Source organism: Scomber japonicus, chromosome 15, assembly GCF_027409825.1.
Source record: "Scomber japonicus isolate fScoJap1 chromosome 15, fScoJap1.pri, whole genome shotgun sequence".
Lineage (NCBI taxonomy): Eukaryota > Metazoa > Chordata > Actinopteri > Scombriformes > Scombridae > Scomber > Scomber japonicus.
In genome coordinates this window covers 160,001-217,500 of record NC_070592.1, presented here as the reverse complement: position 1 = coordinate 217,500, position 57,500 = coordinate 160,001, and the positions used below count along the sequence as shown (strand labels likewise).

Genomic DNA, 57,500 nt, shown 5'->3' with positions numbered 1-57,500 from the left:
TATTCATGGACATGTTATTCATGGTCATGTTATTCATGGTCATGTTATTCATGGTCATGGTCATGTTATTCATGGTCATGGTCATGTTATTCATGGTCATGTTATTCATGGACATGTTATTCATGGTCATGTTATTCATGGTCATGTTATTCATGGTCATGGTCATGTTATTCATGGTCATGGTCATGTTATTCATGGTCATGTTATTCATGGTCATGTTATTCATGGTCATGTTATTCATGGTCATGTTATTCATGGTCATGGTCATGTTATTCATGGTCATGGACATGTTATTCATGGACATGTTATTCATGGTCATGTTATTCATGGTCATGTTATTCATGGTCATGGTCATGTTATTCATGGTCATGTTATTCATGGTCATGTTATTCATGGACATGTTATTCATGGACATGTTATTCATGGTCATGTTATTCATGGTCATGTTATTCATGGACATGTTATTCATGGTCATGGACATGTTATTCATGGTCATGTTATTCATGGACATGTTATTCATGGTCATGTTATTCATGGTCATGTTATTCATGGACATGTTATTCATGGACATGTTATTCATGGTCATGTTATTCATGGTCATGGTCATGGTCATGTTATTCATGGTCATGTTATTCATGGTCATGTTATTCATGGTCATGGTCATGTTATTCATGGACATGTTATTCATGGTCATGTTATTCATGGTCATGTTATTCATGGTCATGTTATTCATGGACATGTTATTCATGGTCATGGTCATGTTATTCATGGTCATGGTCATGTTATTCATGGTCATGTTATTCATGGTCATGTTATTCATGGACATGTTATTCATGGTCATGTTATTCATGGTCATGGTCATGTTATTCATGGTCATGTTATTCATGGTCATGTTATTCATGGTCATGGTCATGGTCATGTTATTCATGGACATGTTATTCATGGTCATGTTATTCATGGTCATGGTCATGTTATTCATGGTCATGTTATTCATGGACATGTTATTCATGGTCATGGTCATGGTCATGTTATTCATGGACATGTTATTCATGGTCATGTTCATGGACATGTTATTCATGGTCATGTTATTCATGGTCATGGTCATGGTCATGTTATTCATGGTCATGTTATTCATGGTCATGGTCATGGACATGTTATTCATGGACATGTTATTCATGGTCATGGTCATGGACATGTTATTCATGGACATGTTATTCATGGTCATGTTATTCATGGTCATGGTCATGTTATTCATGGTCATGTTATTCATGGTCATGGTCATGTTATTCATGGACATGTTATTCATGGACATGTTATTCATGGTCATGGTCATGGACATGTTATTCATGGACATGTTATTCATGGTCATGTTATTCATGGTCATGGTCATGTTATTCATGGTCATGTTATTCATGGTCATGGTCATGGTCATGTTATTCATGGACATGTTATTCATGGCCATGTTATTCATGGACATGTTATTCATGGTCATGGTCATGGTCATGTTATTCATGGTCATGTTATTCATGGACATGTTATTCATGGTCATGGACATGTTATTCATGGTCATGGTCATGGACATGTTATTCATGGTCATGTTATTCATGGTCATGTTATTCATGGTCATGGTCATGGACATGTTATTCATGGTCATGGTCATGGTCATGTTATTCATGGTCATGGTCATGTTATTCATGGACATGTTATTCATGGTCATGGACATGTTATTCATGGTCATGTTATTCATGGTCATGTTATTCATGGTCATGGTCATGTTATTCATGGACATGTTATTCATGGTCATGTTATTCATGGTCATGTTATTCATGGACATGTTATTCATGGTCATGGTCATGTTATTCATGGTCATGGTCATGGTCATGTTATTCATGGACATGTTATTCATGGTCATGTTATTCATGGTCATGTTATTCATGGTCATGTTATTCATGGACATGTTATTCATGGTCATGGTCATGGTCATGTTATTCATGGACATGTTATTCATGGTCATGTTATTCATGGTCATGTTATTCATGGTCATGGTCATGTTATTCATGGACATGTTATTCATGGTCATGTTATTCATGGTCATGGTCATGTTATTCATGGTCATGGTCATGTTATTCATGGTCATGTTATTCATGGTCATGTTATTCATGGTCATGGTCATGTTATTCATGGACATGTTATTCATGGTCATGTTATTCATGGTCATGTTATTCATGGACATGTTATTCATGGTCATGGTCATGGTCATGTTATTCATGGTCATGTTATTCATGGTCATGTTATTCATGGACATGTTATTCATGGTCATGGTCATGGTCATGTTATTCATGGTCATGTTATTCATGGTCATGTTATTCATGGTCATGGTCATGTTATTCATGGTCATGGTCATGTTATTCATGGTCATGTTATTCATGGTCATGGTCATGTTATTCATGGTCATGTTATTCATGGTCATGTTATTCATGGACATGTTATTCATGGACATGTTATTCATGGACATGTTATTCATGGTCATGGTCATGTTATTCATGGACATGTTATTCATGGTCATGTTATTCACGGACATGTTATTCATGGTCATGGTCATGTTATTCATGGTCATGTTATTCATGGTCATGTTATTCATGGTCATGGTCATGTTATTCATGGTCATGTTATTCATGGACATGTTATTCATGGTCATGTTATTCATGGTCATGGTCATGTTATTCATGGTCATGTTATTCATGGTCATGGTCATGTTATTCATGGTCATGGTCATGTTATTCATGGTCATGTTATTCATGGACATGTTATTCATGGTCATGTTATTCATGGTCATGTTATTCATGGTCATGGTCATGTTATTCATGGTCATGGTCATGTTATTCATGGTCATGGTCATGTTATTCATGGTCATGTTATTCATGGTCATGGTCATGTTATTCATGGACATGTTATTCATGGACATGTTATTCATGGTCATGTTATTCATGGTCATGTTATTCATGGTCATGTTATTCATGGTCATGGTCATGTTATTCATGGTCATGTTATTCATGGACATGTTATTCATGGACATGTTATTCATGGTCATGGTCATGTTATTCATGGTCATGTTATTCATGGTCATGGTCATGTTATTCATGGTCATGTTATTCATGGTCATGTTATTCATGGACATGTTATTCATGGTCATGGTCATGGTCATGTTATTCATGGTCATGTTATTCATGGTCATGTTATTCATGGACATGTTATTCATGGACATGTTATTCATGGTCATGGTCATGTTATTCATGGACATGTTATTCATGGTCATGTTATTCATGGACATGTTATTCATGGACATGTTATTCATGGTCATGTTATTCATGGTCATGGTCATGTTATTCATGGTCATGTTATTCATGGACATGTTATTCATGGTCATGTTATTCATGGTCATGGTCATGTTATTCATGGTCATGTTATTCATGGTCATGTTATTCATGGACATGTTATTCATGGTCATGGTCATGGTCATGTTATTCATGGTCATGTTATTCATGGTCATGTTATTCATGGTCATGGTCATGTTATTCATGGTCATGTTATTCATGGTCATGTTATTCATGGTCATGGTCATGTTATTCATGGACATGTTATTCATGGACATGTTATTCATGGTCATGTTATTCATGGTCATGTTATTCATGGACATGGTCATGTTATTCATGGTCATGTTATTCATGGTCATGTTATTCATGGTCATGTTATTCATGGACATGTTATTCCTTCCTTCCTTCCTTCCTTCCTTCCTCTGTCCTTCCTTCATGGACATGTTATTCATGGACATGTTATTCATGGTCATGTTATTCATGGTCATGTTATTCATGGTCATGGACATGTTATTCATGGACATGTTATTCATGGTCATGTTATTCATGGTCATGGACATGTTATTCATGGTCATGTTATTCATGGTCATGTTATTCATGGACATGTTATTCATGGTCATGTTATTCATGGTCATGTTATTCATGGTCATGGTCATGTTATTCATGGTCATGTTATTCATGGACATGTTATTCATGGTCATGGACATGTTATTCATGGTCATGTTATTCATGGTCATGTTATTCATGGTCATGTTATTCATGGACATGTTATTCATGGTCATGGACATGTTATTCATGGTCATGTTATTCATGGACATGTTATTCATGGTCATGGACATGTTATTCATGGTCATGTTATTCATGGTCATGGTCATGTTATTCATGGACATGTTATTCATGGTCATGTTATTCATGGACATGTTATTCATGGTCATGTTATTCATGGTCATGGTCATGTTATTCATGGTCATGTTATTCATGGACATGTTATTCATGGTCATGTTATTCATGGTCATGGACATGTTATTCATGGACATGTTATTCATGGTCATGTTATTCATGGTCATGTTATTCATGGACATGTTATTCCTTCCTTCCTTCCTTCCTCTGTCCTTCCTTCATGGTCATGTTATTCCTTCCTTCCTTCCTTCCTTCCTTCCTCTGTCCTTCCTTCATGGTCATGTTATATGTTATTCTCAGAGAAGCATCAAACCTCCAGGAACTCAAGTGGGAGCAGAACATCACTCATCCGTCAGAAGGAAGGTAAGTGTTTGTGTGCTTCCTTCCATCTTTCCTTCATCTTCCCTTCCTGGGACCATCAGGATGCATGTTATTGGATCCCCCTCCCACAATAACCCTCCTATCCCCCTCCCACAAAAACGCTCCCGTCCCCCTCCCACAAAAACACTCCTGTCCCCCTACCACAAAATCGTTCCTGTCCCCCTCCCACAAAAACACTCCCGTCCCCCTCCCACAAAAACACTCCCGTCCCCCTCCCACAATAACACTCCCGTCCCCCTCCCACAAAAACACTCCCGTCCCCCTCCCACAAAAACACTCCTGTCCCCCTCCCACAAAAACACTCCTGTCCCCCTCCCACAAAAACGCTCCCGTCCCCCTCCCACAAAACCGCTCCCGTCCCCCTCCCACAAAAACACTCCCGTCCCCCTCCCACAAAAACACTCCCGTCCCCCTCCCGCAGAAACGCTCCCGTCCCCCTCCCGCAAAAACCCTCCCGTCCCCCTCCCACCAAAACGCTCCTGTCCCCCTCCCACAAAGACGCTCCCGTCCCCCTCCCACAAAACTGCTCCTGTCCCCCTCCCACAAAAACGCTCCTGTCCCCCTCCCACAAAAACACTCCCGTCCCCCTCCCACAAAGACGCTCCTGTCCCCCTCCCACAAAAACGCTCCCGTCCCCCTCCCACAAAACCGCTCCTATCCCCCTCCCACAAAACACTCCTGTCCACCTTCCACAAAAACGGTCCCGTCCCCCTCCCACAAAAACCCTCCTGTCCCCCTCCCACTAAAACGCTCCTGTCCCATCCCCCTCCCATAAAAATGCTCCTGTCCCCCTCCCACAAAAACGCTCCTGTCCCCCTCCCACTAAAACGCTCCTGTCCCATCCCCCTCCCATAAAAATGCTCCTGTCCCCCTCCCACAAAAACGCTCCCGTCCCCCTCCCACAAAGACGCTACCGTCCCCCTCCCACAAAAACGCCCCCCCCCCCCCCCACAAAAACGCTCCCGTCCCACTCCCACAAAAACGCTCCTGTCCCGTCCCCCTCCCACAAAAACGCTCCTGTCCCGTCCCCCTCCCACAAAAACGCTCCCCCCCCCCCCCCACAAAAACGCTCCCGTCCCACTCCCACAAAAACGCTCCCGTCCCACTCCCACAAAAACGCTCCTGTCCCCCTCCCACAAAAACGCTCCTGTCCCGTCCCCCTCCCACAAAACCGCTCCCGTCCCCCTCCCACAAAAACGCTCCCGTCCCCCTCCCACAAAAACGCTCCTGTCCCCCTCCCACAAAACCGCTCCCGTCCCCCTCCCACAAAAACACTCCTATCCCCCTCCCACAAAAACACTCCCGTCCCCCTCCCACAAAATCGTTCCTGTCCCCCTCCCACAAAAACGCTCCTGTCCCCCTCCTACAAAAACGCTCCCGTCCCCCTCCCACAAAAACGCTCCCGTCCCCCTCCCACAAAAACGCTCCCGTCCCCCTCCCACAAAAACACTCCTGTCCCCTTCCCACAAAAACGCTCCTGTCCCCCTCCCACAAAAACGCTCCTGTCCCCCTCCCACAAAAACACTCCTGTCCCCCTCCCACAAAAACACTCCTGTCCCCCTCCCACAAAAACGCTCCTGTCCCCCTCCCACAAAAACGCTCCTGTCCCCCTCCCACAAAAACGCTCCCGTCCCCCTCCCACTAAAATGGGCACAAAAACGCTCCTGTCCCGTCCCCCTCCCACAAAAACGCTCCCGTCCCCCTCCCACTAAAATGGGCACAAAAACGCTCCTGTCCCGTCCCCCTCCCACAAAAACGCTCCCGTCCCCCTCCCACTAAAATGGGCACAAAAACGCTCCTGTCCCGTCCCCCTCCCACAAAACCGCTCCCGTCCCCCTCCCACAAAAACGCTCCCGTCCCCCTCCCACTAAAATGGGCACAAAAACGCTCCTGTCCCGTCCCCCTCCCACAAAAACGCTCCTGTCCCCCTCCTACAAAAACGCTCCCGTCCCCCTCCCACAAAAACGCTCCCGTCCCCCTCCCACAAAAACGCTCCTGTCCCCCTCCCACAAAAACGCTCCTGTCCCCTTCCCACAAAAACGCTCCTGTCCCCCTCCCACAAAAACGCTCCTGTCCCGTCCCTCTCCCACAAAAACGCTCCTGTCCCCCTCCCACAAAAATGCTCCCGTCCCCCTCCCACAAAAACGCTCCCGTTGCCCTCTCACAAAAACGCTCCTGTCCCCCTCCCACAAAAACGCTCCTGTCCCCCTCCCACAAAAACGCTCCCGTCCCCCTCCCACAAAAACACTCCAGTCCCGTCCCCCTCCCACAAAAACACTCCTGTCCCGTCCCCCTCCACAAAAACGCTCCCGTCCCCCTCCCACAAAAACGCTCCTGTCCCCCTCCCACAAAAACGCTCCTGTCCCCCTCCCACAAAAACACTCCTGTCCCGTCCCCCTCCACAAAAACGCTCCCGTCCCCCTCCCACAAAAACGCTCCTGTCCCCCTCCCACAAAAACACTCCAGTCCCGTCCCCCTCCCACAAAAACGCTCCTATCCCCCTCCCACAAAAACGCTCCCGTCCCCCTCCCACAAAAACGCTCCTGTCCCCCTCCCACAAAAACACTCCCGTCCCCCTCCCACAAAAACGCTCTCGTCCCCCTCCCACAAAAACGCTCCCGTCCCCCTCCCACAAAAAACGCTCCTGTCCCTTCCCCCTCCCACAAAAACGCTCCTGTCCCGTCCCCCTCCCACAAAAACGCTCCTGTCCCGTCCCCCTCCCACAAAAACGCTCCCGTCCCCCTCCCACAAAAACACTCCCGTCCCCCTCCCACAAAAAACGCTCCTGTCCCATCCCCCTCCCACAAAAACGCTCCTGTCCCGTCCCCCTCCCACAAAAACGCTCCTGTCCCGCCCCCCTCCCACAAAGACGCTCCTGTCCCTCTCCCACTAAAACGCTCCTGTCCCATCCCCCTCCCACAAAAATGCTCCTGTCCCGTCCCCCTCCCACAAAAACGCTCCTGTCCCCCTCCCACAAAGAACGCTCCTGTCCCATCCCCCTCCCACAAAAATGCTCCTGTCCCGTCCCCCTCCCACAAAAATGCTCCTGTCCCGTCCCCCTCCCACAAAAACGCTCCCGTCCCCTCCCACAAAAACACTCCCGTCCCCCTCCCACAAAAAACGCTCCTGTCCCATCCCCCTCCCACAAAAACGCTCCTGTCCCGTCCCCCTCCCACAAAAACGCTCCTGTCCCGCCCCCCTCCCACAAAGACGCTCCTGTCCCTCTCCCACTAAAATGCTCCTGTCCCGTCCCCCTCCCACAAAAATGCTCCTGTCCCGTCCCCCTCCCACAAAAACACTCCCGTCCCCCTCCCACAAAAAACGCTCCTGTCCCATCCCCCTCCCACAAAAACGCTCCTGTCCCGTCCCCCTCCCACAAAAACGCTCCTGTCCCGCCCCCCTCCCACAAAAAACGCTCCTGTCCCATCCCCCTCCCACAAAAACGCTCCTGTCCCGTCCCCCTCCCACAAAAACGCTCCTGTCCCGCCCCCCTCCCACAAAGACGCTCCTGTCCCTCTCCCACTAAAACGCTCCTGTCCCATCCCCCTCCCACAAAAATGCTCCTGTCCCGTCCCCCTCCCACAAAAACGCTCCTGTCCCCCTCCCACAAAGAACGCTCCTGTCCCATCCCCCTCCCACAAAAATGCTCCTGTCCCGTCCCCCTCCCACAAAAATGCTCCTGTCCCGTCCCCCTCCCACAAAAACGCTCCCGTCCCCTCCCACAAAAAACGCTCCCGTCCCCCTCCCACAAAAAACGCTCCCGTCCCCCTCCCACAAAAACGCTCCTGTCCCCCTCCCACAAAAACGCTCCCGTCCCCTCCCACAAAAACGCTCCTGTCCCCCTCCCACAAAAACACTCCTGTCCCCCTCCCACAAAAACGCTCCTGTCTCCCTCCCACAAAAACACTCCTGTCCCGTCCCCCTCCCACAAAAACGCTCCTGTCCCGTCCCCCTCCCACAAAAACGCTCCCGTTCTCCTCCCACAAAAACGCTCCTGTCCCATCCCCCTCCCACAAAAACACTCCTGTCCCGTCCCCCTCCACAAAAACGCTCCCGTCCCCCTCCCACAAAAACGCTCCTGTCCCATCCCCCTCCCACAAAAACACTCCTGTCCCATCCCCCTCCCACAAAAACACTCCTGTCCCATCCCCCTCCCACAAAAACGCTCCTGTCCCGCCCCCCTCCCACAAAAACGCTCCAGTCCCGTCCCCTCCCACAAAAACGCTCCTGTCCCCCTCCCACAAAAACGCTCCTATCCCCCTCCCACAAAAACGCTCCTGTCCCCCTCCCACAAAAACGCTCCCGTTCCCCTCCCACAAAAAACGCTCCTGTCCCGTCCCCCTCCCACAAAAACGCTCCCGTCCCCCTCCCACAAAAACGCTCCCGTCCCCCCCCCACAAAAACGCTCCTGTCCCCCTCCCACAAAAACACTCCCGTCCCTCTCCCACTAAAACGCTCCAGTCCCATCCCCCTCCCACAAAAACGCTCCCGTCCCCCTCCCACAAAAACGCTCCCGTCCCCCTCCCACAAAAAACGCTCCTGTCCCCCTCCCACAAAAACACTCCCGTCCCTCTCCCACTAAAACGCTCCTGTCCCATCCCCCTCCCACAAAAATGCTCCTGTCCCGTCCCCCTCCCACAAAAACGCTCCTGTCCCGTCCCCCTCCCACAAAGACGCTCCTGTCCCTCTCCCACTAAAACGCTCCTGTCCCCCTCCCACAAAAATGCTCCTGTCCCGTCCCCCTCCCACAAAAATGCTCCCGTCCCCCTCCCACAAAAACGCTCCTGTCCCCCTCCCACAAAAACACTCCTGTCCCCCTCCCACAAAAACGCTCCCGTTCCCCTCCCACAAAAACGCTCCCGTCCCCCTCCCACAAAAACGCTCCCGTCCCCCTCCCACAAAAACACTCCTGTCCCCCTCCCACAAAAACACTCCTGTCCCCCTCCCACAAAAACGCTCCTGTCCCCCTCCCACAAAAACGCTCCTGTCCCGCCACCCTCCCATAAAAACGCTCCTGTCCCCCTCCCACAAAACACTCCTGTCCTGTCCCCCTCCCACAAAAACATTCCCGTCCCGTCCCCCTCCCACAAAAACGCTCCTGTCCCGCCACCCTCCCATAAAAACGCTCCTGTCCCCCTCCCACAAAAACACTCCTGTCCTGTCCCCCTCCCACAAAAACATTCCCGTCCCGTCCCCCTCCACAAAAACGCTCCTGTCCCCCTCCCACAAAAACATTCCCGCCCCGTCCCCCTCCACAAAAACGCTCCCGTCCCCCTCCCACAAAAACGCTCCTGTCCCCCTCCACAAAAACGCTCCCGTCCCCCTCCCACTAAAACGCTCCTGTCCCCCTCCCACAAAAACACTCCCGTCTCCCTCCCATAAAAACACTCCCGCCCCCCTCCCACTAAAACGCTCCTGTCCCCCTCCCACAAAAACGCTCCTTTCCCCCTCCCACAAAAACACTCCCGTCCCCCTCCCACAAAAACGCTCCCGTCCCCCTCCCACTAAAACGCTCCTGTCCCCCTCCCACAAAAACGCTCCTTTCCCCCTCCCACAAAAACACTCCCGTCCCCCTCCCACTAAAACGCTCCTGTCCCCCTCCCACAAAAACGCTCCTGTCCCCCTCCCACTAAAATGGGCACAAAAACGCTCCTGTCCCCCTCCCACAAAAACACTCCCGTCCCCCTCCCACAAAAACGCTCCTGTCCCCCTCCCACTGAAACGCTCCCGTCCCCCTCCCACTAAAACGCTCCCGTCCCCCTCCCACTAAAACGCTCCTGTCCCCCTCCCACAAAAACACCCCCGTCCCCCTCCCACAAAAACACCCCCGTCACTCTGCATCTTTTTACCAGCCCTTTTTTTACGTTTACCAGTTTTTACTGTGAGACTTGAGTCATCACAGATGTCCTCCATCAACACTTCATTTAAAACACTGTCACCATCACTGCACACCTTCTTCCCCTTCTTTTCCTTCATCTGTTTCTTGATGATACGTAACATCCTGCCACGATGCGTAACGTCCCGCCATGATACGTAACATCCTGCCACGATGCGTAACGTCCCGCCATGATACGTAACATCCAAGCACACCAACGCTTATCACAACCATTATTCATGTCATTTAATGTTAACTGTCATCATTTAAGAACAATATGTTTTATATATAACAACTTGCAATAGTTAAATGATGCCCAATCTTACCCCCCCCCCCTACACACACACACACACACACACACACACACACCCACACACACACACACACACACACAGCAGCGCTAATGCCTGATGAAGTAATATCTGATTGAAATGTTGTATTTAAGTTTAATATTATATTATTAATCTTTGTGTGTGCAGCTGGTCTCTCTGTGTGGAGGTTTGGTTTGCACGAGGGACACACACACACACACACACACACACACAGACACACACACACACACACACACACACACACACACACACACTGTATGACCTGTTTGAAGCCTCGTGATGCATTCAGGAGTCAGAACTGGATTCACACGCTAAGAGGCCCTGCAGCAAAAAGACATCAAAGCCAGAAGTCAGGACGCCATTGTTGAAAAGAAATTTGCATAATGAGCTAATCATCTAAAGTTACTAGGAATGTGACTCGGCTAGTTTTTCAACACTCAGGTGCTCACCCATCACCCATCACCCACCACCCATCACCCATCACCCATCACCCATCACCCGTCACCCATCACGTGTCACCCATCACCCATCACCCACCACCCACCACCCACCACCCATCACCCATCACGTGTCTCATAATGGGACCAGTTATTGTTTCCACTTGTCAATCATAGCTGACTCCACACCTAAAGCTCATGATCTCTGCTTTCATGTGTTTATTTAGCTCCAGGCAATTCTCCATGAAGCTGTTTGTGCTTTATTAACCTTAATATCACTGTTAGCTTGTTAGCTTGTTAGCTTGTCTGTGTTTTATTAAGCCGACAGTTTTCATCAAGTTTCCTCTGAAAGAACTCAAAGAGCTTTTTGATGTGACTGGGTTGTAATGTCTGTGTGTGTGTGTGTGTGTGTGTGTGTGTGTGTGTGTGTGTGTGTGTGTGTGTGTGTGTGTGTGTGTGAGTGTGTGTGTGTGTGTCTCCACTTTGAAGCCAAATGGAATCAAAAGCTTTTTTTTTAAATCAATGAAACAAGTAAATATTTTCCCTCCTTTATTTGGTGGACATGTTTATTAACCCTCGAGTCAAGGAAGGAAGGAAAGGAGGGAGGGAGGGAGGAAGGAGGGAAGGAAGGGCGTAAAGGAAAGAAGGAAGGAAGGGAGTAAAGGAAAGAAGGCAGGAAGGAAGGAAGGGAGGATGTGTGTTTGAGACCGTGATGAAGGTGAATATGAGTTCATATATATATAAACACCTTCCTTCCTTCCTTCCTTCATTAATAACCTGATCATATAAACACCTTACACACCTTCATTAATAACCTCCTACCTTCCTTCCTTCCTTCCTTCCTTCCTTCCTTCATTAATAACCTCTGATCATATAAACACCTTACACACCTTCATTAATAACCTCCTTCCTTCCTTCCTTCCTTCCTTCCTTCCTTCCTTCATTAATAACCTCTGATCATATAAACACCTTACACACCTTCATTAATAACTTCCTTCCTTCCTTCCTTCCTTCCTTCCTTCATTAATAACCTGATCATATAAACACCTTACACACCTTCATTAATGCAGTTGGTCTCTCTGTGTGGAGGTTTGGTTTGCATGAGGGCGGGTTTGAACTCACAAACACACACACACACACACACACACACACACACACACAGACACATACACATACACATACACATACACACACACACACACACACAGACACATACACACACACACACACACACACACTCACACACACACACACACACACACACACACACACACACAGACAGACAGACACACACACACACACACAGACACACTGTATGACCTGTTTGAAGCCTCGTGATGCATTCAGGAGTCAGAACTGGATTCACACGCTAAGAGGCCCTGCAGCAAAAAGACATCAAAGCCAGAAGTCAGGACGCCATTGTTGAAAAGAAGAATTTGCATAATGAGCTAATCATCTAAAGTTAGTAGGAATGTGACTCAGATACCTGAATGATTATAACCTGTCACACTCATCACATCACCACACGTCTCATCATGGATCCCAGTTATTGTTTCCATGAGCACTTGTCAATCAAAGCTAACGCCACACCTAAAGCTAAGAGAGAGAGAGAGAGAGAGAGAGACAGAGAGAGAGAGAGACAGAGAGAGAGAGAGACAGAGAGACAGAGAGAGAGAGAGAGAGAGAGAGAGAGAGAGACAGGCAGAGAGACAGAGAGAGAGAGAGAGACAGAGAGAGAGAGACAGAGAGAGAGAGGGAGAGAGAGAGACAGAGAGAGAGAGAGAGACAGAGAGAGAGAGAGACAGAGAGAGAGAGAGACAGAGAGAGAGAGGGTTTACGATAGCATCAAAAGCTCAATATATAAATTCAAACCTCCGATTTACAATTTGGCTAAAATGATTTGACAGTATAATAAAACTCATATTTCTGTATGGAAGTGAAGTGTGAGGCTCTCTAATGACACAGAGACACCTCGTGGGACACAACACACACAGACTAATGTCATCTTCAGTCCTCAAGGTCCATTAAAGTGTCCAAATCATGCATGTAGAGCAGAGCTGGGACACTTCCCTCTCTCTCTACACATGATCCAAAGGTCCATTACGCTTCACAAGCTGACCCTGACTCCTATAACCACAGACCCTTCCTCTGTAACAGCCTCTGCCCAGAGACAGACCCCCCTGAGGAACACCAGAGAAACCTGCCACCTCACAATCCAACACCTCCACAATCTCTCCAAAACCCACCAAGAGAACAAAATCAATTATATTAACTATCGGCTGGCTGGGCTCTCCCTTAGAGATGGGGTTAGGGTTAGGGTCCGTAGGCTGGCTGGGCTCTCCCTTAGAGATGGGGTTAGGGTTAGGGTCCGTAGGCTGGCTGGGCTCTCCCTTAGAGATGGGGTTAGGGTTAGGGTCCGTAGGCTGGCTGGGCTCTCCCTTAGAGATGGGGTTAGGGTTAGGGTCCGTAGGCTGGCTGGGCTCTCCCTTAGAGATGGGGTTAGGGTTAGGGTCCGTAGGCTGGCTGGGCTCTCCCTTAGAGATGGGGTTAGGGTTAGGGTCCGTAGGCTGGCTGGGCTCTCCCTTAGAGATGGGGTTAGGGTTAGGGTCCGTAGGCTGGCTGGGCTCTCCCTTAGAGATGGGGTTAGGGTTAGGGTCCGTAGGCTGGCTGGGCTCTCCCTTAGAGATGGGGTTAGGGTTAGGGTCCGTAGTCTGGCTGGGCTCTCCCTTAGAGATAGGGTGAGAAGCTCAGTTATCCGGGAGGAGCTCGGAGTAGACCCGCTGCTCCTCCACGTTGAGAGGAGCCAGATGAGGAGGCTCGGGCATCTAGTCAGGATGCCTCCCGGACGCCTCCCTGGTGAGGTGTTCAGGGCCCGTCCCACCGGTAGGAGACCCAGGACACGCTGGAGAGACTATGTCTCTCGGCTGGCCTGGGAACGCCTCGGGATCCCCCGGGAAGAGCTGGACGAAGTGGCTGGGGAGAGGGAAGTCTGGGCTTCCTGCTTAGGCTGCTGCCCCCCCGAGACCCGACCAGGATAAGAGGAAGAGGACGGGGGGGGGAGGGGGAGAAAGCCAGGGGGGGGCAAAACTAGCCAGAACCGTCTCTGTGCACGATGCGTAACGTCCAAGCACACCAACACTGATCACAACCATTATTCATGTCATTTAATGTTAACTGTCATCATTTAAGAACAATATGTTTTATATTACCCCCCCCCCACACACACACACACACACACACACACACACACACACAGCAGAGCTAATGCCTGATGAAGTCTATCTGATTGAAATGTTGCATTTAAGTTTAATATTATATTATTAATCTTTGTGTGTGCAGCTGGTCTCTCTGTGTGGAGGTTTGGTTTGCATGAGGGACACACACACACACACACACACACACACACACAAACACACAAACACACACACACACACTCACTCACACACACACACACTGTATGACCTGTTTGAAGCCTCGTGATGCATTCAGGAGTCAGAACTGGATTCACCGGCTAAGAGGCCCTGCAGCAAAAAGACAACAAAGCCAGAAGTCAGGACGCCATTGTTATAAAGATATTTGCATATTGAGCTAATCACATAAGTTAGTAGGAATGTGACCTGAGGGTGGGTTTGAACACTCATCGCCTCACCACGTGTCTCATAATGGGGCTCAGTTGAAGTAGCATTTACATTCTTGGCAGGTTTCCAAGTGTCATGATTAGGGTTGGTACTTTGAAGAGTCCTTGCAACTAAGTGTCACGCCATAGGATCATACCATATTTGATTCAGATGCAAATGAAGAAGAAACCTTCAGAAAGTAGTTATAATAATAATAGTTGGTACAACTGGCCTAAATCTGGAACTACTCTTTAGTGTCGTGTGAATAATCCAGATGATGGGAAAGAGATCTGAAGTTGAATGTTTTAAATGCAGCCTTATAATGAGCATGGTTACTGTCATGTAGGAGCAGATCCTACATGTGTGTATCAGAAAGGAGAATGAGGAAGACACCAGTAGAGGTTAAAGGTTAGTAGATTTCTCAACAGGCCTTACCATGTTTATTCCATCAGCTCCCTGTAAGGAGTTAGGGTTAGGGGTTAGGGTTAGGGGTTAGGGTTAGGGTTTCTCCATGTCCATGAGATCTTGGTCACCATAATTTAAGAATAGAGTTCCAGGAACTGAATATTAGCCTGAACATGCCAACTTGACCTGGTGCACTCACACGATGACACACGACACCACACGCAACCAATGGTATAAAGGGTCTGTAAGGGGCCTCGGGGGGCTTCGGGCTTCGGGGGACCTCGGGGGGGCCTCGGGGCCTCGGGGGGCCTCGGGGGGCTTCGGGCTTCGGGGCTGCTTTGCCGTTCGTTGCTGTTTGTATCTGTTGCTGAATAAAGATCCCAGTTGGCTGTTTGATGACTTCTGTTCTCTGTCTCATATTTTAAGATGAAGACTGAAGTTAAGTAATCGAGCAGATTTACTGCCACAGGACCGAAGCTCAACATGTGACCATATGAACCAAACTGTGTGTAAAGTGTTCTGAGCCTTCACGCTTCTCTTCCTGGACACTGTTAACTCAAACTCATCAAAAAGCCAATCAGGACTCTTGGAAAGGGTCAGGGTTAGATGATATGTTGGCTGGTTACGTAAAGAACTACTTGCATAACAGTTTCTTGTTTTTCTCAAAGCTGGAACCGACTCCATGACACCTGCGAGGAATGCAGCAGAGCAGCATCAAATTCTCTGAGCTTTGATGGATGAGGTGCGGCAGCGTGTTCTGTCAAAATGTCAAAAAAATGAATATCCTTTAACATTGTATGAAAATGACGTTAAATACGACCCGCCCTCAAACCCTGAACCCCGTGACACCAGTCTGCCCTGTCTGTATATATGTCGCCTGCTCGGAGACATAGAAACATTGTAGGTGACGAAGCCTCACAAGACATTCTCCTCCAGATTGGTCGGAAATCCTCCAGAAGGTAAGACACCCTGACCACTCATCTCTGTCTCTCTGAACTGATGGCTCTACCCATCGCATCGTTAACCCTCGAGCCTCACCAGGGACCTAGAAGGGCTTTCAATGTTGAGTCCATAGTTACTACAGCATACATTCATGCATTCTGTTTTAGAGGACTTTCAAACTGATGCCCTGACTTCAAAATACAAGTTTTTACTATTTTCCAATTGAATGATCCATTTTCTCCTTTTTTAACTCTTTGCACTAAAATCATTGTGTGTGTAGATAGTGTGGTAAATTATAGACCACCCCTCTGAGTGAGAAGAGTAGATTAAAAACCAAGTCGAAGTTCTTTTTAGTTTTCTTTATTACCAGTCAATCAGAGCCCTGCCGAGGTATCACCAGTCAATCAGAGCCCTGCCTAGGTATTACCAGTCAATCAGAGCCCTGCCTAGGTATTATCAGTCAATCAGAGCCCTGCCGAGGTATTACCAGTCAATCAGAGCCCTGCCTAGGTATTACCAGTCAATCAGAGCCCTGCCTAGGTATTACCAGTCAATCAGAGCCCTGCCTAGGTATTACCAGTCAATCAGAGCCCTGCCTAGGTATTACCAGTCAATCAGAGCCCTGCCTAGGTATTACCAGTCAATCAGAGCCCTGCCTAGATATTACCAGTCAATCAGAGCCCTGCCTAGGTATTACCAGTCAATCAGAGCCCTGCCTAGGTATTACCAGTCAATCAGAGCCCTGCCTAGGTATTACCAGTCAATCAGAGCCCTGCCTAGGTATTACCAGTCAATCAGAGCCCTGCCTAGGTATTACCAGTCAATCAGAGCCCTGCCTAGGTATTACCAGTCAATCAGAGCCCTGCCTAGGTATTACCAGTCAATCAGAGCCCTGCCTAGGTATTACCAGTCAATCAGAGCCCTGCCTAGGTATTACCAGTCAATCAGAGCCCTGCCTTGGTATTACCAGTCAATCAGAGCCCTGCCTAGGTATTACCAGTCAATCAGAGCCCTGCCTAGGTATTACCAGTCAATCAGAGCCCTGCCTAGGTATTACCAGTCAATCAGAGCCCTGCCTAGGTATTACCAGTCAATCAGAGCCCTGCCTAGGTCAGTGGAGACAGAACTTTATCAATTTGAGGTTGCTGAATTAATGGTGTCCCGAGTCCAATGGAGCCTTCCTTCTGTCTCTGTCTTCTGCCTTCGTGTACGATCTTTTATACTGAAGTTACACCCCATACATGTATACATCTTCCCAAGAGCACTCTGCTTTCATCCTTAAAAGGACACAATCTATAGTTGTTTATATTCAAGTTCCAATGCCTTTCCTGTTTGACATCTCCCAGATATTAATGACCATTATTCTGGTTGGAGCCAGTTTTTATATGAAGACTCTGGCTGTTATGAACAAAGGTTCATACTAAGGCCTTTTAAAGGAAGCAGAACTTTTAGTATTAGAGTAATATAAATCTGTAGCAGAAAATACACTACAAGAGGGCTGTCTAAATGTGGTGGTAACACTTTACTTGAGGGTCATAAGAGTGACATGACACAGACATGAACGCGTCAGAAACATTATGCCAATGGCATTAACGTTCACGCCTGTTGTCATTAACCCTTAAACAGGCAGCGTGCACCAGGAGATACAGACTCCTTAACACCTGTTTCAGACCACGATTGGTTAAGATGGTTATTTAATTGTATGTGCCTTGAATTGGGACGACTAGATTGGTAGAATTGAAGCTTGTGGTTGGTTTATACTTTGATAGAAATGATAAAACTAGTATGTGTGATATGAATGAGCAGAGAAATCAAGTATCATGTATAAAGCATTCAGTTGTTTACCATTATGACCATTTTATACCTTAATAGGGACAATGGAGGAGATACGACTCCAAAATATACAAAATATTTTAAAAGTAGATTTGTGGAAATGTTTTATTTTGGTGCACATGAGATAACATCTTAGTTTTCTCATTTTCCACTCTTGCCTGTTTAAGGGTTAAGTGTCATTTGGTGTTCGTAATGACAAGTTGACATGGTTCGGGTTGTCTCGATTATGACATCTTGACATTAATCAAAGGGACATGACCAGAAGTTGTCTTTGTCATGACATCTTGACATTAACTAAATATGCACCTATGTTTGTGTTTATGGCAAGTTGGCATAAATAATAATAAAAATAAAAACAACGTACAGAAAAAAAGGAAGAGAGAGAAATACAATACTAGGATAGAGCATTAAATATAAAATAATGAATTAGCTTTAACATCATTAAAAGGACATAGAGTGCACAAGAAAGAGCTCAATCATAAGACAGAAGGTATTACTTTACTAACCCTAACCCAGCAAAGTAAAAGGACTAGTGTTATTTATTGGCAGGTTTACTGACAGTGATCAAAGCTGTACATTTAACCCTTTAACAGGCAAGAGTGGAAAATGAGATGAGAAAACTAAAATGCTAGTTATCTCATGTGCACCAAAATAAAACATTTCCACAAATCTACTTTTAAAATATTTTGTATATTTTGGAGTCGTATCTCCTCCATTGTCCCTATTAAGGTATAAAATGGTCATAATGGTAAACAACTGAATGCTTTATACATGATACTTGATTTCTCTGCTCATTCATATCACACATACTAGTTTTATCATTTCTATCAAAGTATAAACCAACTACAAGCTTCAATTCTACCAATCTAGTCGTCCCAATTCAAGACACATACAATTAAATAACCATCTTAACCAATCGTGGTCTGAAACAGGTGTTAAGGAGTCTGTATCTCCTGGTGCACGCTGCCTGTTTAAGGGTTAATATAAGAGAGAATAAAAGTAGCTAATGTTCTTATTATATAACTGAGAACATTTGCTTAAGCTTTGGACAGATAATATTTCTGTGATTCAGATGACAGCATGAAGCTAAGTAACAAAGACCTTGAATCTACTCGCTGCAAAAGACACAATTCATTCAATTATATAGTAAATAAATTGCACATACACACGTCAGCATTTCCAAATCTCCCTCAAACTTCAGAGCAGTGTTTAGTTGAATGATGTCATCACATTGATTCTCTGAAAGCAGTAACCAGTAAAAAGGATCAAGCTCCCACTCTAATCCACTATTTATTATATGTATTTCTTTTTGTCATGCTTCAGCTGTATCTCAGTTGTATTTACTGTATCTATTTTTAATAAATGTCCTGTTTGGACATACAGAGACAGACTGAAGGATTGCTGTGCTGTGTATTTATGTCATGTGTGATGGAAATGGGATCTTTTCCCACTGTGACACTCACTCTGAAATAAAGTCAACTCAACTGATGTCAGAGATATGTGACTGTGTGTCCTCCAGCTCTCTGTCAGCTGATTGATCTCCTTCAGGATGGTCCTCTTCCTCCTGCTGCTGGTCTCCCTGGCTACAGTCAGCCATGTGTCAGGTAAGAACACACATGACTTATACTGTGTATTCATTCTGTGTAGGGGAGAACGGGCTTGGCTGTCACATTCATCAGATCTCGGGCCCTAGAGGGCGCTGTTAAAAAGTTTCGGGACGGAAAGTTTCAGAATTTAGTTGAGATGTTACTTCAGAGATCATTTCTGGAGTAAACTGCTTGACACTGAGGTGAGCGGACCTTTAGTGGTTTTCATGTGAAAATGTAAATATCAACTCTTCAGTGTTTCTCTTCTCTTACACAAAGAGTTTATAATAAAACATCATTATCATTAAAAAGTATGAAGAGAGAGCGATAGTTAGGGAGGTTTTTTTCTTAGCTACACCAAAACATGTGGTTTTTAACTTTGCTGGTAGAGAAAAATCCCAGTTGGGAAGCTTGTCACATTGTCTTCGGGGTTGGTTATAATGTGATATATCTAGTTCTTTCTTTCTTTTAAGAGAACAAAATGAGCAGGAACTTTGTCAGGAAGACAAACAAGGGTCAGACTCCTTCAGATGTGAAGCTCAGAGCAGTCAGAGAGCTGAAAATGAACAATATTAATGGAATGATTGTTCCTGTTTATGTTCTCTTGGTGCAGGAGATTGTTAGCTTGGTGTATTTCAATGAAACTAAACATTTTAAATGTTTGTTTAAGACTGTATACATATTTTATTTTTCCCCATTAAAATAACACAGGGACAACTAATGACCTCTCTATTCCTACCTGACACTTTAGACTTTCATTACTAATTAAAAGGGAATTTATGATGAATAAAATGAATATTTGATATTTATTATCAGGACTGATGTTTGTTTAAAAAAATAATTAATAGAACGTAGAAAATAATGAATAATATTTCATTGATGTTTTTTACGCTGACATTTTTGTCCCTAATGAACTCAAAGCAACCTTTTTTAAGTGAGGCGTAAGGGTTCATCAATTCTTTCATTGAACAACAAAAACATGAATGTAGAGTAAAATCAATGTGTGCATGCATTACACTGGATTTACATTAAATCTGGTTAATTTAACCAAGATTAAGCTACAAGATGTTTTTTCTAACATTTAAGTTCCCTGTTATAGTCTAACAACCCTACGTGTGACTGAAATGATGATAAATAATGTTAAAATACAAATGTGTTAAAATGTGTTTCTTGATGACTTTCATTCACCTATAATTCAAGTTAACTGATATAACTATAAATATAGTTAACTTATAGTTATAAATAACAGATCACATGAAGACACATTCTGAATAAATGTAGAAAGTTCTTTATGCTTCTTTTGTTGATCAGACCGATAACTAACACAGGTTTTTAACTAGACGGTGAATCATAAAATAAAAATATGGGAGTGATGAATTTGACTTGAATCTGTAATCTGCCTGTCCAGTTATGTTGTGATGGATCGGAACAACTTTGGATTCCAGTGAGGGTCGAGAAGCGAGGAAAGACCAAATAAGAAAGTTGAGATGTACAACATGAGTTTAGGGTCAGCAGACCTGACTGATATCAGATGATCTGACACTCTGAGGAGCAACAGGAAGAATGATTTGAACTGAGGCAGGAAGGCCATTGTCCAGCTGACTTGTTACTGAACTTTGAGTCAGCTTGTTTGTGATTATGGATCTAAAATGTTGATCTGTGAGTCTACATGGCTGCTGAGGCTCCTCAGAGCTCTTTGTTCTTTAACATTAGTCTATGCAGTTTTTACCTGTGGTCCAACCTGCTGACTGACTTCACTTCACTAACCGACTCTCATCATGTCTCCATTTCAACAGGACAAGCAACTCCTTTTACAACCACCAGCACTGAAATAGACATCAAAGCGTGTCCCTTTAAATTCTTTGGAAAAGAATACCAGAATGTGTATGTAAGTAAGATGAATCTTCCTGTTTAACCCTTTATAGGACACTCATTGAAAGGAAGGAAAGAAGGAAGGATGGAAGGAAAGAAGAAAGGGAAGGAGGGAGGAAGGAAGGAAAGGAAGGAAGGACGGAGGAAAGAAGGAAGGAAGGAAGGTATGGGGGAGGAAAGAAAGACAGAAGGAGGGAGGGAGGAAGGGAAGAAAGAAGGAAGGAAGGAAGAAGAAAGGGGATGGAGGAAGGAAAGAAGGAAGGGAGGAGAGAAGGAGGGAGGGAGGAAGAACAGATGGAAGTAAGGAAAGGAAGGAAGGAAGGACGGAGGAAGGAAAGAAGGAAGGGAGGAGAGAAGGAAGGAGGGAGGAAGGACAGATGGAAGGAAGGAAAGGAAGGAAGGAAGGACGGAGGAAGGAAAGAAGGAAGGAAGGATATTTAAATAACCAATAAAGGGTTAACAGCTCTCAGTCTGTCCTGGCTGGAACAAAGCTTCACTTTTACTCTCAAACAAACGTTGGATAAGTTCAGCTGTGTGTGAGACGGGTTGCTGGATGCTTTCTGTGTTCCTATGTCTGCATGTATTCTTCAATGTGTTTTTAAAATGTTCTCAATCTCTTTTTCTTTGCGTGTCGATGTCTTGTGTTAAAAAAGCTTAATATGCTTTAATACACTTTAATATACTTTAATATACTTTAATATACTTTAATATGCTTTAATATACTTTAATATGCTTTAATATGCTTTAATATGCTTTAATATACTTTAATATACTTTAATACACTTTAATAAGCTTTAATATACTTTAATATACTTTAATATGCTTTAATATGCTTTAATATACTTTAATATGCTTTAATATGCTTTAATATACTTTAATATACTTTAATATGCTTTAATATACTTTAATATACTTTAATATGCTTTAATATGCTTTAATATACTTTAATATACTTTAATATACTTTAATACGCTTTAATATGCTTTAATATGGGTTAGGTTCACACAGTCAGTTACCATGGTAACTGAGGACCCTCACTAGAATAGTTTCAGCTGAACGACACAAACATCCAGAGAGAGAAAGAAGAACAAACACATTCACGTTCACCAGCGTGACTCATTTATTGGTTGTGTATCTCTGATGTTAACAGGTATTTATTGGTTGTGTATCTCTGATGTTAACAGGTATTTATTGGTTGTGTATCTCTGATGTTAACAGGTATTTATTGGTTGTGTATCTCTGATGTTAACAGGTATTTATTGGTTGTGTATCTCTGATGTTAACAGGTATTTATTGGTTGTGTATCTCTGATGTTAACAGGTATTTATTGGTTGTGTATCTCTGATGTTAACAGGTATTTATTGGTTGTGTATCTCTGATGTTAACAGGTCGACACCTCCGGAAACAAAGTCTCAGTTTGTTTCAAAGGCAAACGCGACACGAAGGACAACGACTGTCTTCTGGTGGATCAAAGTGTCAACAAGGGGGTCTGGTACACTGTGCAACGATCCTCAGCTCCAGGATCAGAAGTTCATACACAGCTGTCACAGCTCACAGGGACAGCAACATGCCTCGCAGGCATTAAATTCTCCAAGGACTCTACTGATTATGTGAGCATCGTCCAGCTTCATCATCGTCCAGCTGAATCTCTCTGATATCAAATCAATAAAATCTTTTCTAAAAGATTTAGGATTTTATTTATTAATTATTTCTGTTTCTCCTTTTCATGTTTACAGTTTGTGTTTCAGTTCAGAACATTTGGTGACCAAGGAGTTGTTAGTAATTATATGGATAAAAGCTATCCACTCGATACTCTGGTAAGTATATGCACCTACACACACACACACACACACACACACACACACACACACACACTCACACACACACATATACACACACACACACATATACACACACATACACATACACATATACATACACACACACACACACACACACATACACACATACACATACACATATACATACACACACACACACACACACACACATACACACACATGCCTCATGTGTTGTGCCTCTGTGCTGTCAGTGTGGTGTAACCTCTGTGCTGTCAGTGTGGTGTAACCTCTGTGCTGTCAGTGTGGTGTAACCTCTGTGCTGTCAGTGTGGTGTAACCTCTGTGCTGTCAGTGTGGTGTAACCTCTGTGCTGTCAGTGTGGTGTAACCTCTGTGCTGTCAGTGTGGTGTAACCTCTGTGCTGTTGCTCCTCTGCAGAGCGTTGAAGTTCAGGTTGGTGGTAAGAAAGTGACGACGTGGGAGACTAAGGAGCAAAGCAGTTACAACTACAAGGACGCGAGCGGCTGCAGACACTCAGGTTAGCAGAGACGTGATTATTAAAGGGTAGGGGGTTAGGGTTAGGGTTAGGGGTTGGGGGGTAGGGGTAGGGGTTAGGGGTTGGGGGGTTAGGGTTGGGGGGTTAGGGTAGGGGGTTAGGGTTAGGGGTTGGGGGGTAGGGGGGTTGGGGGGTAGGGGTTGGGGGTTGGGGGATGCGGCTCAGTGATCGGTGTGTCTGTGTTGCAGATACTGTTGTTAGGGTTAGGGGTTAGGGGGTAGGGGTTAGGGGGTAGGGGTTAGGGGGTAGGGGTTATGGGGTAGGGGTTGGGGGTTAGGGTTAGGGGTTAGGGGTTGGGGGTAGGGGTTAGGGGGTAGGGGTTGGGGGTTAGGGTTAGGGGTTAGGGGTTGGGGGTTGGGGGGTAGGGGGTTGGGGGGTAGGGGGTAGGGGTAGGGGGTAGGGGGGTTGGAGGGTTAGGGGGTGGGGGGTAGGGGGATGCGGCTCAGTGATCGGTGTGTCTGTGTTGCAGGTGCTGTTGTTCTACCAGGGAAGAAAGGATGCGGCTCAGATGGCTCCGCTGTAACGTGCAGCGCCTCAGCGGTGTCCAAAACTACTCCGTGTGGCTCCGGGAAGAAATGCGAGGGCGAGGGCCTGTAAATATATTTATACATATATATATATAATATATGAGTTATAATATATATATATAATATATATGAGTTATAATATATATATATAATATATGAGTTATAATATATATATAATATATGAGTTATAATATATATATATAATATATGAGTTATAATATATATATAATATATGAGTTATAATATATATATATAATATATGAGTTATAATATATATATAAAATATATCTGAGTTGAGGGCGAGGGCCTGTAAATATATTTATACATATATATATATAATATATCTGAGTTATAATATATATATATATAATATATGAGTTATAATATATATATATATAATATATGAGTTATAATATATATATATAATATATGAGTTATAATATATATATATATAATATATATGAGTTATAATATATATATATAATATATATGAGTTATAATATATATATAAAATATATGAGTTATAATATATATATATATAATATATGAGTTATAATATATATATATAATATATGAGTTATAATATATATATATAATATATATGAGTTATAATATATATATATAATATATGAGTTATAATATATATATAATATATGAGTTATAATATATATATATAATATATGAGTTATAATATATATATATAATATATCTGAGTTGAGGGCGAGGGCCTGTAAATATATTTGATTTATATTTCTAAGAGAATGCAGTTTTCTGTTCTGTCATCATTTTGTTCTGTGTCATTCAGCTGTGATTTTAGACCCTTTTTAGGGTTCAAGTACCCTAACTTTGATCTCAGCACCCCTAAAAATAAATAAATGATCATTGTGATTTTTTAATGGTTTTATTAACAGCTTTAATGTACTTTGGATAGTTCTGTCATTAACATCGTGTTTCCCTCAGGGTTTGTTAACTATCTCAGGGTCCTCTCTGTACAAACCTGTCATTGTTTATTCTGAACCATCATTATTATTATTATTAATATTATTATTAATATTATTATTATTATTATTATTATTATTATCATTATTATTATCATTATTATTATTATTATCATTATTATTATCATTATTATTATTATTATTATCATTATTATTATTCATCACTTTGGTTTGATGTTACTTCCTGGAGAGTTTCCACTTCCTCAGTCATTTCCAGATGTTTCCTCATGCTGACGATACTACCCCCCCCCCCCACCTCCCCCCCCCCCCCCCCCCCCCTCTGTCAGGTGTGTGACGTCGACGCCGCCTCAGGTACCTGGCGTATGCACGGTGACCGGCTCCACTGTCATCGATGTGGCCGGTAAGTCTGCCTCCGTCCCGGATCGCTGTGCGTACACTCTGATGTCAGAAACAGGCGCCAAGCTGCACGCCGTCTTCAAGGACCGCCATCGCTCAGACGTTAGCTTCTTGGACCACGTGATCCTGCAGCTGGATGAGGCAAATGTTAAGATTCACCTGGAACAAGGCGGGAGGGTTACGGTGAGTTACCTTCAGGTTCACTTCCTGCTGTTGAAGTTGTTCTATTTTTGTGCTGCCATGTTCCAAATGTGCCAAAAGCAATCATCAGTTCATGTTTCCTGTTTAGTCTGAATCCCTCAACACCATGGTACACACACTGGGTTCATTTCCTCCCAGTGTAACACCATGGTACACACACTGAGTTCATTTCCTCCCAGTGTAACACCATGGTACACACACGGTGTTCATTTCCTCCCAGTGTAACACCATGGTACACACACACTGGGTTCATTTCCTCCCAGTGTAACACCATGGTACACACACTGAGTTCATTTCCTCCCAGTGTAACACCATGGTACATACACTGAGTTCATTTCCTCCCAGTGTAACACCATGGTACACACACACGGTGTTCATTTCCTCCCAGTGTAACACCATGGTACACACACTGAGTTCATTTCCTCCCAGTGTAACACCATGGTACACACACTGAGTTCATTTCCTCCCAGTGTAACACCATGGTACACACACACTGAGTTCATTTCCTCCCAGTGTAACACCATGGTACACACACTGGGTTCATTTCCTCCCAGTGTAACACCATGGTACACACACTGAGTTCATTTCCTCCCAGTGTAACACCATGGTACACACACTGGGTTCATTTCCTCCCAGTGTAACACCATGGTACACACACACTGAGTTCATTTCCTCCCAGTGTAACACCATGGTACACACACTGGGTTCATTTCCTCCCAGTGTAACACCATGGTACACACACTGGGTTCATTTCCTCCCAGTGTAACACCATGGTACACACACTGAGTTCATTTCCTCCCAGTGTAACACCATGGTACACACACTGAGTTCATTTCCTCCCAGTGTAACACCATGGTACACACACTGAGTTCATTTCCTCCCAGTGTAACACCATGGTACACACACACTGAGTTCATTTCCTCCCAGTGTAACACCATGGTACACACACAGCTCACAGCCGTAGTACATTTGAACCTTTACATACTGTTCATATTCTGACCCTTCACAGTTTCCTCTCATTAGTCTCTAAACCAAACTTCTGAACCACAAATCTATTTTTTATTCATGAATACGTCACCAGTCATTGATAAACACATGAATACGTCACCAGTCATTGATAAACACATGAATACGTCACCAGTCATTGATAAACACATGAATACGTCACCAGTCATTGATAAACACATGAATACGTCATCAGTCATTGATAAACACATGAATACGTCATCAGTCATTGATAAACACATGAATACGTCACCAGTCATTGATAAACACATGAATACGTCACCAGTCATTGATAAACACATGAATACGTCATCAGTCATTGATAAACACATGAATACGTCATCAGTCATTGATAAACACATGAATACGTCATCAGTCATTGATAAACACATGAATACGTCACCAGTCATTGATAAACACATGAATACGTCATCAGTCATTGATAAACACATGAAGCTTATAGAAAGACTGAAGCATTGAGTGAGTGAGTGATGTGTGATCATGTGTTCCTCTGCTGTGATGCAGCTGAAGGGCCAAGAGCTGACCCTCAGCAGCACACCTGTGACGCATCACCCTTCCTTCCTTCCTCTGTCCTTCCTTCCTTCCTTCCTTCCTTCCTTCCTCTGTCCTTCCTGACCATGTGTTCCTCTGCTGTGATGCAGCTGAAGGGCCAAGAGCTGACCCTCAGCAGCAAACCTGTGACGCATCACGGTGTGGAGCTCACTAAGGACCAAACTGGGGTCACCGCCAAGCTGATGAAGTCCAAACAAGGCACCTCTGTCTTCTTTGATGGCTACACCGCACAGATCTACACGAAAGGTAGAGACAAACACGTCCCTCATAAGTCCTAACCCCTAACCCTAACCCATAAGTCCTAACCCCTAACCCCTAACCCTCACCCCTAACCCTACATGGATGACAGGGGGCGGCTCAGTGTGAGAAGAATAAACAATTATCATATAAAAGTCATTTTTCAAACTGAGGTCTTCTGTTGCTTTACGCTGCTGATGCTGATTAATGAACAACACATCATTTGACTGTATGTTGCAGTAAACACATTCAGCATGGCACCAACTTACACTAGCTATGTTGTACACGCTGCTGGTGGCTGGGGGGGGGGGGGGGTAAGGCTGGCTGTGATCAGCTGATTGTAGTGAAATGAAAATGTGTTCTTGACAGAGGGAATAAAAGCAGCTCTCAAAGATCTCCAGAGAAGAGTTGAAACAGCAAATCTGGAATGAGCCTAAACTTAGAAATGACATGAACATAAAAACAGAATCTGACATTATAGTTCACAGAGAAGTCAGAGGTGTTCATGTTCCCTCTGGTTACTGGTTATTGAGGCGGTCATGTTCCCTCTGGTTACTGGTTACTGAGGTGTTCATGTTCCCTCTGGTTACTGGTTACTGAGGTGTCCATGTTCCCTCTGGTTACTGAGGTGGTCATGTTCCCTCTGGTTACTGAGGTGTTCATGTTCCCTCTGGTTACTGAGGTGGTCATGTTCCCTCTGGTTACTGAGGTGTCCATGTTCCCTCTGGTTACTGAGGTGGTCATGTTCCCTCTGGTTACTGAGGTGTTCATGTTCCCTCTGGTTACTGAGGTGGTCATGTTCCCTCTGGTTACTGAGGTGTCCATGTTCCCTCTGGTTACTGAGGTGTTCATGTTCCCTCTGGTTACTGGTTACTGAGGCGGTCATGTTCCCTCTGGTTACTGAGGTGTCCATGTTCCCTCTGGTTACTGAGGTGGTCATGTTCCCTCTGGTTACTGAGGTGGTCATGTTCCCTCTGGTTACTGAGGTTCCCTCTGGTTACTGAGGTGTTCATGTTCCCTCTGGTTACTGAGGTGGTCATGTTCCCTCTGGTTACTGAGGTGTTCATGTTCCCTCTGGTTACTGAGGTGTCCATGTTCCCTCTGGTTACTGAGGTGGTCATGTTCCCTCTGGTTACTGAGGTGTTCATGTTCCCTCTGGTTACTGAGGTGTTCATGTTCCCTCTGGTTACTGAGGTGGTCATGTTCCCTCTGGTTACTGAGGTGGTCATGTTCCCTCTGGTTACTGAGGTGGTCATGTTCCCTCTGGTTACTGAGGTGGTCATGTTCCCTCTGGTTACTGAGGTGGTCATGTTCCCTCTGGTTACTGAGGTGGTCATGTTCCCTCTGGTTACTGAGGTGTCCATGTTCCCTCTGGTTACTGAGGTGGTCATGTTCCCTCTGGTTACTGAGGTGGTCATGTTCCCTCTGGTTACTGAGGTGGTCATGTTCCCTCTGGTTACTGAGGTGGTCATGTTCCCTCTGGTTACTGAGGTGTTCATGTTCCCTCTGGTTACTGAGGTGGTCATGTTCCCTCTGGTTACTGAGGTGGTCATGTTCCCTCTGGTTACTGGTTATTGAGGCGGTCATGTTCCCTCTGGTTACTGGTTACTGAGGTGTTCATGTTCCCTCTGGTTACTGGTTACTGAGGTGTTCATGTTCCCTCTGGTTACTGGTTACTGAGGTGTCCATGTTCCCTCTGGTTACTGAGGTGGTCATGTTCCCTCTGGTTACTGAGGTGTTCATGTTCCCTCTGGTTACTGAGGTGGTCATGTTCCCTCTGGTTACTGAGGTGGTCATGTTCCCTCTGGTTACTGAGGTGGTCATGTTCCCTCTGGTTACTGAGGTGTTCATGTTCCCTCTGGTTACTGAGGTGTTCATGTTCCCTCTGGTTACTGAGGTGGTCATGTTCCCTCTGGTTACTGGTTATTGAGGCGGTCATGTTCCCTCTGGTTACTGGTTACTGAGGTGGTCATGTTCCCTCTGGTTACTGAGGTGGTCATGTTCCCTCTGGTTACTGAGGTGTCCATGTTCCCTCTGGTTACTGAGGTGGTCATGTTCCCTCTGGTTACTGAGGTGGTCATGTTCCCTCTGGTTACTGAGGTGTCCATGTTCCCTCTGGTTACTGAGGTGGTCATGTTCCCTCTGGTTACTGAGGTGTTCATGTTCCCTCTGGTTACTGAGGTGGTCATGTTCCCTCTGGTTACTGAGGTGTTCATGTTCCCTCTGGTTACTGGTTACTGAGGTGTTCATGTTCCCTCTGGTTACTGAGGTGTTCATGTTCCCTCTGGTTACTGGTTACTGAGGTGTCCATGTTCCCTCTGGTTACTGAGGTGTTCATGTTCCCTCTGGTTACTGAGGTGGTCATGTTCCCTCTGGTTACTGAGGTGTCCATGTTCCCTCTGGTTACTGAGGTGGTCATGTTCCCTCTGGTTACTGAGGTGTTCATGTTCCCTCTGGTTACTGAGGTGTTCATGTTCCCTCTGGTTACTGAGGTGTCCATGTTCCCTCTGGTTACTGAGGTGGTCATGTTCCCTCTGGTTACTGAGGTGTTCATGTTCCCTCTGGTTACTGAGGTGGTCATGTTCCCTCTGGTTACTGGTTACTGAGGTGGTCATGTTCCCTCTGGTTACTGAGGTGTCCATGTTCCCTCTGGTTACTGAGGTGGTCATGTTCCCTCTGGTTACTGAGGTGTCCATGTTCCCTCTGGTTACTGAGGTGGTCATGTTCCCTCTGGTTACTGAGGTGGTCATGTTCCCTCTGGTTACTGAGGTGGTCATGTTCCCTCTGGTTACTGAGGTGGTCATGTTCCCTCTGGTTACTGAGGTGGTCATGTTCCCTCTGGTTACTGAGGTGTTCATGTTCCCTCTGGTTACTGAGGTGGTCATGTTCCCTCTGGTTATTGAGGTGGTCATGTTCCCTCTGGTTACTGAGGCGGTCATGTTCCCTCTGGTTACTGAGGTGGTCATGTTCCCTCTGGTTACTGAGGTGGTCATGTTCCCTCTGGTTACTGGTTACTGAGGTGGTCATGTTCCCTCTGGTTACTGAGGTGGTCATGTTCCCTCTGGTTACTGGTTACTGAGGTGTCCATGTTCCCTCTGGTTACTGAGGTGTTCATGTTCCCTCTGGTTACTGAGGTGGTCATGTTCCCTCTGGTTACTGAGGTGGTCATGTTCCCTCTGGTTACTGAGGTGGTCATGTTCCCTCTGGTTACTGAGGTGGTCATGTTCCCTCTGGTTACTGAGGTGGTCATGTTCCCTCTGGTTACTGAGGTGGTCATGTTCCCTCTGGTTACTGAGGTGGTCATGTTCCCTCTGGTTACTGGTTATTGAGGCGGTCATGTTCCCTCTGGTTACTGGTTACTGAGGTGGTCATGTTCCCTCTGGTTACTGAGGTGGTCATGTTCCCTCTGGTTACTGAGGTGGTCATGTTCCCTCTGGTTACTGAGGTGGTCATGTTCCCTCTGGTTACTGAGGTGTCCATGTTCCCTCTGGTTACTGAGGTGTTCATGTTCCCTCTGGTTACTGAGGTGTTCATGTTCCCTCTGGTTACTGAGGTGTTCATGTTCCCTCTGGTTACTGAGGTGGTCATGTTCCCTCTGGTTACTGAGGTGGTCATGTTCCCTCTGGTTACTGAGGTGTTCATGTTCCCTCTGGTTACTGAGGTGGTCATGTTCCCTCTGGTTACTGAGGTGGTCATGTTCCCTCTGGTTACTGAGGTGTTCATGTTCCCTCTGGTTACTGAGGTGGTCATGTTCCCTCTGGTTACTGAGGTGGTCATGTTCCCTCTGGTTACTGAGGTGTTCATGTTCCCTCTGGTTACTGAGGTGTTCATGTTCCCTCTGGTTACTGAGGTGTTCATGTTCCCTCTGGTTACTGAGGTGTTCATGTTCCCTCTGGTTACTGAGGTGGTCATGTTCCCTCTGGTTACTGGTTACTGAGGTGTTCATGTTCCCTCTGGTTACTGAGGTGGTCATGTTCCCTCTGGTTACTGGTTACTGAGGTGTTCATGTGCTTCTTGTCATTTGTTGAGGATGAATTTCATTTTGTTGGATCAGCCCATGTACAGCACACTACTGACTTCATCCTGAGTTGATTCAGTTGCATTTTAAGACATGTTTGTTTTGGTGTGCTGCTAATGTTAGCATATCTGTCATCTGACTCATGTTCTCTCCTCAAACTGTCCAGTACCAAGTGGAACCACCATGCCGGGTCTATGTGGCAAGTCCAGTCGGACTCTGAGTGACGTGAAGGTTGCTGATTTAAGCTCTGACAAGTAAGACCTGGTTACTGACTGCTGCCTCATCACTGGGCTGCATGTATACTAGTAGTGCTGGTGTGTTAATATGAAGGACTGAGGCCTGGGAAACACTGCTGACTTCTGCTCTTTGTCTCCCCCTAGCTGTGACAAAGTGACCAAGGAGACTGATGGCAATAAGTTTGAATGCACGGAGATGACTAAACGGTGAGCAGAGACACACCTGAACTGATGCAGTGCTAAGGCTTTCATTATCAACGTCCACATGAATATTAAAGTCATCTACTATAATTACTTTATCAGTACTGAGGACTAAGTTTGATAAAATCTCTGAGAAGTCAGATATAAATTGGGCGTACGGGCCAGGAGACGGTACACTATAACCAATAAAAGTGGCAATAAAAGCCAATAACAGAGCAGCTTTATGACAAACACGTGTTAATTATCACTGACCTTATTTTTGTGTCTGACTGGACTTGATCTTTCTGTCTCCCATGACAGGTGTGATCTCCTGAAGAATGCTCCCTTCGACTCCTGCCACAGCTCCATCAAGCCTGATCCCTACATCAAAGCCTGCACCGACACTCTGTGCAAATACCCGGCGGTGGACGGTCTCAAGTGCCAGTTCCTGCAGGCCTACGTCAAAGCCTGCAGCCTGCTCGACAAGAAAGTGGAGAACTGGAGGACATCGGCCAGCTGCTGTAAGACTTCACTGTCATTTACATGGAGACAGTATGTGAACAGCTGTTATTCCTGTTTATATCACTGACTGACTCTAGTAAGTATTGATCTGTGTTTGATCTTTCAGCCTCTGACAAGGCCTTCTGTCAGGACACGTTCTGCAGTGATGATGAGTTCTGTGCTGAGGATGCCAGCGGTGGAACCAGCTGCCTCTGTCGGCCCAGTTTTGCTTCCGAATACAGAACGGCAAAAACTTTTGGTAAGAAGATTGAACAGGGAGACCTGTCTCACATGTGAAATGACACAATATGGTATTAAATATAACAATTTACACCATGTTGAGATTAGAGACACTTTTACACAGTGGATCAATTATGAATCAAAAACGTATTGATTAGTAAAGTATGAATCTTAGTGCTACACATATGTGTGTTTCATTGTCCTCGTCTGTCCTGCTGTTCAGGCAAGCCGACCGTCTGCGATAAAAACTCTGCCTCAGTCAGCCTGGCTCGTTGTCTCATGGAGGAACAGAACGTCGACTACTCTGTCTTACACCTCAACGACAAGACCTGCACAGGCCGGTTCGACGAAAAGACCCACATGGTGACCTTCGACTTCAAGAGCGACACCTGTGGGACAGAGCTCCTGGTGGGCATCTCTTCTCTAATAACGGACTCTCAGTCAGATCCCTTCTGCCTCTCAGAACTTGTGTTAGTGATCCATGTGTGGTTTCTGCAGTAACACTGTCTGTATCCCTCTGACCCTGCAGCCCGACTTTAAGTTCAAGAACTACATCCTTGCTCAGGACAGCTCTGGCTCCAAGATCACTCGCCATGATGAAGTGAAAATCGAACTCTCCTGCTACTACGACCAAACGAAAGAGGAAACCATGTCCTTCAAAATCAAATCCAGGTGAGTGTTCAACAGGTTTGATCCTGAATCACCAGCTGACAATAACAGTTAATTATTGATTCTCACATTTTGATGAATGACTCATCATTTATAAGTTAAGATCTTTTTAAATGGAGTTATGAAATGCTGAATCATGAATGTTTGGGATCAAATTCAACAGTTTTCCATTTTAACATGACTTGATTCATTCACTCATGTTCATGTGGACAGTTTAAGTGACTCACAGCTGTAAAATAAAGATTCATGTTTGCTGCTGAATGTAAATCTAAAGTGCTGCAACTGAATTTAAGATGTGCAGGTTGAGTTTTACTCGGCTGGACTTGTTGGGGGCTTTAGCTGAAGTGTGTTTAGTTTATTAGGATTCTCATTAACTGCAGTTACACAATAAATAATGCTGTGTGTGTGTGTGTGTGTGTGTGTGTGTGTGTTGCAGCTCTGTGACCCAGACGATTGTATCTGGACCTTGGGAATACACTCTGACCATGAATGCCTTCACCGACGCCAGCCGCACACAAGCTGTGTCATCCAGCACTGAAATCCTGCTGGACCAGACCATCTGGATGGAGCTGAAGACGGCTGGGCTGGATGACACACTGGTCGCCGTGGTGACCGACTCCTGCTGGGCGACCAAAGAGAAATCACCCGCTGCGAAGCTGAAATACGACCTGATCAAGAGCGGGTGAGAGACACAGAGGTGGAAGCCAGTGTTAGCTCTAAATGAAGAAGAAGCAGGGACTCTTTAAGAAACCTGCTTTTTGATTCCACTTACTGAGCCCTGAAAGCAAAGTCTGGTCCTACTACATTTCCCTCCACTCTGATGATGACCTAACAGACATCACAGTGTAGTGGCCACAGCCAGTGTTGACACATCAGGCAAAGTCTAATCAAACGCTCTCTATGCCAGTGCTTGTCCTTTTCAGACAGGAAGTGATTGACGCTCCTAATTCATTCATTTCCAATGAGAAGCGAGTGGGCACAGTCCTGTCTGTCACTGTTGAGCTCATCTCACAGATGCACCTTCCTGCTGCCTGAGTTGAATTGTCTTGAGTGGTTTTCTACGCGACACGCAGTTTAAACCCTCTGACGAGACTGATCCTTGTTATCTGTGACTGAGATATGTGACTGATATAGTTATTGGGACATAAACACTTTACAGTTACTGGTAAACATGAGCAAGCTTACTAACTGAACTCATTTGAAAGTTAGTAGTTAATGTTATCTGATAGATTTTAATATGTTGCTATAGCCTACAAAGAAAATACAGTTGTACCAGCAGGGATGCAGTAATGCACACAGAAGCCGTTTCCATGGTTACCGTGCACAGAGCACCTGGCGTTAACCTGCTTGACTGTGTGTCTATTCTCATGAAAAGCTCAGTGAGACCCTGCAGACCCAACATCTGAAAAGCCTTTAGGCTCCAGGAAAGTGTTGATGAAGAAACACTGAAGAAGACTCAATTATACGTACTGAGTTTTTCAGAGATCTTTATAAGCTTTTATCTTCCAAACTCTCCTTCACATGTGTTTACTTCTATTCATGAGTAGATGAGTACATGTAGGTCCAAGTGTGTCTGTATATATGTGAATGTCTTTGGTTATGTGTCAAATCTATAACCTTTTTAAATTGTGCTTTTAATGTGCAAACACTGAATAATATGAGCCAGTATGGATAAGCAGTGAGTTCAGACTGAGTCCCAGACCAGATGTTCAGGGGCATCTGTGATTCTTTGGATGCAGCTCCTGATGTTTGGTGTGTTTTCTTGGTTCTGAGCAGCTGTCCCGACTCTGCTGACAAGACGGTGAAAGTGGAGAGCAACGGAGAGGGAACGACCAACTACTTCTCCTTCAACATGTTCCAGTTCTCTGGGAAGTCTGGTGACGTCTACCTGCACTGCAAAATCAACCTGTGTGTGAAGAAGGGCAACACCTGCGCCAAGGTACGCCCCCCCCCCCCCCCCCCAACGCTTCCCAAATCCTCCCACAGACACATGCAGAACAGCTGCAGTCTGAACACACGTCAGCATGTTCTCATGATGGGTCGATCACATTTCAGATGATTAGTACTGTCTGATTTCTATGGTCTCATATCCCAGTAGCTACCTTTTAATTGAATCCAGCTAAAGTATTTATATTTTCATGAATATTTCCTGTATGGTATATATATATGTTTTCTGTATGAAGCTGCAGACCACTAATATTATAGCAAATCAGAAATCTAAATCTTCATCTGTGTCTTTGTCTTGAACTTTGTCTCAGACCTGCGGTGGCAGTAAGAGAAGACGCAGATCTGCCAGGAACAGATATGTGGACGTAAACCCCGCCTTCATCACCATGGTCTGGTCTAATTAGGTAAACGCTAACTTTTAACCCCGCCTTCATCACCATGGTCTGGTCTAATTAGGTAAACGCTAACTTTTAACCCCGCCTTCATCACCATGGTCTGGTCTAATTAGGTAAACGCTAACTTTTAACCCCGCCTTCATCACCATGGTCTGGTCTAATTAGGTAAACGCTAACTTTTAACCCCGCCTTCATCACCATGGTCTGGTCTAATTAGGTAAAAGCTAACTTTTAACCCCGCCTTCATCACCATGGTCTGGTCTAATTAGGTAAACGCTAACTTTTAACCCCGGCTTCATCACCATGGTCTGGTCTAATTAGGTAAACGCTAACTTTTAACCCCGCCTTCATCACCATGGTCTGGTCTAATTAGGTAAACGCTAACTTTTAACCCCGCCTTCATCACCATGGTCTGGACTAATTAGGTAAACGCTAACTTTTAACCCCGCCTTCATCACCATGGTCTGGTCTAATTAGGTAAACGCTAACTTTTAACCCCGCCTTCATCACCATGGTCTGGTCTAATTAGGTAAACGCTAACTTTTAACCCCGCCTTCATCACCATGGTCTGGTCTAATTAGGTAAACGCTAACTTTTAACATGCTGATTCATGTCATTGCGCTGCAGTTTGGGATACATGACATCATACAGCTGGGACTGCTAACTAATGCTAGTTTGTTTTTCGGTTGTCTTCTCAGGGCGTTTCCATGGTAACTCGGACGGACCTACAGGCTTCGACCTTCGGCGTGATTACAGATTTTTGCTTTGTCCCCCTGAAAAGATTTGCTCAGTTGTTGTTGCTGTGACAACCAAACACTGCTGATCCCTCTCCAGCTCTGAGTCAGTCGGGCTGGGAGCAGGAAACGATCCGATCAGCTGTGTGAATGAAGCCATGCAGCTCCTATCAGATCTGAGCATGTGCACGTGCATCATGTGAGCATGTGCACGTGCATCATGTGTTCATTTGTTAATAACCAACCTGAGTAAATCTTTGAAGGAGCGTCTCTAGCAGAACATGTTGCTGTGTCGTCCTCAGTGATTCACACAAAGAGCAACCAGGCTGATCTGAGTCAGGTTCATGTGTTCATATCACTCAGAGTGCACCTCCTCCACCCAGCAGCTGAGTCAGGTTCATGTGTTCATATCACTCAGAGTGCACCTCCTCCATCCAGCAGCTGAGTCAGGTTCATGTGTTCATATCACTCAGAGTGCACCTCCTCCATCCAGCAGCTGAGTCAGGTTCATGTGTTCATATCACTCAGAGTGCACCTCCTCCATCCAGCAGCTGAGTCAGGTTCATGTGTTCATATCACTCAGAGTGCACCTCCTCCATCCAGCAGCTGAGTCAGGTTCATGTGTTCATATCACTCAGAGTGCACCTCCTCCATCCAGCAGCTGAGTCAGGTTCATGTGTTCATATCACTCAGAGTGCACCTCCTCCATCCAGCAGCTGAGTCAGGTTCATGTGTTCATATCACTCAGAGTGCACCTCCTCCATCCAGCAGCTGAGTCAGGTTCATGTGTTCATATCACTCAGAGTGCACCTCCTCCATCCAGCAGCTGAGTCAGGTTCATGTGTTCATATCACTCAGAGTGCACCTCCTCCATCCAGCAGCTGAGTCAGGTTCATGTGTTCATATCACTCAGAGTGCACCTCCTCCATCCAGCAGCTGAGTCAGGTTCATGTGTTCATATCACTCAGAGTGCACCTCCTCCATCCAGCAGCTGAGTCAGGTTCATGTGTTCATATCACTCAGAGTGCACCTCCTCCATCCAGCAGCTGAGTCAGGTTCATGTGTTCATATCACTCAGAGTGCACCTCCTCCATCCAGCAGCTGAGTCAGGTTCATGTGTTCATATCACTCAGAGTGCACCTCACTGATCTGTGATGATTCAGACCCAAAACATCAGAGCAACTTTTCTGCAGTTGACCTTTTTTTTATTATTCTTCTATACTTTGTGTGATGGTGAAGGTAAAACATATTATAACCAGAGTATTAATCAGTAGTATCAACACTCCTAATCTCCATCTTTATATGTTATGACAGCTTGTTGTACTGCAGCCAAACACCTGATGGCAGCAGTGAGATCAGAGCTCTGAGAGTCAAACCACTTTAATACCAAGAATATCAATTTACTCTCAAATAACAAAAAACAGCTGATGATTGACACAAAGCTCAGCTCAGAGATGCAGAGGGTTAGGGTTACAGGGTTTACAGTGACCCAAGGGAGTGTTGTCTTTCTTGTGTGAACTAGTCAGTGATTAATGAATATACTTTACTGTCCATTCATTGTGGTTTCTGTATAAAACTAACAAACTGTCTGGTGGAGTTTGTCTTTTTGAACCACCATAAAACGTGCCTCATCCACAACCTGAAAAACTCAAAGTTAAAAGCAGTTGATGTGGAAGAGTGAGACGTTGTGCTCTGAACTGTCAGCTAAGTCTTTCAGAGACGTTGAAGACATTTCTTCCATCCTGTCGGCACTGGTTAGATACAGACCACAGTATAACCGTCTTCCTTTCCTCCTTCCTTCCTCCCTCCTTCCTTCCTTCCTTCCCTCCCACTGGTTAGATACAGAGACAGTCAAATGCAGACCACAGTATAACCGTCTTCCTTTCCTCCTTCCTTCCTCCCTCCTTCCTTCCTTCCCTCCCTCCCACTGGTTAGATTCAGAGACAGTCAAATGCAGACCACAGTATAACCGTCTTCCTTTCCTCCCTCCTTCCTCCTTCCTTCCTCCCTCCTTCCGTCTTCCTTTCTATCTCTTTTTGATATATTGAGTGTGTTTTTTTGTGAACAGCAGCCTGGAGGCCGTGGTCAGCTGGTGCCTTTAATATCAGATCATGCTCAGATGTAGACACCAGTTCAGTCTCATTCATCCTGAGAGGAAGTCCATGTTCATCCTGACAGGAAGTCCATGTTCATCCTGAGAGGAAGTCCATGTTCATCCTGACAGGAAGTCCATGTTCATCCTGACAGGAAGTCCATGTTCATCCTGAGAGGAAGTCCATGTTCATCCTGACAGGAAGTCCATGTTCATCCTGAGAGGAAGTCTGTGTTGATTATCAGTAGATTGAAATGTTAACTGTGACTGAACCAAACCTGTGGCCTTAATGACACTGAGACATGTGATGGAGCTGTTTCATCTTTACTATATTTGTGTGTAAGCATCAAAGACCAAAAAAATAAATGAATAAAGGGATGTGGGAAAAAACATCAACATCAGTCTGTGTGTGTTTTTATTGATTTCTGAGTGTAGTCTTCACTGTGTGCCGTCTATCATCTTCATCTTCATATTCATCTTCATCTTCATCTAACCCTTCACTGTGTGCTGTCTATCATCTTCATCTGACTGTACTAACCCTAACCCTTCTATCACTGGACTCATGTTTGAGTGTTTCTGAGCAGTGCTTGGATTCTTAATCCTGAAATATGAATTTAACATGTCAACTGCCTCACTTAAAAACAACAGTTTCTCTTCAAAATGTCAAATAAAAGTTAAATTTATTTGATTAGTTGACATTATTTCACATTCATTTATGAAGCAATTCCATCATTTGTAAAGAAAATAACTGTAATGTGATTTATCATTTAACCTCTTAACGCACGCTGTTCCGTCTACGGGACGGGACGGATGTTAGGAGGTAGCCACACGTTCTTCTGAATGTTTTAAACAGCAACCCTTAAACATGTATATTCATGCCGTACATTGTTAGAAAGCTTAGATTCTCCTGATTCATTCAAGACCACTCACGACTTATATGGTTGCTCACAGCCGTAATAGTATTAGCGATTAGCTCGGCTAGCCACTCAGCTAAGTAAGAAAAGCTATAATGCTACATACCTTCAAAGTCTTCCCTTTATCCACAACGATCATCTTATGACTCAGGACTTCCTGTACAGCTCGCCAAGTATCCATTCTGATGAAATATGAAATCCGTTTCCATAAAACCGGAATACTTTCCTCAATATGTCAACATGTATTTAGTCCAACACGTAACGTAATAACACAAATAACAAACCACATACGGTCCGTTTACGTCATTTCCTGACCTGCACGTGCATCTCAGAGTACACGTGACTAGATGTTTACGACCGTGAGCCTCTCCTGCTTCTGACGACACCACACACAAGCCAATCGGTGTTTAGGATTAGGCAGTACATGTCTCCAAAGCCAATGAGGACATGTGACCGACAACAATGACGACATGGCTTTGATTGACTGCTGTTCCAGCCTATGGAAATATTCGGTGAAATGAAGTTAATAACCTTTTAGCCAATAGTCAGAGGTTTCCAACGGTGTATGGGTTATGACACTAAGCTATTAAGTTTGGCTGTCCATAAACAAACTCCAAGCGTAACCGGCGTGCGCCCGGTGCGTAAAAGAGTTGAACCATATATCATTACGCACTCGGCATTTTGGTACACGGTTGGTTCTTCTTCGACTTGACATATGACTTATACCAAAGTAAACAGATAGATAGATAGATAGATAGATAGATATGGCCAAACAAAAAATATATGGTTATATGTAATAATAATAATAATAATAATAATAATATGGTGTCAGCTTTCATTAGAGACCAAGATTTTGATTGTAGGCAAAGGGGTTGTAAAGTTATAGGTGTTTGATTGTGGTTATACAGCTTTGGTAACCATGGTAACCAAGTGTCCATTTGGAGTCTCCAAAAAGGACCTGAGGAAAACGCATGGACATACCTGTTGAAAAATAACTCTGAAAAATTCATCTTTTGGTCTTTTGACTCCAAATTTGGACTGCATGAAGCCAAGACCTGTGGCTGTGGCCTCATTGTGTCTATATCCTGCTGAGAGGTCCCTGGATGTCTGTACACATGTCATTGTAAAGGCAAACCTATGGGCGAGTAAACAACCCCATCATTGTAACCTCTGCCACTCTTTGTCAGTAAGTCACAGAATCACACAGACACTTTTACAAGAATCCTGAGAGTGTTTCCTTTCCAATGATACCAGACACATCTCTGAGTCTCAAACTATGTGGGATCTGTGCTGCTCACAACTTGAGCATGTCGTTTAGGCTAACAACATAAAAAACAGGGGCGTGTGTTAAGTGGTTAAAGGATGAATAAAAGAGGTCAATGAATTCATCTTCAGAAGAAAAGGGGCTTCTAAAATCATATAGTAAATATGATAGAATAACTACACAGTCAGCCTGTAGATCACATCACCTGTCATCTACATCATGTTGTCATAGTCATAATGACAGCGACGCTAAATAAAATAACGTAATCAGTGAAATGACAGCAGAATACATGCAGCTCAACATTTGACTTTTACTCTGAAATGCTGCTGGTGTTGTAGCCAGCGATGGTGAAGCTGCTGATGCATCAACTTCAACTTATTTATATCACTTTAAACACAATATCATTGGTCCAGAGTCCTTCACACATAAGAACAGTAAATAAATACAAATAAAAACCCAATAAAAGAATCTGAATGATGCTGCGAGAGCCAACAATGTGATGCTTCTATAAATAAAACAGAAACGCTGTCAGGTTTACAGAAACATAACTGCTGCTGAACACAGTGAGCTGAATGATGATCTGATGCTGCATGTCACACTGAGGAAGAGGAAGTCCTCACTGATGAAGATGAAGTCCTTACTGAGGAAGAGGAAGTCCTTATTGATGAAGATGAAGTCCTGCTGCACACATGTTCCCACAGCAGCAGAGAGCAGTCACACTGACTGAACACTGCTTCAATGAACAGGCTACAATTGATAAACATGCAGTGAGTACAACAGCAGACTGAGCTGGTTGACAAAGCCTGATACTTGACATTTCTCCCAAGAGTCAACTACTTGAATCTGGCGAGGATACCTTTAATATTTACACACTGAGACTCTGAAAAGTCATCTGGAGCCTTTAAAACTCATCAAATCTTTAAATCAATCCTAAAACAAACAGCTAAGCAGTGATGATAGAAATGGAATAAAACAGTAAACACTGTTGGGTTGAAGATTAAAACGTATTATTGTTGAATAAGGAGACAGAACACACATTATTTCTACTCTGCTGCTCTGACTGTGGTAAAACAGCCACGTCTCACTCTCTCCCAGCAGTAATCCTTCTCCTGCTGAAAGTCACAGTCAATTCTCTTCTGCTTCATTCATTAGTTTTAGTCCTCGTTAACTCTCAGTGTGATTCTGAGACGCTTGATAAATATGAGCCCAGGCTCACAGTCTGACTTATAACACCTGTTTTTATCTTCAGCTAAATCCAGAGATAACTGTTCAGTTTGGAGCCAGTTAAGAGACTTAAGTGAAGACCACAAAATCCAGATCCAGACTCCAGATGGATCATCAGGATCCAGCTGATCCTCTCTCAACACTCCTGGATGTTCAGTCAGAGTCATCATCCCATCTGATGAGAGACGAAGAGAGAACAGAGGAGATAAATGAGTGTTTAGTGAGACTCACTTGATCAGCTGTCAGTCAGTGATGCAGCACATCCAGTATAAAGAGCAGCAGGGACTTCAGTCCTGTTCAGACCACAAGTGGAACAGCTGTGCAGCGTAGCTTGCTTCCTTTCAGCTCTCATGTTAACGTGTTGGAGTGAACACACTGAGCTCCAAGCTCACACACCTGCACACACTTTTACTATCAAGTGTGTTTCCTCTGCAGATTTCACTCAAATACACAGAGGAAATAAAGTGCTGAGAGTCATGAACACATCATTACTGCAGAAACAGAGACATTCACTCATCAGTTTACTGATGGATTTACTGCTGATACATGTCAACTCTTATCAAAGTTTAAAGCTACAGAGTCTCTGTGGGATTTGAAGATGTTTCCTGCTGTTAAATCATCACATGACAATCAGTCAGAGCTCTCAGCTAAACAGCTGCTGTGATTCCTGGACTTCAGCAGAGGTTCTGGTCTGTATAAAGACCACATGGTTACTAAACGTAATGATGCTTGTGTGAAATCAGAGCCAGTGATTTGCAGGCTGCAGTCAGACTGATCTTAGAGCTCTGACAAAGATGAACTGATCAATAGTTTAGTGTTGAAATGAGAGAACAAACACTTTGAGATCAGATTTGATGATGAGGATCACTGTCTCTATACATCTTGTAAGGCTGTCAGCTGTAATCCAGCTTTATTTCCTGCAGACATCAACACAACAACAACAGTCGTCTTCACATCAACTCAAACACATGATCACAACAAGCTTCTGGCTCATCTGATTGGCTGACTGTTCTCTCTCTCTCTGTCACCATTCTCCTCTCACAGCTTCACTGAGGAAAGCAGCACTGAGAAGGTTGGAGCTTCACCAGGAAATACTGGATCTTTGCTTTGATACTGACTGTGTTTAATACTAAACCGCTGAAACCAGCACAGACTGACTCCAACTCTCTACTCACAACAGAGTCTCCAGTCTGCAGTCTGGACTCTGCTGAAGATCAATCAGCTGCTTCACGTCTGATTCCTTCAGGTCGTTGTCCCACAGATTCAGATATCTCAGATGGGAGGGGTTGCACTTCAGAGCTGAGGCCAGATAATCACAGCTGGTCTTTGACAAACTGCAGTCAAACAATCTGAATAAAGAATAGAAACAAAGTTCATGTTTGAAATGTTTCATAATCTGTTCAGAGTGTGTGTGTGTGTGTGTGTGTGTATGTGTGTGTATGTGTGTGTGTGTAGTGTGTGTATGTGTGTGTATGTGTGTGTATGTGTGTGTATGTGTGTGTGTGTAGTGTGTGTATGTGTGTAGTGTGTGTATGTGTGTGTATGTGTGTGTATGTGTGTGTGTGTAGTGTGTGTATGTGTGTGTATGTGTGTGTGTGTATGTGTGTAGTGTGTGTGTGTATGTGTGTATACGTGTGTGTATGTGTGAGTGTGTGTGTGTGCGCGTGTGTATGTATGTGTGTATGTGTGTGTGCATGTGTGTGAGTGTGTGTGTGTGCATGTGTGTGTATTCGTGTGTATGTGTGTGAGTGTGTGCGTGTATGTGTGTGTGTGCATGTGTTTGTTTTTGTGTGTGTGTGTGTGTGTATGTGTGTGTGTGCATGTGTGTGTATGAATGTGTGTGTGTCTCTGTGTGTGTGTGTGTGTGTGTCTCTCTGTTTGTGTGTGTGTGTGTATGAATGTGTCTGTGTGAGAGTGTGAGTGTGTGTGTGTGTGTGTGTGTGTATGTGTGTGTGTGTGATTTTATTTGGCACACTGACATTTTATACACACTCACACGCACACACAGACACATTCATACACACACGCACGCACACACACACACACACACACACACTGTGTGAGAAGGTGGTAGAAATCTGTTCAGAGCTGAAGAAGATTTAAATGTAGAAGTTTAGAAAATGTGTGTGTGTGTGTGTGTGTGTGTGTGTGTGTGTGTTACTGTGTGTGTTACTGTGTGTGTGTGTGTGTGTTACTGTGTGTTACTGTGTGTGTGTCTGTGTGTGTGTTACTGTGTGTGTGTGTGTTACTGTGTGTGTTACTGTGTGTGTGTGTGTGTGTGTTACTGTGTGTGTGTGTGTTACTGTGTGTGTGTGTGTGAAGAATTTAAATTTAATAAAAATAAATAAATCTACCAAAGCTACAGTCAGTGAACTCACCTCAGAGTCTCCAGTCTACAGTTTGGACTCTTCAGTCCAGCAGACAGAAGCTTCACTGATGAATCAGACAGTTTGTTCTTACTCAGGTCCAGATGTGTCAGATGGGAGGAGTTGTACTTCAGAGCTGAGGCCAAAACTTCACATTGAGTCTCTGAGAGTCCACAGGCAATAAGTCTGTAATGACACAAATATTCCAACATATGTTTTCATGAAAGAGGAAACTTTATATTTACTTCATGCATTTGATGATCAAACAGTTTGATTCTCATTATTTTGATGAACATTTATTCTTCACATCATCTTTTCATTAAATGTATTTTTTCTGATGCATTTTATTCCTTAAATGTAAAAATGAAGCTCAGAGAAAGTTCAGACAGGAAGAGCATCTTTTTTACAAGCTCACATCTATAGTTTGATTTCTCATCCCTCAGTCATTCTGATCTTTCTCACAGCTCATCATTTCCTTTCTGTCATTTCTGGGGCATCAATTAAGACGTCAGCTGTTCACATCACCTGCTCACATCTAACCAATAGCACGCTGACACACCTTCTTTGTCAGCCTATCATATTGCAGCTGTATTTTTAAATGTTTCTCCCTCTCTGCTCAGTGCTTTCAGAGCTGCTGCATATCAGGATGATTCAGATTCAAGTAGTTGACTCTTGGGAGAAATGTCAAGTATCAGGCTTTGTCAACCAGCTCAGTCTGCTGTTGTACTCACTGCATGTTTATCAATTGTAGCCTGTTCATTGAAGCAGTGTTCAGTCAGCGTGACTGCTCTCTGCTGCTGTGGGAACATGTGTGTGCAAATATTAGTAGCCTAGTACTTGGATTTCTATCTAGATATTGTAGCTGTGTTGCTGTCTGCATCACTTTAACTTCCTCTCTTCAAGCAGCAATAGTTTTACCTAGCCTTTGTTCAAAAGTCAAGTCACACACAGATGAGATCAGCTGTCCTAATTAATATTGATTCAGGTGCCTGGTTCAGTGAGCCGTAGTCAGTGTCCAGCCAAAGATCTTCTCTGAGAGAAGATGCTTCCTCGCTCTGTTTTGTTTCTTCATCAAACAATGTTCATGAAACATGGCCACTCTAAAGATTTCCAGTCAGTAAGTAAGCATCTTTCTTTGCTCACAGGTAACATCTATCACAAGAGCTTTTCATAAAGTCACTTTGAAGGTTGTTTCTATGCAGCATTTAACTTTGTATTTGGGTTCCAGTGATTCAGCAGTAAGCTTCCTAGCTAGCGCTGCATGTACGTAGCTGCTAGGCTAAATAGTAAACTTCACTGTTAGAGTTTGATTTCCAACATTTGTACAGAGCTGACCATGCTCCTCTGATACTGATGATTCTGGACAGGAAACACTTATTTTCATGCTTCGTCTTTCACTTTAGTTTCCTTTCATTCATTCAGAACATCTTCATCAGTCAGGACTTCATCTTCATCAGCGAGGACTTCATCTTCATCAGCGAGGACTTCATCTTCATCGTTAAGGACTTCATCTTCATCAGTAAGGACTTCATCTTCATCAGCGAGGACTTCATCTTCATCAGCGAGGACTTCATCTTCATCAGCGAGGACTTCATCTTCATCATTGAGGACTTCATCTTCATCAGTGAGGACTTCATCTTCATCAGTAAGGACTTCATCTTCCTCAGTGTGACATGTAGCATCAGATCATCATTCAGCTCACTGTGTTCAGCAGCAGTTATGTTTCTGTAAACCTGACAGCGTTTCTGTTTTATTTATAGAAGCATCACATTGTTGGCTCTCGCAGCATCATTCAGATTCTTTTATTGGGTTTTTATTTGTATTTATTTAGTGTTCTTATGTGTGAAGGACTCTGGACCAATGATATTGTGTTTAAAGTGATATAAATAAGTTGAAGTTGATGAATCAGCAGCTTCACCATCGCTGGCTACAACACCAGCAGCATTTCAGAGTAAAAGTCAAATGTTGAGCTGCATGTATTCTGCTGTCATTTCACTGATTACGTTATTTTATTTAGCGTCGCTGTCATTATGACTATGACAACATGATGTAGATGACAGGTGATGTGATCTACAGGCTGACTGTGTAGTTATTCTATCATATTTACAATATGATTTTAGAAGCCCCTTTTCTTCTGAAGATGAATTCATTGACCTCTTTTATTCATCCTTTAACAAGGTCTACAGATATATCAAATGAAGGAGCACGTTGATCTTCAGACTCAGGTTATTTATTAATGATGTCATGTACTCAGCAGACATGTGAGGTCATTATCAGCTCCTCTTCAACATCTAGACTGTTGGTCATCTACAGCATCCTGATGGCTCTTCAATAAATGACAGATGAAAGGTGTGTAAAGCTAACAGCTATGGTAAGCTCTGCATATAACTGGTGGTTGGTGCTTCATGTTTAGTCTCACCATTCTTTAGCTGCTCTCTAATCTCTGCTCACTGCTGAGCTCCTTGGAGCTTCCAATCATCTGACTTCAATCATCATTGTATGTTACTGCCTAGTTTAATAAGTACAAGTTAGTCCTGATGTCTAGCATTGCTGGCTATGGCCCATCATGCAACAGGGCAGACTGGACAAGTTCACATTGGTAGCTGTTCAACTCATCATGCCCGTTAGCATCGCTGCTGCTAATGGAGCTCTGGTTTTATTATATCGGCTTATGATTGACATGTTTATTATTCTTAGTGTGCAATAAAGAAACCTGTCATGCTCATTATTTAGTTTCATCTCTTAGATTATTATTATTATTCAAGATAATCCTGAAAATTATAAACCAAACAGTGAAGGATGTGAATTAAATAAAAATAAAAAGAAATCTACCAAAGTTACAGTCAGTGAACTCACTGCAGAGTCTTTAGTTTACAGTTTGGACTCTCCTGTACAGCAGACAGAAGCTTCTCTGATGAATCAGACAGTTTGTTGAGACTCAGGTGCAGCTCTGTCAGATGAGGGTTGGACTTCACAGCTGAGGTCACAACTTCACAGTAAGTGTCTGAGAGCCAAAAGTCAGTAAGTCTGTAATGACACAAATATTACAACATATTATCATGAAGTGGCTCAAGGTTCAGACTAACAAGGAGAACACATGTTTGAATCTCAAAAACTAAAATAATGTATTAAAGTAAGTTATTAACAAACTAAATGTAAACTCCATGTGTAATGTGTAGAATCAGTAGTGTAGGGAAGTGCATGGATGAGGGGAAATGTGTGCTAGACAATAACAAACACATGAAGCAAAGAAAGAAAAGAGATGTTGCTGGTGGAAGAGAGAGGGAGACACTGAGCAGGCCAGCTTTGATAAGGTGATCCAGCCCAAAGCCCAGCTGATGCTTCAGCCTGATGACTCCATCATTATTATTATTATTATTATTATTATTATTATGAGTTTGACTCTTATTATCTTGATTAACATTAGTTCTTCACATCAGTGGTTCAGATAATATGATGGACAAGTTCACATTGGCAGCTGTTCAACTCATCATGCCCGTTAGCATCGCTGCTGGTAATGGAGGTCTGTTTTTATGATACTCTGCTTATGATTGATATGTTTATTATTCTTAGTGTGCATTGGAAATAAAAGAAACCTGTCATGCTCATTATTTAGTTTCATCTCTTAGATTATGCACCTTGTTCTTTTTTTCTTTCCATCTATTCAGCAGATTCAAACTAATCCTGAAAATTATGAACCAAACATTTGAAACTTCAGTGAAGGATTTGAATTTAATAAATAGAAGAAAAAGAAATCTACCAAAGTTACAGTCAGTGAACTCACATCAGAGTCTTCAGTTTACAGTTTGGACTCTCCTGTACAGCTGACAGAAGCTTCTCTGATGAATCAAACAGGTTGTTGAGTCTCAGGTGCAGCTCTGTCAGATGAGGGTTGGACTTCACAGCTGAGGTCACAACTTCACAGTCAGTGTTTGAGAGTCCAAAGTCAGTAAGTCTGTAATGACACAAATATTACAACATATTATCATGAAGTGGCTCAAGGTTCAGACTAACAAGGAGAACACATGTTTGAATCTCAAAAACTAAAATAATGTATTAAAGTAAGTTATTAACAAACTAAATGTAAACTCCATGTGTAATGTGTAGAATCAGTAGTGTAGGGAAGTGCATGGATGAGGGGAAATGTGTGCTAGACAATAACAAACACATGAAGCAAAGAAAGAAAAGAGATGTTGCTGGTGGAAGAGAGAGGGAGACACTGAGCAGGCCAGCTTTGATAAGGTGATCCAGCCCAAAGCCCAGCTGATGCTTCAGCCTGATGACTCCATTATTAAAATCATTTTATTCCTTTAATATAAAACAACAGTTGAGAGATAAACAGGAAACAAGAGGAGAGAGATCAGTGGAAGCTGCAGTTATACTGGAAGCATCTTAACCAGTAAGCTACCAGAACACTCCCAGTTCAGCTGATGCTGTCTCACTGTGCTTGAATCAAACAATCATTCTCATCACTCTCTCTCAGACCTGCACACTTTAATCTTTGTTTAGCTTTAATCTTGCAGATGAAGGAGAGAACATGGAGTTACATTGAGGCTTCCATAATGTGCACAGTGTGTGTGTGTGTGTGATCTGATCCCATGTCTGTCTCCACTAAGTTAACATGAGGACATCTTGATTAGAAAACCACTTTTACTGTCCACTATGTTTAATGTGACTGCAGGATATTTAGACTCAGTTCAGCTCAGTGAACAGTTCCAGTTGAGAAAGATCATCTCTCTTTGCTACCTGCTGCTGTCAGGTTCACATCCATAAGCAGCTACATTTACTGACTGTTCACAAACACTAATGAAACTAATAATCAAAGATGATTCAGATCTTACTTTAAAGCCTGCTGAGTAAAATCAGGTATTACCTGTATGTCTGATTATATATCATGTAATAATAACTTTACTGCTTTCACTGATAACTGTAAAATACTGATATATGTTATGATAAAATGCTGCTGTAATAAAACCTCAACCACAACCTCTAAAGTCCTTCATGTGTTTCACCAGGTTTGAATGAATCCTCCAACACACAAAGGAAGAGAAAGAGAAGAAAACACTGTCAAATCCAATAATGACTAGAAATAAATAGAATAACTGTTCATTAATTTAACAGCTATAAACATCAACATTATTTAAACTCAACATTTAAACAGTTCAACAACATCTGAGACTAAATATAACTGACATGTTATTTCACATATAAACAAGTAGAGCACTATTTTAACTATAATAAAACATTTATATTATTTATATTTAAAGAACTAAACTACTAATCTGCACTGATTTATAATGTTAATCACATCTGGACTTACCGAGCCTTTCTGCAGTTCCTCACAGCTGGGATCAGTCTCCGTCGTCCCTGCTCTGATGTGTTGTACTTCTTCAGGTCCAACTCATCCAGAGGCTCCTCTGACATCTGTAGCATGTAGGCCAGAGCTGAGCAGTGGATATCAGAGAGACTCTTCTCTGATCTGTTCTCTGACTTCAGGAACTCTTGGATCTCCTGATGTACTGAGCGGTCGTTCATCTCCATCAGACAGTGGAAGATGTTGATGCTTCTGTCAGGAGAGATATCCTTACTGTTCATCTTCTTCAGGTTGTTGATGCTTCTGTCAGGAGAGATATAACGACTGTTCATCGTCTTCAGGTTGTTGATAACTCTCTGGATGGTTTCTGGACTGTTGTCTGTCAGACCCAGCAGGCCTCCTAAGAGACTCTGGTTGGACTCCAGAGAGAGGCCATGAAGGAAGCGGACAAACAGGTCCAGGTGGCCATTTTTACTTCTGAGAGATTTCTCCATGGCTCTCTTCAGGAAGCCATCCAGAGATGAGTAACTGTAGTAACTGTAGTAACTGTAGTAACTGTAGTCTTCACCCAGGAAGTCCTCCAGTACCTTTGTCTTCCTGCTGGTGTAACAGTGGTACATGTAGACTGCAGCCAGAAACTCCTGAACGCTCAGATGAACAAAGCAGTAGACTGGTTTCTGGAAGATCACACTCTCTCTTTTGAAGATCTCTGTACAAACTCCTGATAACACCGAGGCCTCTGTGACATCAAGACCACACTGCTCCAGGTCTTCTTGGTAGAACATGATGTTTCCTTTCTCCAGTTGTTCAAACGCCAGCCTCCCCAGCTTCAGAAGAAGGTTCCTGTCAGCCTCCGTCAGCTCCTGTGGACTCGTCTCATGTCCCTCATCATACTTGTTCTTCTTCCTCTTTGTCTGAACCAGCAGGAAGTGTGAGTACATGTCAGTCAGGGTCTTGGGCAGCTCTCCTCTCTGGTCTGTAGTCAACATGTGGTCCAGAACTGTAGCAGTGATCCAGCAGAAGACTGGGATGTGACACATGATGTGGAGGCTCCTGGATGTCTTGATGTGTGAGATGATTCTGCTGGACTGCTCTTCATCACTGAATCTCCTCCTGAAGTACTCCTCCTTCTGGGGGTCAGTGAAGCCTCGTACTTCTGTTACCCTGTCCACACATGAAGGAGGGATCTGATTGGCTGCTGCAGGTCGGGTAGTTATCCAGACGAGAGCCCGGGGAAGCAGCTTTCCCTGGATGAGGTTTGTCAGCAGCACGCTGACTGATGACTTCTGTGTGACATCAGACACGACCTCACTGTTGTTGAAATCCAGTGAAAGTCTGCTTTCATCCAGGCCGTCAAAGATGAACAGAACTTTACAGACAGCGAGCTTCTCTGCTGTGAGCTTCTGTAATGTTGGATAGAAAACACGGATCAGCATGAGCAGACTGTACTGCTCATCTTTGATCAAGTTCAGCGACCTGAACGAGAACAGAATCAGCAGACTGATATCTTGGTTGTTGGAGCGCTGTGCCCAGTCCAGAGTGAACTTCAGCACTGAGAAGGTTTTTCCAACGCCAGCGACGCCGTTCATCAGAACCACTCTGACTCTGTGTAAGACTTCACAGATGTCCTGATCCTTGGTTGGAGCGTCATGCAGGGTCTTCATCTTGGAAGCTGTTTCAAGCTGCCTCACCTCATGTTGGGTATGAACCTCTTCAGTTTCCTGTTGGTCAGGTAAGACTTTAAAGATGTCCTGACACTTGATTGGAGCGTCATGGAGGGTCTTCATCTTGGAAGCTGTTTCAAGCTGCCTCACCTCATGTTGGGTATTAACCTCTTCACTCTGTCCCTCTGTGATGTGGACCTCAGTGAAGATGCTGATGAGGAAGGTTTTAGTTTCTGCTTCATCAGTTCCTTGAGTCACACATTCACATGTGCTGCTCAGACTGATCTGATGTTCATCTAAAACCTCCTGCAGACCACTTTCTGCTGAAAGAGAAGAACAAAGGTAGAATGAAACAGAAATCAGTGTGACTGTTAATGTTCAGTAGAATAGAGGAGGTAGATTCCTGTTTTCAGAGATGATGACATCAGCAGACAGATCTTCAGTCTTACTTTGTACAGTGCTGGTCTGACTGTCTGTCTGCAGTCCAGGTCTGGTTCTGGATCTTTTTCCACACTGGGGACAGGAGGAGACTCCTGATGAAGCAGACTGGTCCCAGTATGAAGTGATGCACTGTCTGCAGAACCAGTGTCCACAGCTGGTAGAGACTGGATCCTTCAGGACGTCCTGACACAAAGAACAGCAGGACAGCTGCTCCTCCACAGAAAAAGCCCTCCTCTTCCTCTCTCTGTGGACATGAACACATTCTTTATGTCACATGACATTAGAGGAGGTCAACCGACAGCTCACAAGCTGCATGCAGCTCTTTCCCCACATAAACAGTCCAGACTGTCACACTTTCTGTTCTTCAGCCTCTGAGATTCAACACATTCAACTTGAAATAAAATAAAATAAACTACAATCACAAGAGTTCAACAGTAATTAGACAGAGACAACAATGTGTCAGCAAAGGCAGAGAAGAAGAAGAAGACTGCAAGCTAGTAAACATGGATGTGACAAAATACAATTCAAATGATTATTATGGTTATTAATGATTGCATAATAAACCTGTGCTGTGTGAAGTTTAAGATGGCTCCATGTCATAAAGAAGACTGTTATAAAATAAAAGCCACCAGGAGATGAAAATAAAGGCTTTTATTAAAAATACAATAATATATAAAAGAACAATGTTTATAATGTAGATTATCAAATGATATTAAACTGAATCATCTTCAGGTCAGTTTACAGTAGAAACAGTCTCTTACTTTGTGTCTGAGGGTCCAGGTTCATTACTGAAGTATGGAGGTTCTTCATGAGACCGGTCACTCTTCATAGACAGACAGCTGGATATTACAGACTCTGCTCCGTCCTCCATTTCCTCCTCTTTCTTCATCTTCTGGAGTCTGAGAGGTAAACCAGTAACACTGGAGACACACACACATACACAGTATAATAAACCCAGTCCTGCCTCTCAACTTAGTAGCTTCTTATTAGTTGACATGACTTTAACTACAACCATGTGTGTTTTCTAGTCATCACAAAGAGAAACTTTGACTCTGGTTTAAATCCAACACACTTCAGATAAACATGTGTGTGCTTCTTAACTGTGACTTCTCTCTATTTAGAGCTCAGCAGTGAGTCACGTGACATCGCTGTGAGGACGCACAAACCAGGAAAACAACAACAGGAAACAACGTTTAACACCTCAAACTCTGTCATTTCACATTTAATCAACTAAACAATGAATGTGATCAATAATCATCAGATTGATCAATAATGACAGTAATCATTATTTACAGTCCTGATATTAACACTCACCTGCCTCACACTGTTTTCCTGCTTCTGCTCTGATGTGAAATGGAGTCTGACTGAACACTTGAAACTTTAACTTCCTGTCTTTGTTCCTCCTTCTGCTTTACTGGAAGTCACGTGTGTGTGTGTGTGAGAGAGAGAGAGCTCTAAACTTCTCACATGCTTTCATTTCAATAAATGTTCAAATGATTCAATATTTCAGCAAAAATCAAAGATTAGAGAAAAAGTCCAAAAGCTGAAAACACATTAGTGAATCTTTCCCATGAATCATCTCAGCAGCCCTCACATTTATCTGCTGACCCTTTGGAGGGGCTGAAGTGGCTCTGGTTCATTCTTCAGGAGGAGTTTGTTAAAGTATGACGTCTGTAAATGTAAAATGACTTCCTGTTGTAAGTCTGGAGACATCTACGTCAAACTTAAAGTAGAACATTAGTTAGACGGCCGACTTCAAACCAGTTCCACTAAAACTAAAACACCTCAGAATGTCTTTCATCAGTCACTGCTCGGGACATAATAATAATAATAATAACTAGAAAATTCCAGGGAAATTTTGAGTGCCACGGGGCTACTGCCGGGACGAGTACATGATTTATTTTTTCTTTATGAATGTACTTTATTCTCAACTTAACATCCCTGAAAATATTAAGTAATTATTATGATCATATTTAAGCATAAATAATATTTATTTAAACTTATTAATTAAAGTCTACTTCATTTTTTCCACAGACAGGAACATCACTGTTATGAAATTATTGAAATCATTTAGAGAGTAGATGTTATTATACTTTTTATTTTAAATTATGAAATTATATTATGTACATTTTGTTCATCTTCTATTGATAAATGTTGAATCTTTTTATATACCACAAATCATATAACTACAATACAAAACAATAAAACTATTTATTTAGTCCACAGTAAACATGAATTAATCTCCATTCAAATGAATTAGCTCAGTTAACTGGCAAAACAGACAGGCAGGTAGAATTAGCCAATCACAAAAAGGTAGGTCAGATTCTGCCCAGCAACAGGTTGCCAAGGGCAGCTAAGGCCCTGCGGTTGCTACGGCGATTTCAGGATCTGCCTTGAAAAATGTCTCAAAATTCTAAAAAGTTTGGCTTCTGACAAGGTCCCGAACAATTGCAAACTGTGATAAAACCGTAACTCCTGTCCAAAAACCGAAAACACCGTGAGAGACACAGAAGCCGGCAGATTCTGACAGTGTTTATTTTATTCAGATATTCATTAAAATGAGCGAGTAAGCTCAGTGCGAACACAGAGTGAGATTCTTTTGAAAAAAGAAGATGATTACATTAGGTTTAATGGGCAGCGAGACAGATATTGCCGCTGGTCTCGGGCCCCCCGTTTAAATTTTGTGCAGACCCCGCCTGTCTACATCACATTTTCTGAATCCCAACACCTATGTCTACATTTTGACCAAAAATTATTTGTCTCCTTTTTACGGTTTGGCCGTGAGCTCGAGTTAAAAATAAAAATTGAGGTCATTTTTTACTGCTTCTCACACTCTACCTAACTGCCGCTTCCACTCTAACTTTGACGAAAAAGTGATTTCCACTCCTCGTTTGACTGCTCATAGTTTGAAAAGTTTACATGTTATGTAAAAACAGTTTGTATTTTTCCAGAGAGGACAAGTTTTCCTCCGTTTAAAAGTTTAAATCATGTTTCTACGTGCACCTATGAGAGAGCTAGGTGACTCTGAAAAAAGGTGGAATTTTGTTTGTTTTTTTTAAAAATTCCCATTCATTTTCAATGGAGAAATATTCCCGGTTTTTTGGGAATAACTTTGGGAAACTTTGACCAAAAGTCATAGCACCTCTTTCCCGATCGAGCCGCACGTTTTGATGTATATATTGTCGGGGTTTTCTCAAAGCTGTGGGAGGAGTTACGCGCCGAAAAACGGCGGAAGAATAATAAGAAGAAGAAAAATAAGTATGGAGAAGATTAATAGTTCCTCTCCAGCTTCTGGAGTGGAGTGCCTCGGAGCTAGAACCCCGTGGCACTAATAATAATAATAATAATAATGATAATAATGATAATAATGATAATAATAATAATAATGAGCAGTTTTTGTGAATGAAATAGCTCGGCTTTTTCCTTTCAGCAGGAAAAAAAGCAAGTAGATGAAAGTTGACTAACAAAAAAGCAGCGAGCAAAACAGGAAGGAAAGAAAGAAGTGACCAAATTAAACACGTTTTTTACTCAAACCAGGCAGAAGCTCGCGTGCTGCTGGAGGCTAGCCAGCTGGCTCCGTAAATGAAGCTGCTGGAGACAGTAATCATTATTTACAGTCCTGATATTAACACTCACCTGCCTCACACTGTTTCCTGCTTCTGCTCTGATGTGAAATGGAGTCTGACTGAACACTTGAAACTTTCGGTGCTCCTCCCTGTTTAGTCTGCCCCTTCTTTACTGGAAGTCACGTGTGTGTGTGTGTGTGTGTTACTGAGTGTGTGTGTTATTGTGTTATTGTGTGTGTGTGTGTCACATGTATTAAAACAGCTGATCAGGTAAAATCATAAAGTTTTATTATTAAATATTTTTGCTTTATTTATAATACATATTAAAATTTATAACAAACATTTGTTCAAAATTCCACAAAAACATTTTTCATCAGTCAACTGATCACATGACGACCAGCTGATCACATGACGACGGCTCGTCTGATCACATGACGACTCGTCACATGATCAATAATATCAACGAGTCCCAGAACACTGCTGAGTCATCTTCATCATCATCATCATCATCATCCTCACTAACAGGAACATGCAGAACACACAACACGCCCAGATGTGACATCACATGTGTGACATCACATGTGTGACATCACAGATGTGACATCACGGGTGTGACATCACAGGAGCATCAAATAAAAGGTTAAATTAAAGCAAAGAAGAAGAAGAAGAAGCAAACGCTATAATAAAATAAAAAGAAGAAAAGAAACAAGTATATGAAGGTTAATAAAGACGCGACCTTTGACCTACTGATTGATCTACAGCTGATCACCTACTGCTGTTGCTATGGTTACAGTGAGGCGCTCAGACTGTCCTGTTGCTATGGTTACAGTGAGTCACATTTAACACTATCCCCGGTCTCCGCCCCTCCTGATGATGTCAGAGGTCAGCATCGAGGTGGGCGTGTCTCAGCAGGGCAGCTGCGTCCTCATTGGCCTGATCGGAGATTAAGAAAGGCTCCGCCTCCAGAGACAGGTCGGCCCCACTGATTGGTTCAGACTGTACAGGTGTGTACTGCACCAGCTGCTTCCCTGGACCAATCACAGAGCAGCACAGGATCACAATGACAAGAGTTCAACTATGTGTGTCTGTGTGTCTGTGTGTCCGTGTGTGTGTGTGTGTGTGTGTTAGGGATGTCCCGATATGACTTTTTCACTTCCGATACGATACCGATATTGTAGCCTTGAGTATTGGCCGATACCGATATCAATACGATACGATATAGGCACGAATCATACATATATTTATTCCTTATTTTGTTGTGTGGAATGTTAGAAAAGGCTTGATAAAGTGATGTTACTGTTACTGATGTTGTAGTGATATAACAGAAAACAATAGTCAGCAACAGTAGGTATAGGAAAAACTGACCCATTTATTATTAACCAATTGGTTACATAAATTTTAACCTTCAACATAAGAGTATTACCTCAACAAATCCAATAAAAACAAAATGTTATATTTAAAGTGCAAAATAACCACTGGTTACCAACATCATTATACAATTGAATAGAATAAATTAAATTTTAAAGTGCAAACAATTCAAGTTCACTCCAGTTATTTTTTTTACTGTCAGCATATGTTGGAAACAACTGTGGGCAGGGACAAAAACAACAACAACAACACAATATTGTCCACTGTCCAACTGCTCTAAGTTAAGAGTTCACACAGCTCCAGTTTCACTGACTGACTGTGCCCAAAACAATGTAGTAATTACTCTTAGTCTTCACTGAAGAATAGAGAGTAAACACAATAAACATATCACTCTAATAACAAGAGCATAAAACAAATAATAATCAGTCAGTGCTGACTGCCCTTACTACTCCTCCTCCTCCTCCACTTTCTGCAGTCCGAGCATAATGTGGAGATTTTTTTTTAAGAAGATAAGCATTTCAGCATGCTGTGCTGTCAGCCTGCTCCTGTGCTCCTCAAT

General features: G+C 43.6%; 4 protein-coding genes across 4 annotated transcripts in view; 2 read left to right on the top strand and 2 right to left on the bottom strand.

The window, feature by feature from the left end:
- Window positions 1-7,420: 7,420 nt before the first annotated feature.
- On the top strand, window positions 7,421-11,441 carry LOC128374505 (keratinocyte proline-rich protein-like; the record flags this gene model as incomplete). Its single annotated transcript, XM_053334774.1, has 5 exons — window positions 7,421-7,561; window positions 7,762-7,903; window positions 8,158-8,165; window positions 8,310-8,357; window positions 11,304-11,441. Coding segments are annotated over 5 exons (477 nt in total), but the record flags the coding sequence as incomplete, so codon positions are not given.
- Window positions 11,442-19,645: 8,204 nt separating this feature from the next.
- On the top strand, window positions 19,646-38,853 carry LOC128374504 (uncharacterized). Its single transcript, XM_053334773.1, has 17 exons — window positions 19,646-19,700; window positions 21,479-21,570; window positions 22,943-23,164; window positions 23,793-23,892; window positions 24,380-24,503; window positions 25,723-25,975; window positions 27,661-27,817; window positions 31,993-32,080; window positions 32,207-32,269; window positions 32,564-32,763; window positions 32,871-33,002; window positions 33,207-33,391; window positions 33,525-33,655; window positions 34,089-34,334; window positions 35,429-35,591; window positions 35,911-35,988; window positions 38,797-38,853. The coding sequence occupies exons 1-17, from the start codon at window positions 19,646-19,648 to the stop codon at window positions 38,851-38,853; spliced, it is 2,346 nt and encodes a 781-aa protein (XP_053190748.1).
- Window positions 38,854-42,375: 3,522 nt separating this feature from the next.
- On the bottom strand, window positions 42,376-52,836 carry LOC128374503 (protein NLRC3-like). The gene is made up of 8 exons (XM_053334772.1): window positions 52,769-52,836; window positions 52,016-52,251; window positions 51,623-51,889; window positions 49,909-51,511; window positions 48,411-48,543; window positions 44,601-44,728; window positions 43,446-43,571; window positions 42,376-42,397 (listed from the first exon to the last, which is right to left on the bottom strand). Exons 1-8 carry the CDS (start codon window positions 52,834-52,836, stop codon window positions 42,376-42,378), a joined length of 2,583 nt encoding a protein of 860 aa, XP_053190747.1.
- A 3,109-nt stretch (window positions 52,837-55,945) lies between these two features.
- hsf1 (heat shock transcription factor 1) overlaps window positions 55,946-57,500 on the bottom strand; it is a 15,992-nt gene continuing 14,437 nt past the window's right edge. Inside the window, exon 14 of the mRNA XM_053333990.1 lies at window positions 55,946-56,601. Coding sequence (XP_053189965.1) covers window positions 56,450-56,601 — 152 coding nt within the window. The 3' untranslated portion in view covers window positions 55,946-56,449. The remainder of the gene's footprint in view (window positions 56,602-57,500) is intronic.

Coding starts and splice junctions, on each gene's coding strand:
- LOC128374504 (XM_053334773.1), top strand. CDS start 19,646: ATGGTCCTCTTCCTCCTGCTGCTGGTCTCCCTGGCTACAGTCAGCCAT. Junction 23,893..24,379: donor GAGCGGCTGCAGACACTCAG/GTTAGCAGAGAC, acceptor TCTGTGTTGCAG/GTGCTGTTGTTCTACCAGGG. Junction 33,003..33,206: donor CAGAACGGCAAAAACTTTTG/GTAAGAAGATTG, acceptor CCTGCTGTTCAG/GCAAGCCGACCGTCTGCGAT.
- LOC128374503 (XM_053334772.1), bottom strand. CDS start 52,836: ATGAAGAGTGACCGGTCTCATGAAGAACCTCCATACTTCAGTAATGAA. Junction 51,512..51,622: donor AGTCTTACCTGACCAACAGG/AAACTGAAGAGG, acceptor GTGAAGTCTTAC/ACAGAGTCAGAGTGGTTCTG. Junction 44,729..48,410: donor CAGAGAAGCTTCTGTCAGCT/GTACAGGAGAGT, acceptor GAAGTTTTGGCC/TCAGCTCTGAAGTACAACTC.